The sequence below is a fragment of the Trachypithecus francoisi genome, unplaced genomic scaffold, assembly GCF_009764315.1.
Source record: "Trachypithecus francoisi isolate TF-2019V2 unplaced genomic scaffold, Tfra_2.0 Lachesis_group20, whole genome shotgun sequence".
Classification (NCBI taxonomy): Eukaryota; Metazoa; Chordata; class Mammalia; order Primates; family Cercopithecidae; genus Trachypithecus; species Trachypithecus francoisi.
Genome location: NW_022681466.1, coordinates 59,118,231 through 59,190,319, shown reverse-complemented (window position 1 = coordinate 59,190,319; position 72,089 = coordinate 59,118,231). Strand labels below are relative to the sequence as shown.

Sequence of the window (72,089 nt, the reverse complement as noted above, 5' to 3'; positions counted from 1 at the left end):
CCTTTTTGCTATTGTAAATAATGCTGCTATAAACATTTGCATAACTTTCTGTGTAGATGTGTATTTTTGGGTTTATACTTGGGAGTAGAATTTCTGTGTTTTATGGAACTATATGGTTAATCATTTGAGGAACTCCCAGACTGTTTTCCAAATTAACTGGACTTTTCTATATTTCCACTAGAAGTGTATGAGGGTTCTGATTACTCCATGTTCTTGCCAACACTTGTTATTTGACATGTAAATGTTACTTAATCTAGTGGGTGTAAAGTGATATCTCATTGTGGTTTTGACTTTGCATTCCCATGGTGGCTAATGATGTTGAGCATCTTTCCACATGTTTGCTGGACATTTGTATGTCTTCTTTGGAGAAATAATATAATATAATACAACATGATATATAAATATCTCTTCACATACTTTGCACACTTTTTTATGCATCCAAGAAATTTAAACATAAAGGCACTCTCAAAAATGGTGAAAATATTTTGGAAGGCCAATGTGGGAGGATCACCTGAGACCGGGAGTTCAAGACCAGCCTAGGCAATATAGTGAGAACTTGTGTCTACAAAAAATAAAATAAAACAAACAAAAAATGGTGGAGGTTGTAGTGAAGGGAATTAAGAGGAGATTCATAAATCTAATGAAGGTACATCCTGAATGGTAGGCCAGCTAGTTTACAAAAATAAGATAGCTGGGAGGAGCCTTCTATGGTCAGGATAAATATAGATTATTTGAAAATTAAAATAAATATAAACAGAATAAATATCCTGATACATATTTATACAGTCAATTTCAGCTGGGTGTGGTGGCTCACACCTGTAATCCCAGCACTTTGGGAGGCCAAGGCAGGCAGATCACCTGAGGTCAGGAGTTTGAGACCAGCCTGGCCACCATGGTAAAACCCCATCTCTGCTAAAAATACAAAAATCAGCTGGGTGTGGTGTTGCACATCTGTAATCCCTGCTACTTAGGAGGCTGAGGCATGAGAATCACTTGAACCCAGGAGGCCGAGCTTGCAGTGAGCCGAGATCACACCACTGCACTCTGATGGCATCAGAGCAAGCCTCTGTCTCAAAATAAATAAATAAATATTTAAAAAATCAATTTCTTTGCCATCTTTTTAATATCTTGTCACTGGTATTTTCTAAAGGAAGTATTTTTTAATGTGACTCTTTGAATAAATTTCTTTCAATTACCTTCAAAATTGGTAAACTTTGGCAATTATAGCTTCAATTTCAATTAACATAACATCAGAGCTTATTTGAACTCAATTTTAAATGATATGTTCACCAAAGATACTTTTAAGTACATTTCTGCTTCTAAATTATTTTTTCATGTTACTGTGCTCCATCACAACTTATATCCCTATAATCAATATAAGCTAAATTATTTTATATTAAAAATTTAATTTTTAAATATAATTTACAATACAACTCACAATAATGTCAGACACTTTATTTTTTAACAAAAGAAAATTCCAAAAGGTTTACATTGATTCCTGGTTTTCCGGGCAGATCATCGTGATATTTATAAGTAATAAAATCTGTGCCTCTTATTTTTCTGTCTATTGGTCTTTAACATCCACATAGACCTTCTGAACAAAGTTGAATAAGAGAAATGATAGAGGATTGCCCTGTTTCTAACTTCAGCTGGAATGCTTCTAATATTTCTCCATTAAAACTGTTGTACATACTTTGGTTTAAAGAAGATACTCCTTTTCGGCCGGGCGCGGTGGCTCAAGCCTGTAATCCCAGCACTTTGGGAGGCCGAGACGGGCGGATCACGAGGTCAGGAGATCGAGACCATCCTGGCTAACATGGTGAAACCCCGTCTCTACTAAAAAATACAAAAAACTAGCCGGGCGAGGTGGCGGCGCCTGTAGTCCCAGCTACTCGGGAGGCTGAGGCAGGAGAATGGCGTAAACCCGGGAGGCGGAGCTTGCAGTGAGCTGAGATCCGGCCACTGCACTCCAGTCCGGGCGACAGAGCGAGACTCCGTCTCAAAAAAAAAAAAAAAAAAAAAAAAAAAAAAAAAAAAAAAAGAAGATACTCCTTTTCAAGTAGAAGAAATGCCCATTGACTCTAAGTGAAGATTTATTTTAAATCAGGAATCAATATTGGATTTTATCAAATGTTTAACCTTTGTTTCAATAAGTTACATTAATGCCTTTAAAAAATATTAAACCATCTTTCTATTCCTGAATGTATCCAAGTAAATCCCCAAAAGTAATACAGAGACTAGGTTTCCTTCAAATGTGGAGCAAAAAGCCAGACAATCTTTGATAAAGTGCTGTTGAGGTGAAAGCAGAAAAGATACCTATGTAACAACAAAAGTACAGAAAACAGACCAAATATCTGTCAATATGACAAGTGTTAAATAAATTATGGCAGCACTCATACAATGGAATAAATTATAATCGTTAAGAATCATGAGAAAACTCTCCATTTACCTAAGTGGAGGAATTGCCAAGATTCATTGTAAAATCCAATAGGTAGTTTTAGAACAGTATGCACAGAGCTAGCATCTGTGAATTCAAAAGGGTTTGGAAAAGACAATCTATAAAATGGGAGAAAATATTCATAAACTATGCATTTGACAATATATAAAGAACTCAACTCAATAACAGCAGTCAAATAATCCAATTTAAAAATGGGCAAACGATCTGAATAGATATTTCTCAAAAGATGATACACAAATGAATAACAAGCAGGTGAAAAAAGTTCAACATCACTAATTATCAGAGAAATGAAAATCAAAACCACAGTAAAATATCACCTCACTCTAGTTAGGGTGGCTATTAACAAAACAAAACAAAACAAATAAAAACAAAAAAACAGAACAAAACAAAACAAACAAAACAAGACAAATGATGGTAAAGATGTGGAGAAAGGGGAACTCTGTAGGCGGGAATGTAAACTAGAATTGCCACATTGACAACAGTATGAAAGTCCCTCAAAAAATTAAAACTAGAACTGCCATATGATCCAAAAATCCCACTACTGAGTGTATGTCCAAGGAGGTGAAATTGACATGTTAGAGAGACATCTGTATCTTTAACGTTTATTGCATAATTATTCACAATAGCCAAGATATTGATAGAGTCAGGAGACTGCCAAATGCCACCCAGGTCTTTGAGCACAGAATATGTTCTATTATGCCAGGACCCCAGCTGTCACTTTATATTCTCAGTATCACTGTTTATATTCTCTGTAAAGTTTTGATTATGAAAAGGGATTTATGAGGTTAGTCTTAAGCTGTAGCCAATCTGGTGTGCTTTGCATGTCTTTTTGTATGGTTCTGTCAGACATAAGGGTACCATAGGATGGGGTGCAGGCCTAGGATTCCATATTCCTACTTTTAAGCCAGCCTGGCAGACTGATCAGTAGCAAATTTTGCTGCAGGCCTCCATCTTGTTTTCCATCCTTGGGATTACCACATGGCAGTGCTTTGTTTTAGCCTCCACCATTTTACAAAGGCAGCCTGGGTTCAATCTTGGCTTAGGGAAAGAGCTCTTTCTAGTTATATGTCTGTGTGACCTTTGTCATTTCTTGATTCTCTTCCCCTCCATGAACTGCCTTGAACTTTGCTTTCTCTGAGCACCTGGGAAGTTACCTTTGTAAAGTTTGAAAGTCAGAAATATTGGCTACTTGGTGCAGCTAAAGTTGGGCAATAAGGAATTTAAATTGATTTTCTTAAAGAGTGCTCAGCTTAATTAAAAGTGGATATCCAATCTTTAGGTATATTTAAAAGGTCTTTATGTTTTTCTCTTCTTGGATCTTGTTTTGCTGGAAAAATATTTTTTCTCATTTAACTGAACTCTTTCTCCATTTTGTTTTTCCACTCTTAATGCATGCATAAGGGACCCTAAGATAATTTCTGATGGCCTGGGACTCCTTGGGAAAAACAGAAAAGGTGCCATGGATTCCATTTTGGAAGAGACCTCTGTTTTCCTCATGGACCCCCCTGGAATTAGAGGTGGATAGATCCCTCTCAAAATGTTTTTGTCTTCCAGCTATACCTGTTTATTAGGCCCTAGAAACTGCATGTTTTCTTAGCCTTATGCTTAAAGGGCTGCACCCAGAGGTGTTAATTGGACCTAATTGCTAATTGGTCCTAATAGGCCAATTAGGAGATTGGCAATTGAAAAATCATATAGCTGCTGAATCTTCTTCTACCTGTCTGTGTAGTTACATATGTGTTGTGTGTGTTATGTTTATAAAAAAGAGCTCTAATTAATTGACTTAAAGAAGGATGAATACTTGGATCAAATATATTTCAAAGGAAGATAAAAACTATAGTACTGTTTGGTTTACATGACTTTAATATTTGAGAAGTAAAAGCAGTCTTAAAGATTATTGGTAAAATGCAGATGTCATCAAAATGCAAATTTGTGCCTAGGATTAAAGAATTGCTTTGAATTAGATGAGATAAAGTGAAAAGTTTAAACAAGTTGTGGATGGATTGTAAAAACTAATCTTGCAAAAGAAATTCCATGTGTGAACATATTGACAAAATTTAAAAAGTATTATATAGCTTTTCTGTAAATTGATCATTGAAATAAAATCACTACAAGGTTCTTCTAAGGCACAAATCTGCTGTTTAGCAAAATCTGTAAAGAGTTATAAAAGGTTTTTGCTTTTTTGAAATTTCTGAGTCATCATTTTGGCAAAATGAATAACTTATGGTAATCTGGAATTCTATTTTATAACATCAAGTGTTTTAAACCTCTAACATATTTAACAGACTTCCTCAAATCAAACTTCAGTTTCAAAAATTGTCTTTTCTGATTCCTACCTTTTGGATGCTACAGAGGGCCCCTGGCTTCTCCAGAATTTGGTAACTAGTTGTGAGCATTCTTAACTTATGGCAATATAGTTGTTTACATTAGTGCAATAAGAATCTATTTTCTTTTTGCAACAGGATGTAATTAGAGAAACTGGTTGTTTTCCCAAGGCTTTGACTGGAAAGGTGTGCTTCTCTTTAAGGAGTCAAACTTGACTTGCAGAGCCAATAAAAGCCATTTGGGAAAACTGGCCTCATACTTTGTCTGCACAGTCTCTGTACAGGGTTCCTAACCTGTGGTGAGTAAAGAATCTCACTTTCTAACAGACCCAGGAACCCCATGCTCTTGGGACCTCAAGAAGAGAGGATTTACCCAATTCACAGGTATTTGAGTATACAAACCCATGGCTGGGCTCAGTTTTAGAAAGTCCTATCTGAGATTCCTTGTGGAACAGAGTTCCATCAAAGTCAATCTAAAATGCCTATGTAAAAATAATCATTATTCCTGCACTTTATGCAAATAATCAGCCAAATATAAGACTGAAGACTATTTTGCAAACAACTCAGTTCTATCATGATTTGTTTTTAACAAAAATGAGGGCTGAAGAGAAAGAAATTATGTTTCAAAACTTAAACATTTACCATTAAATCCTAAACTCATTAGTTTTTAATTTTTTTCCTACATTTTAGACTAGCCCTGAGTATTCATGTGAACCAACGAGTGATCTCTGACTGCAGCTCAGAAGGAACAGAAGAGATGGGTAATTTAAAAATCTTGATGAATATTCTAGTTCTGAGCAATTATCCTAGAAATCCTGCTGGATGAGGGAAATAAATAGGATGTCAATCGCCCAGAGATTTTTTTTTGGGAAACTAAGACCAAGGGAACTAACTGAAGTCAAGTCCCATGCACCCACATCTTAGCAAGCATAACTATAGCCACCAGTTATCTGGGAACGTCACGGGACATCCTGTTCTCTCCCTTTTTGGAGGAGGACTGAATTCCACAGTTTCATCTTAGCATTTGGCCTATGATAAGGAGTCCATGTAACCTCCCCAAGACACATTTTTGTCCCAATTTCAAACTTTGGGTGGAAGCTGTAGGAAAGAAAACTGGAGGTGAGGGATCCAGAGGCAGATGATAACAGTAGTTAAAAGGCACAGTACAGGTGAGCATGACTAATTCCTGCTGATTAAGCCAAGCCTCCCATTTCATTGATAAAGATCATGTTAGTATCCATGGAATAAATTAGATCTAGGGAACTTGAAGGTTACTGACAGGAGGGGAGATAGGGCATACATGGGTAAGAGTGGACTGTCCCACCCTCTAAGCCCCCCTGTTAATATGGGTGAAAGTCACTTTGACACCCATGGGTGGCACCTTGTCATGCTTGCTGGGACTCAGGGATAAAAGGACAGAATAAAGAAAGGGATCCCTCACTTTCTCTCCCTGATGTATCTCAGGTATTCACTAGGAAGAAAAAGGAACCAGGGATGCCTGATCCCCTCTTTCTAGATAAATAGCCGTTCATCTTCAGTCTGTACCCCTTTCAAATGCCTCTGGAACCCCTGGGACTCCTTTGAAAACATGTCTTCTTTTTTTCTTTTTCCTTCTCTGTCCTGTCTTCACTGATAGGTAATTGTGTCTCCACACTACAGGACACTCCCCTCAGATGCATTCTGCAAACTGGGGAAAGTTAATTTCCCAAACCTTAAATTGGTTGGTTTAGGACTGGGTTCCTAAGGGAACCCAGATTTTTTTTTTTTTAACCAGTCAGGCTTTTGGCCTCCCCTCTCCCTGTGCCAACTGGTAAGAGGTCTTCGGATTTTTCAGCTGTCCTTACTCCACCCTTGTATCATTTTGATACATGTTTTCTAATAACCTGGTTGGTCTCTTCTCACCTTCAGTCCATCAAACTCTAAACTGTCATGCAACCAGAGCCTCAGATGATGGCCCCTTTTGCCAGGGACCCTTAAAAAGCCTATTAGGGAGATCTGACTGCTGTTTTCCCAAAACAGCACCTTCTGCTAGCAAGAAGCAGTTAAGACAGGTCTTCATCCTTTTCCTTATTCTAATGGCAGTTAGATGCTCTTCTTTAGAGCAGGGAATGATAGATACAAGAGACAGCCAAATGCTGACCAGTCATTGTGCACAGGGGGCTTGCCCAAACATGCCCAAAGTGAAAATTCCATCCCTTAACATATGTGCAGGAAGGGAAATAAGTTAATGTGGAGTGACTCAGACTGAGGACCCACCTATGCACTGGGAGAATGGGTTGGAGCCACTAGGAATTCATACCTTATGTAAGGGGGAGGAGCCTGGCTTCCTCAGCTTGTGTGTGGTGACCTGGTATTCTATCAGTGATGTGGAAGCCTGTTGGCAGGACGCCCTTATTTTCACTGAGAGCTTTCTTTTAATAAATTCCCCTCTCCTCTTCTCTTTTAATATGTCCACGTGCCTAATTTTTCATTTTTCCTGGTCATGAGACAAGAACCCAGATTTTAGCTGACCTAAGGAGCAAAAAATCCTGCATCAGTATAGAATAAATCTTAATGTCCATCAGTGGATGCATAGATTAAAAATGTGGTATATAGACACAAAAGAATACTATTCAGCTGTAAAAAGAATGAAATCCTGTCATTTGTTACAACATGAATCAACCTAGAGGATATTATGTTAAGTGAAATGAGTCAAGCACAGAAGGACAAATACCATGTGATCTCACTTATATGTGAAACCTAAAGAAGTTGATCTCATAGAAGTAGAGTGGAATAATGGTTACTGGGGGCTGGGGAGAGTAGGGGGCAGAGGAATGAAGAGAGGCTGGTCAATGGGTACAAAGGTACAACTAGATAGGTGGAATATGTTCTGGCATTCTATTGCACAGTAGTGTGACTATGGCTAACAAGAACATGTTGTATATTTCAAAAGAGCTGGAAGAGCAGATTTTGTGTATTCCTAATACAAAGAAATGATAAAGATTTGAGGTGATGAATATGTTAATTACTTAGATTTGATCATTATACATTGTATATGTATCAAAATGTTATTCCATTCCTCATAAATATGTACAATTATGTGTTAATTAAAAACAAAACCTTTTAATTTTATTTTTTAAAAAAAATTGGTGGGGAATATATCTGGAATTCACCTTATTCTTACCACCCTCATTGTGGCCACTCAGGTCCAAACCCCACTCATCTCTTATGGGGGTCACAGAGATAGTCTCCAAAGGGTCACTGCTTCTGCCTTTTCACTCCACTATTTGTTGTCAACAAAGTGGTCAGGACGTCCTTAAAAGATAAATCAGATTCTGTCCCTCTTGTGCCCTCTGAAGTCTTCTTACTTTCTTCCAAGTAAAAGCCAGAATCCCTGGTTCACTTATGGAACCTTGTCTCCTGTTGCTGTCATTCCATTCCCCCTGATCTAGCCATACTGGTTTTCACAGTCTCACTCAAGCACACTGGGCATGTTCTCATGGGGTTTTGTTGTTTTTGAAAGAATCCTATTCTTCCCTTCCTGGATGTCTGGCTTTTCCCTGGGTAGCCACATAATTAGCTCCCCCAGTGCCTCCAAGTCTTATCTTTAAGGCATTTTCTCAGTGAGGTCTGCCTTTACCTCTACTTCTAACATTTCAGCCACTCCCACATCAATATTTCACATCTATCTTTTCTGCTTTTTTCCCTCTTTGTAACACTTGTAATCATTTATGTTTCTTACCTCTCTCTCTCTTTTCCTGTCTTCCTAATTAGAATGAACATTCTATGATGGCAAAATTATTCTGAGGAAACCTCTTTTTTTACTACTGAATTGTCGTAGCAGGTGCTCAACAAATGTTGTTTTGAAGGAATAACTGAATGAAATAATAAATATAATTAACATTTCAGGAAAACTACAAAGGAAACTGATAACATAGTTGCCTTTGGGGAAAAGAACTGGGTGGTCATTGTTAAAAGGAGGACAGGCCAGGTGCGGTGGCTCACACCTGTAATCCCAGAACTTTGGGAGGCCGAAGAGGGTGGATCACATGAGGTTGGGAGTTTGAGACCAGCCTGACCAACATGGAGAAACCCTGTCTCTACTAAAAGTACAAAATTAGCTGGGCATGGTGGTGCATACCTGTACTCCCAGCTATTTGGGAGGCTGAGGCAGGAGAATCGCTTGAACTCAGGAGGTGGAGGTTGCAGTGAGCCGAGATCACGCCATTGCACTCCAGTCTGGGCAACAAGAGCAAAACTCCATCTCAAAAAAATAAAATAAAATAAAATAAACAAATAAAATAAATAAAATAAAATAAAAGAAGAAGATTACTCATTGTATATCCTTTTGCTATGTATTACAAAATTAGAATATTTTACCTATTGAAATATATATATGAATTAATTCAAAATTTTAAAAATATTTCTTTAATTGGCAACCACTATTACTCAAGAAGTCAGCCTAATTAGCTTATTAATTTTCTATGTGTTACCAATTAAATTATGAATAGTGTTCCTTGATTCTGGTCTTAATATACATTTGTATAAGGAGTGAGCTTAAGGATATATGAATATATTTCAGAGTCGTGTATATTTTCTGTGAACTGTATGCATATACTTTGCTCATTTCTTTGTTAGGTTGTTGTTTTTTAGGTGTATTGATTTGCAGGAAAGCTTGAACATTAGTGATAATAGATGTAAACATGTTTTTCCATTTGTTGTTTGTCTTTTGCCTTTGCCCATAGTAGTTTTGTCATGCATAAACTCATGGTTATACGTAGTTCAGTTTATCTTTTTTTTCCTGAAAATAGTTTATTCTTTCCCATGGAACAGTTTAAGTAAAATTGCAGTTATCTGTCCTTTAAAGATTTGGAGGCTTTTTCCCATGAAACTTATGCAGAGGGTAACTCGTCACACCCATCTCTATTTCTTCTACAGTAATTGGTATATTTAGACTTTTTATATCTTCTGGTGTCAATTTTTTAATAAATTATATTTTCCTAAAAAATATTTTAAGTTCTCAAATTTGTTTTCATGAAGTAGAACAAAGTAGTTACTTGCCATTCTTTAATTTTTCATGGTATTTGTGGTTGTTTCCCTTCGTTTCTTGTTTTGGTGCTTAAGCTTACTTTATTTTAAGTTAGATAAAAGTTAATTTATTTTAATTTTATTTTCGAAGGAACCAGATCTTGAAATTATTTTTTAATTCTTCTATTTTATGTTTTCTTTTCTTTCTTTTCTTCTTCTTCTTCTTTTTTTTTTTTCCAGACAAGATCTTGCTCTGTGATCCAGACTGGAGCACAGTGGTTCTATCATGGTTCACTGTAGCCTTGACCTCCTGGGCTTAGGCTATCTTCCCACTTCAGCCTCCTGAGTAGCTGGGACCACAGGTGTGCACCATCACACTTGCTTAAGTTTTGATTTATTTGTAGTAAGAGGGTTTCCATATGTTGCCCAGGCTGTTCTTGAGTTCCTAGCCTTAAGCGATCCTCCTGCTGTGGCCTCCCAAAGTGCTGGGATTATAGGCATGGGCCACCATGCCCAGCCTGTTTTGTTTTCTAATTCCTTACTTTCTTTTTAAATTAATTTATTTCTGTTTTTCTTAGCTTTCTGTAATTTTTTAATTTTTTGATTTGAATGTCTAATTTATCACTTTTATTTAAAAATGTTATTGGAGACTATACATTTTCCTCTGAGCACTACTGTAGCTATATTTCATAGAATTTAATGCACAACATTTTCTTTATTGTTGATTCTCAGAAATTCTACAGATTAAGTTGGATTGCATCTTTGATCAAATAATTGATTAGAGAGGGTGTTAAAATTTCTAAATGGCTTTTTGTTTTCTGGCTTGATATTAATTTATAGTTTTCTTCTTTTTGAAATGTCTTTCTGTTTACTAATGGCTTAACAAATGGTTAAATTTGAAAAATATTGCTTTAACATAAAAAGGTCTGATTTTTTTCTTTGTAATATACAGACCATGGTATGAATTGTTAACTCCTTTTTATATTATTTTTTCTTCCCTCTCCTTATTTACCGTTTGTCTGTTTTTATCCTTATAGTCTGAAATAGATGAATTGAAACATCCCCCCCATAATGACTGTCTCTTTTTTTTTTTTCCAAAAAAATTAGCCGGGCATGGTGGCAGGCGCCTGTAGTCCCAGCTACTTGGGAGGCTGAGGCGGGAGAATGGTGTGAACCCCGGAGACGGAGCTTGCAGTGTGCCGAGATCTCACCAGTGCACTCCAGCCTGAGCGACAGAGCGAGACTCCATCTCAAAAACCAAACCAAACCAAACCAAAAAACTTACATATCTTCTTTCTCAATCAATATGTGCCTTTCCTTTCTGATTTTTTTTTTTTTTTTTTTTTTTTTGAGACAGAGTCTCATTCTGTCACCCAGGCTGGAGTGCAATGGTGAGATGTCGGCTCACAACAACCTCCGCCTCCCAGGTTCAACTGATTGTCATGCCTCATGCTCCCAAATAGCTGGGACCATTGGCATGTGCCACCACGCCCAGCTAACTTTTGTATTCTTAGTAGAGACGGGGTTTCGCCACGTTGGCCAGGCTGATATCGACCTCCTGACCTCAACAGATCCGCCCACCTCGGCAGCCCAAAGTGCTGGGATTACAGGCGTGAGCCACTGCGCTCCCCTACCGCTTTTTAAAAAACTTCTTGAACCAACTAGGATCTATTCAACTAGACTGTTGAATAGATGTGTTGAGAACAGACAACCTTAAAATGTTACTAGTCCTAGAGAGAAAGCAGACCGGGAGTGGTGGGTGGCTCAAGCCTGTAATCCCAGCACCCTGGGAAGCCAAGGTGGGCAGATCACATGAAGTCAGGAGTTTGAGACCAGCCTGGCCAACACAGAGAAGCCCATCTCCACTGAAAACACAAAATTAGCCAGGCATGGTGGTGCGCACCTGTAATTCCAGCTACTTGGGAGACTGAGGCAGGAGAATCATCTGAACCCAGGAGGCAGAGGCTGCAGTGAGCCAAGACCACGCCACTGCACTCCAGCCTGGGCAAAACAAGCGAAACTCTGTCTCAAAAAAAAAAAAAAAAAAAAAAAAAAAAAAAAAAAAAGAAAAGAAAAGAAAAGAAAATTAGCTAGGAAGTATTCCATCCTCTTTAATTTTCTGAAAATGTTTATATAGAATTAAAATTATTTCATTATTAAATGTTTGGTAGAATTCAATAGTAAGGTAACCTGAAATGTTCTTTTTACGAAGGTTTGTAACTACACATTCAATTTATTTTGGAGATACATGACCATTATTAATAGCTTTATCTACTTATTTACTTATTCTTTTTTTTTAATTTTTTTATTTTTTGAGATGGAGATTCGCTCTGTTACGCAGGCTGGAGTGCAGTGGCACGATCCCCGCCTACCGCAACCTCCACCTCCCAGGACTGTCTCTTATAATATCTCCAGTACTTTTTGCTTTATGAATATTGACACTCTGTTAAGAAGAGTTACTCATAAGTGCTTTGTTTCATTTTTAATCGCAAAGTACTTTTTGTCCTCCTCTAATGGTTCTTTGTACAATTCAACTTCTTTTCTTAAAGACCACACCCCATCCTTCCCTTTCATTGACTTTTGTCAGTCCATGGTAGTCAGTCTTTCAAAATCATGTTTTAGTTAGGTTCCATATACAGAACATTTGTTTTGTGATTCAATCCAAATGCCATTTTTTTCTTTTGATGGATGAATTTAGTTCATTTTTATTTAATGATATGACCCAGATTTGGTCAAAATTATGTTATATACTTTATGTTATGTTTTCTGGTTTTGTAAGTTTAAAATGTTACCATTATAAGTCTACATGTTTTGTTTTGTGGGTGTATTTTATCAGGCATCGGGAAGGTTTGAATACTCATTCTAGTGGTTACTTTAAAAAGTGTAATCTTTGCAATCTTGTTACGTTTCATAATTTCTCTAAATTTTATATTATGAGGAAAGAAGAACTTTCTTCCCATTCATCTCACTTAATTTTAATTGATCATATTATTTTTCATGGTATATATTATTTTTCTTTTAAATATACTTACACATCAATAGCTAGATTTGTGGATCTTAATTTTTATCTTTGGCCCCTAGTTGTTAAAGATTATGAACTCGTGCACTTGTATTATACAGAAATAATCCTGAATTTACACCCAGGGATAAACACCCGAGGCAAGTGTGAAGTATAGTTGTTACATCATCCAGTGTCACTGTCCTAGGGACACAGAAGGGAACATCTGGCTACCAAGAATGGACTCTGGCATTCTGTCTGTTTTTAAACACCTACCACTTGGCCTGACTTGTGCTATGCAGATCGTACAGTTATGCTAAAATCTGGGGCATGGTGAGTAAGCAGGGGTGTGATATATTTTCTGGAAGGCCAGTTTTCTCAAGTCATGAGAATCCAGCAGTGCCTAGCCTTATCTTAGTTATGTATTGCATTAATATAACATATCGTTAGAAGCAGAAAGAAGGTAAAGGAAACACCAAATACATTTTCTGCTGTACCACTTCACTTGAGTTTGCTGTTGATGGAAGCCCAGCACTCCCCTAGCATAGCTTTAAAAGGCAACACAAAGCTTATTATGGTTGTGGCTCATCGAGACTCCCACCCACGTACAGCAAGCAATAGGCTGTGACTCAATGTCCATTTAAAAATATCTGAGTCTCGGGCCGGGCATGGTGGCTCACGCCTGTAATCCCAGCACTTTGGGAGATCAAGATGGACGGATCATGAGGTCAGGAGTTTGAGGCCAACCTGGCCAACATAGTGAAACCCCATCTCTACTAAAAATACAAAAAATTAGCTGGGCATGGTGGCAGGTGCCTGTAATCCCAGGTATTTGGGAGGCTGAGGCAGGAGAATCGCTTGAACCTGGGAGGTGGAGGTTGCAGTGAGCCGAGGTCGCACCACTGCACTCCAGCCTGGGTGACAGAGTGAGACTCTGCGTCAAAAAGAAAAAAAAAGAAAGAGAAATATTAAAGTGCACATATATTTAGCAAAGAACTCATGTCCACAATATGTGATTCAATTTTACAAATCAACAACAAAATTTCCAAAGTAAAAATGGGCAAAAGACTTGATCAGGTACTATCCAAAAGAAGGTAATCCAAATTGTCAATAAGCATATAAAGGGTTGGTGCTGAACATCATTATTTGTTGAGGAAATGCAAATGACAACCCAAATGAGATACTACTATACCCCCACCTGAATGGCTAAAATTAAAAAGTCTAACAATACTAAGTATTAGCAACAATGTGGGTTAACTGAAATGCTCATACTTGACTATTGATACTGTAAAGTGGTTCAGCCACTTTAGAAAACTGTTTGGCTGTCTTATTTTTATTTTTTTCAAAGTTAAACTTATTCCTACCCTACCTGATCCATCAAGTCTCCTTATAGCTATATATCCAAGAAAAATCAGTGCATATATCTCAAAAAACATTTTCAGAAAAAAATGTTAAAAGCAACTTTATTTCAAAAGACAACATTTCAACAAACGTAGTTTAATGATCTAATTGGCATTTATTTGTGATTCATGAATTAAGCAGCATCTCATGTAAAAATAGAGAAGTGCTATGCTGTGCATGGCAGAAGAGTCAGTTTTGATCGGGTAGCTTGAACAGGAGCAAGAAAACAGCATAGTACAAAAAGTGAATTTGTTAGCATCAGGTTACTTAAGGTTACTTTCCTTGTAAGGGTTAGAGCAGAGGAAACTTCCTCACCGTGTTGACAAATGCTGGGTTGTTCAGGGATCTGGCTATCATCTCTCCTGACTTCTTAGAAGGTCAGATAAACTTAATTTTGATTTGATGACATGGAACTTTCGCACAAGTGACTTAATTTTGGTTTTGTATGTTGGGGCCTAGGGCAGGAGCTGAGTCCAAACCAGTGACCTTCCATACATTTTGTTTAACAATTATAATGGCCCAAACTATCAACAACTCAAATGTCCATATCAACAGGAGAATGGATATACTGTGATGCATTTGTGCAATGAATACTGCTCACTGATAAAAAAAAAAAAAAGAATGAACTGCTGATACATGCAACATGGATGAGTCTCAGTCTTTAGGTAGAATGAGAAAAGTTCAGCCACAAAGGCATGGGTACTATGTGATATCAGAAGAGACATCACTAATCCATGATAATCAGAATCAGAATAGTGGCTCGTTCTTGGGGAGCAGTGGTAAAAAGACACAAGGAATTTTTTGTAGAAATAAAATATTTTATATCTTGTGACATCCAGTGTGCAATGTGCAATGATAACATGCAATTTACTGTTTATAAATTATGTCAATTGAAAAAAGACAAAAGGAGAAAAGAAAAGAATAAAGTATATGTCCCAAGCTTATAGAGCACCTACGAGACCTTGAGTTTATACCGAGTTGTCTTTGGTTTCAGACCTCTTCCCTTCCTGTTAGAACACAGAGCTTTCCAGGGGTCACCTGGTTTGTTCCCTGGCACTGCTGCTGAGTGTCACCTCATCATAAATTCATCCAATGTTGCTGCACATCACTGCTTCCTAGTCCTCAGGAGGCTAATGCTCCTGACGGGTGCCATCTGACCATGTCACTGCCTGAAGAGCTGACCTGTTTCACAGGCAGGGGGACAGAGTGGCACATCAGAAAGCCACTGCTATGCACTTTACCTAAAATTAAGTGCTAAGGAATAATAATGGGGCTTTTATGCTACATGCATGTTTTCCTTTCCATTAAATCTCAGATATGCTGTTTGCATATCTTAGTTCAGGCTGCTTTGAAATCCATAGGGGGAAAAAAACCCTTCATTAAGTTCAGCAGCATAGTCCGGCAATGCAGCAGCACTCCTATTTATTTTTCCTTCTGTAAATATTTGTGCTCTCTCAGGCTAAGGAGTGGCCTGTGCTAGAGACTAAAATATCCCCATTTATATCCTCCAGGTGCAGCAGGAAACGCCTGACCTCTCACCCTGCCCCTGCAATGACCTCAACCTCACTTATGGGGACCACCCTCTGGGCTGCCCTAATGCAGACCCATGATCACCTCTCCAGGTTGACTGCTGAATAGCAGGAGAAGATGAACCTGAAATTGAATGGTTATTGCAACCCAGTTTTTTCGGTCGAAAGGTGAAGGTTACTTAGCTTTTGTTGCTGCCTTCAAGCTTGTTAATGAAAAGATGGAAAAACAATATTGACAACGGTGAAGTCCAATTTGTTCAGAAATGGAACGTGATTTATTATAGAAATGAGACAGAAGACAAATGAAAAAGTAAGATATGAAATAAGACCAATAATAGGAAGAAAATTGCAAAAGTCTTAAAGAAATATTATTTCTTTTTCTACTGGGTCCATCCATCTGGGTTTTCAAATTTCTGCAGTTCCCAAGAGGATCATGACTTGAATGTTAATCCAAAATAAGAGTTCCTATTGTAGCTGCTGAGTGTGTTTACCTAACTACCTCTCACTGCTAACTCAACTTACAGCTAAGGAAATTTTGTTCATTTAATAAACATTTATTGAACTACCTAACTGTCCCTGTATTTGGTTTATGAATTTAATTTTTAAACTTTCAATTTTTCACCTCTAGAAATTTACTTCCTTTTACATTTTCGCAAGTTTTTATCTTACTAATTCATGCCAAAGCTGTGATGCTTAATGTATTTCTAAGTTACCACTTACGTAAATTGCCCTATCTAGCTTATAAGACCATGATGAGGAACATATGAAGTAATCTTGATAAAAATATATGAGAATATTTTTTCATTTTGAATACATTCTTTGACTTTTGATGGAAAAGAAAAACACCAAAGATATTAATTTATCTTTATAACTCTAACAATAAGCTTATACAAATTAAAACAAAAATACAAAAATAGAACAAAATAGGGAAAGTGAACTCATATGAGATCAAAACTTTTTTTACTAAAAAATGTGATTGTGAATTTAGAAATGCAATAAAGTGTATAAACATTGGACGAAGGTCATAAACAGCAAATAACACTTTGAAATATCTTGTCATATTCTAAACGTCAAAGGAATTTTCAAAAAAGTCCAAAGACAAATAGTATAAGCCATAATTTCTTATCACTTTGCAATAAAATTAGAAATTAAACAAAAAGGGATAAGATGGGGAAAAAAACCCAAATTAAATACAAAGAGATTTTAAAATACTTTCTGAAGTAACTTGTAGAATAAGAACTTCAATGATAGCCTACTTATAAAATAATGATTTATTTACCCATCTCCCTTTGTCTGGGTGAGAGCTTGGAGAAGGGTAGTGGGTGACATATTCACCTGCCTTCTTGTTTCTATAGCTCTTCCAGTAGCTGGAAAGGTATAATCTGCAGTTGGCTCTTGAACAGCATGGGGACGTGCGGCATCAATCTACTGTACAGTCAAAAATCCAGGCATAATTTTGGACTCTTCAAACTACTAATAGCTTCCTGTTGACAAAAAGCCTTACTGATAATATAAACAGTCTATTAATACATATTTTGTATGTTATCTGTATTATATACTGTATCCCTATAACACAGTAAGCTAGAGAAAGGAAAATTTTCTTAAGAAAACCTGAAGGAAGAGAATATGTATTTACTATTCATTAAATGGAAGTAGATCATCACAAAGGTCTTTGTCTTCATCCTCTTCATGTTGAGTAAGCTGAGGAGGAGGAGAAAGAGGAAGGGTTGGTTTTGCTGTCTCTGGGGTGGCAGAGGAGAAAGAAAATTCCCATATAAGTGGACTTATGCAGTGCTAACCCTTATTGTTCAAGGTTCGGCTGTATTTCATTTTCTTTTTTTTTTTTTTTTGAGACGGAGTCTTGCTCTGCCGCCCAGGCTGGAGTGCGGTGGCCGGATCTCAGCTCACTGCAAGCTCCGCCTCCCGGGTTTACGCCATTCTCCTGCCTCAGCCTCCCGAGTAGCTGGGACTACAGGCGCCCGCCACCTCGCCCGGCTAGTTTTTTGTATTTTTAGTAGAGACGGGGTTTCACCGTATTAGCCAGGATGGTCTCGATCTCCTGACCTTGTGATCCGCCCGTCTTGGCCTCCCAAAGTGCTGGGATTACAGGCTTGAGCCACCGCGCCCGGCCTGTATTTCATTTTCTTCGGCAAGATAGGAACACTTGTACTAAATACTCAAAGTTTAGCCCCCGAAGTCTATATCATTCAATATAATTATATAGGAAAAGGAGGAATTAGAGACTCTTATTTTCAAGACAAAGGTATGTCTTGCTGCAAAATCCTACTCTTAAACACCAGAAGCTGAACATTCATTGTTTCAGTCTTCTTATCTGAAGTCCTTTTGCAACAATTCCTAATTACTTCCAGGGCAAGTGGGATGCCTGAAGGGAACAGGGGTGAATGTTATTTTTTAGGCAAAATGATAAAGCCCCATTAAGAAATTTACCAATATTACTACTATTGTGCTTTTTTACTAGAAAAAATGGTAATATAAGAACTGAATTAAATGAGGAAGCACAAGCCAGGGAATAATAAAATAAAAGTAGAAATTAATAAAACAAAATAAAAAAGTAAAATTGATAAATTAGTCAAATGCTAGTTCTTTGAAAGGGATAATAAAATATATAATGTTAAGGTGTAATAGTCTTAATAAAAAAATTAGAAAAAATAGGCCATCTGGAAAGCAAAAGGGATATAAAATCAGATATCAAGAAGTATTAAAGCCACAAATAATACAATATAACACTTCATGATAATAAATGCTAATGTTGATGAAATGTTCACATTTCTAGGAAGTATAAATTGCCCAATTAAAAAATCAAATTAATGATAATAAAACCTAGCTATCTATGGGAAAAATTATGAAAAAAAAGAGGCTAAACACAGTTTTATGGTCAGTTTTTCTTGATTTTTATGAAACAGTTACTTGTGTCCTGAAATAGGCTAAATCTTATTTAAAAAAGTAAAAATCTTTCATATCTCTTATGCTAGAGTCTAATAAATGTATAGTAAAAATGCAACATAGGGAATGATCTGTTTGAAAGAGCAAAAACCTTATAGAAAAATAGAGATGGGTGGATCACGAGGTCAGGAGATCGAGACTATCCTGGCTAACACGGTGAAACCCCGTCTCTACTAAAAAATACAAAAAACCAGCCGGGCGTGGTGGCGGGCGCCTGTAGTCCCAGCTACTCGGGAGGCTGAGGCAGGAGAATGGTGTGAACCCGGGAGGCGGAGCTTGCAGTGAGCTGAAGTGAGCTGAGATCCGGCCACTGCACTCCAGCCCGGGCGGCAGAGCGAGACTCTATCTCAAAACAAAACAAAACAAACAAACAAACAAAATAACAACAATCTAGGCTGGGTTCAGTGGCTCTTGCTTGTAATCCCAGCACTTTGGGAGGCCGAGGCAGGTGGATTACAAGGTCAGGAGTTCGAGACCAGCCTGACCAACATGGTGAAAACCTGTCTCTACTAAAAATACAAAAATTAGCCAGGTGTGTTGGCGTGTGTCTGTAATCCCAGCTACTCAGGAGGCTGAGGCAGGAGAATTGCTTGAATCCAGGAGGCAGAGGTTGCAGTGAGCTGAGATCGTGCTCCAGCCTGGGTGACAGAGCGAGACTCTGTCTCAAAAAAATAAAAAAGAAAAATAACAATCTAAATGCAGCAGTACATTAGGAAGACAATTATATGTAACCAAATAGGATTTGTCATGAGACTATAAAGGTAAATATATAATAGAAATATATAACAGAAAAGCTGTTAACATAATTATTCACAATGCAAATTCACAGAATTCTATGATCCTATGTATGAATATCAAAATATTATAGATAAAATTCAATATTATATTGAAATATTATAGATAAAATTCAATATCCACAACTGAGAAAACTTTTTGTAATCTAAGGAAACTTTTGAACATCACAGAAACCATCTACCTTAAATTTTGTCATATATGATGGTGAAGTGTGGTATGTGGTGAAGTGTGATACATGATATGATGGTGAAAGGGTGATATGTCTTTTCAGGTTGGAAGCCAGATAAAGATGCTTTGATATGAGCAATTTTTCTTAATATTTTTCTGAAATTTTTTTATCAATTCAATTAGGTAAGAAGACAATATGAGCAGAAGGTATAACTATTGAAAATAAGGACAAAAGTTTTTATCCATTGATAATAGGATAGCACACCTGAAAAATTCAAAATGAAATGAAAAGTACCTGAAGATAGTAAGCAAATTCAGAAGATTCTGGGAGTAAAGAAATAAAGCTATAGAATGAAGAGACGTCAAGCAAGAGGGGAGAAATCACAGCATATTTGTATGCTGATGGGATGATACTGAACAGACTGAAAACTGAGTGACATAGAAAAGAAGAGAATTGATTGGAAAATGTCATAAGCATGAAGAGGGTGTGAAGGAAGAGAGAGGACCCAGAACCTCGTGAGTCATGCCAATAAACACATCAAGGATGAGGCAGACAGAATCATCAACAGAAGATCCAGTGAGGTTGAAGGAAAACCCACAGCATGTGGTCACAGAGGCCAGGAGAGGAAATGTTTTCAAGAGAGGGGGTCTATTGCTGAAAGGTCAGAAATGTGGAGGCCAGAGAAAGTTGTGGATTTTTCAGCAGGAAAGTATTTGATGTCTTCACAGGATCATGTGATGTGGTGGAGCATCACAAGAAGAATCCCATCTAGGTAGGTTAGGTAGTGAGTGGGAGGTGAGTATGTGTGATCAGTGATTGATCGCAGACAGCCCTTGCAGAGATTTTGATGTGGAGGGAAGGCGAGATTATGAGGATGTGAGGTTTGGGACAATTTTTTTTTTTTTTTTCCAAAGAGGATGGAAACTAGATCATGCCTCTTTGCCAACGAAAATAATCCAGGAGGGGGTCAATTAATTGTGCTGTGGAGAGGCGATCATTGCTGAAGGGAAATATTTGAGAATGGGAAAGAGAATGGCTTCTTCATAAATGGCTGGAAAAACCTGTTCTTAGATACCAAGATACATGTTATTGCCAAATGAACCTCTGCAAAATAAATAGTAGTTTTCAATTAAAATTTTAACACTTAAAATATTTAATTTGATAAAATTAAATGCCTGAAAATAGGTAAGATGATTTGGAAAAAAAAAAGTCATAAGGAGAGTGTTGCTTATATATTCATACAGTTTATAAAGTTTCAGTTATTTTGTAATGTAAGGAATAAGTAAACTGGTCAGTGGAATAGAATAGAATTCTAAAATAGAAATTTCTAGAAGTGAGTCTCAAATAACAAATAATAAGCTAGCATGTGTCAAGTCAGTGGAGAAAACATTATTCATTAAATGTCATCTCACTCCTTGTTGACTCCCAACTGGTGACTCATTAAAAAAAGCAACAAGGTGAGATCACACTGTTAAATCATATGTTAAAATAAATTGCAGATAGATTTATGCTTTAATGAACACTATAAACATGCTAAAATAAAACACAGTGACCTTCTAAGCATGCTTTCAAAAGCAATTTGAGTTGTAAATGGACTGACAGGTGGATTATGTAAAAATTAAAATCCTCGTTGTAAGATCCAAAAATGGTAAAGTCTACATGGCTATGAAAAGTACGCGGTAGAAAAGCATTTTATGACGAGGGTAAAATAAATTACAAAAATAATGTATTTCTAAGCCACAAACAAAAAAATTATGAAAGAACCTTCTTGTACGATCCTTATTTTGCAATAAAAATATTTGCATATGTACACGGCAAAGACTGGAAGAAAATATTTTTAAAAATTAAGTATCCTAGAAACGCAAATCAGAAACACTTTTCATATTTACTCATACAGTTCACTGAGGGTTAAAAATATTATGAAATCAGGCCGGGCGCGGTAGCTCAAGCCTGTAATCCCAGCACTTTGGGAGGCCGAGACGGGTGGATCACGAGGTCAGGAGATCGAGACCATTCTGGTCTACACGGTGAAACCCCGTCTCTACTAAAAAAATACAAAAAACTAGCCGGGCGAGATGGCGGGCGCCTGTAGTCCCAGCTACTCGGGAGGCTGAGGCAGGAGAATGGCCTAAACCCAGGAGGCGGAGCTTGCAGTGAGCGGAGATCGCGCCACTGCACTCCAGCCTGGGCGACAGAGCAAGACTCCGTCTCAAAAAAAAAAAAAAAAAAAAAAATTATGAAATCAGCAGAGAGAAAGGATATCTCTCAGTGGGGAAGGGTCCTTAGTTGCCTCCTGTGTTTCATTAGAACACAGCCAGGGTAGTGGTGATGGTCAGTGATTATTTGGTGTTATCAGATCTGTAGAGACTCGAACGAAGGGACTCTAGGACTTTTATTGTTTACCCTGCTGGAATGGCTATACCAGGATCCAGAAACAATTTGTTACCATGGCAATTTTACTGCTCAAAAAGTTATCGCATGTAGGACCAACGTCTGAGTTCTGAGCTGTTAACTACTTGGTGGTTTGTATTTATGTAACTACCATTTTCTTTCTTTTTTTTTTTCTTTTTTTCTTTTTTTTATATTATAATTTAAGTTCTAGGGTACATGTTCACAACGTGCAGGTTTGTTACATACGTATACATGTGCCATGTTCGTGTGCTGCACCCATTAACTCGTCATTTACATTAGGTATACCTCCTAATGCTATCCCTCTCCCCTCCCCCCACCCCACAACAGGCCCCAGTGTGTGATGTTCCCCTTCACGTGTCCAAGTGATCTCATTGTTCAATTCCCACCTATGAATGAGAACATGTGGTGTTTGGTTTTCTGTTCTTGCGATAGTTTGCTGAGAATGATGGTTTCCAGCTGCATCCATGTCCCTACAAAGGACATGAACTCATCCTTTTTCATGACTGCATAGTATTCCATGGTGTATATGTGCCACATTTTCTTAATCCTGTCTGTCATTGATGGACATTTGGGTTGGTTCCAAGTCTTTGCTATTGTGAATAGTACCACAGTAAACATACAGGTAACCACCATTTTCTGTACCTGCAGCATGAGTTATGACTCTTCCTTTCATGTGTACCTGTTTCAGGACCTAGAAATTTTTATTACTTAGGGACTTTCCATGTGCAGATGTGTCCATGAGCTACCACTGTCTGATCTCCAGTCCAGCCTACCATCTAACTCAATTATCATATTCCTAACTGATCATTTAACATTTATAGATAGCTGTCCCACCATCACTCCAAATACAATATGTTTTTCATGTTCTTCCCCAATAAGATTGCTTACACATCCTAATTTCTCTCTTTTCATCAAAGATTTCTATTGCTCATTTTGTAATAAGGCTTGGTATCTTGGTATTATAACTTATTTTTAAAATTCTCTTGTCCCCTATTTCCAAGCAGTTGCCATCCACTACTGTTTATTTGTTTGAAATCTCTTTTCGGCTGGGTGTGGTGGCTCACGCCTGTAATCCCAGCACTTTGGGAGGCCGAAGCAGGCAGATGACCTGAGGTCAGGAGTTTGAGACCAGCTTGGCCAACATGGTGAAATCCCATCTCTAATAAAAATACAAAAATTAGCCAGGCACCGCTAATGGCGGTGAGCACCTGTAATCCTAGTTACTTGGGAGGCTGAGGCAGGAGGATCGCTTGAACCTGGGAGGCGGAGGTTGTAGTGAGCTGAGATCGTGCCATTGCACTCCAGCCTGGGCAGCAAGAGTGAAACTCCTCAAAAAAAAATCTCTTCCCTCTGGTTCTCACTGTTTCCACTTCAGTATAGTATCTCACAACCCCCCCACCCCATGTAATATTAAATGTTTGTACTTCCATTCTCTTTATTCCTCTAACTGGGGAGGTTCTATACTTAGGTAGAGTGGGTAGGAATTTTCACGGCACTGAAAAAGCCTTATACACCCAAACTCTCAAGCTCAGTTGGCTAGAAATGTCATCACTTGAGTGTCCACTCCGTTGACATCTGGCTGAGAAGTTGCTTGTGTGATCACCATTAACTGAAAACGATACAAGGTGATCATGTACTCTGGAGAGCTCAGCATGAAGAAAAGAATTCACAACTTCACCTTACATAGTTTGGAAATGCCATGGAAATTCACCAATTTGATGTTTTGTCTCAACTTTAAGAGCCTTAACATAATTAACTTTGTCAGTCATTTGCATTTTATTTTTCTTTTTATCATTATGATTATACTTTAAGTTCTATGGTATATATACACAATGTGCAGGTTTGTTACATATGTGTATACGTGTGCCATGTTGGTGTGCTGCACCCATTAACTCGTCATTTACATTAGGTATAACTCCTAATGCTATCCCTCTCCCCTCCCCCCACCCCATGAAAGGCCTCAGTGTGTGATGTTCCCCACCCTGTGTTCAAGTGTTCTCATTGTTCAATTTCCACCTATGAGTGACAACATGTGGTGTTTGATTTTCTGTCCTTGCAATAGTTTGCTCAGAATGATGGTTTCCAGCTTCATCCATGTCCCTGCAAAGGACATGAACTCATCCCTTTTTATGGCTGCATAGTATTCCATGGTGTATATGTGCCACATTTTCTTAATCCAGTCTATCATCGATGGACATTTGGGTTGGTTCCAAGTCTTTGCTATTGTGAATAGTGCTGCAATAAACATATGTGTGCATGTGTCTTTATAGCAGCATGATTCATAATCCTTTGGGTATATACCCAGTAATGGGATGGCTGGGTCAAATGGTATTTCCAGTTCTAGATCCTTGAGGAATCGCCACACTGTCTTCCACAATGGTTGAACTAGTTTACAGTCCTACCAACAGTGTAAAAGCATTCCTATTTATCCACATCCTCTCCAGCACCTATTGTTTCCTGACTTTTTAATGATTGCCATTCTAACCAATGTGAGATGGTATCTCATTGTGGTTTTGATTTGCATTTCCCTGATAGCCAGTGATGATGAACATTTTTTCATGTGTCTGTTGGCTGCATGTCTTCTTTTGAGAAGTGTCTGTTCATATCTTTCACCCACTTTTTGATGGGGTTGTTTGATTTTTTTCTTGAAATTTTTTTAAGTTCTTTGAAGATTCTGGATATTAGCCCTTTGTTAGATGTGTAGATTGTAAAAATTTTCTCCCTTTCTGTAGGTTGCCTGTTCACTCTGATGGTAGTTTCTTTCACTGTGCAGAAGCTCTTTTAGTTTAATTAGATCCCATTTGTCTATTTTGGCTTTTGTTGCCATTGCTTTTGATGTTTTAGTCATGAAGTCCTTGCCCATGCCTATGGCCTGATTGGTGTTACCTAGGTTTTCTTCTAGGGTTTTTATGGTTTTATATCTAACACCTAAGTCTTTAATCCATCTTGAATTAATCTTTGTAGAAGGTGTAAGGAAGGGATCCAGTTTCAGCTTTCTACATATGGCCAGGCAGTTTTCCCAGCACCATTTGTTAAATAGGGAATCCTTTTCCCATTTCATGTTTTTGTCGGGTTTGTCAAAGATCAGATCATTGTAGATGTGTAGTGTTATTTCTGAGGGCTCTATTCTGTTCCATTGGTCTATATCTCTGTTTTGGTACCAGTACCATGCTGTTTTGGTTACTGTAGCCTTGTAATATAGTTTGAAGTCAGGTAGCATGATGCCTCTAGCTTTGTTCTTTTGGCTTAGGATTGTCTTGGCTATGCGGGCTCTTTTTTGGTTCCATATGAATTTTAAAGTAGTTTTTTCCAATTCTGTGAAGAAAGTCATTGGTAGCTTGATGGGGATGGCACTGAATCTATAAATTACCTTGGGCCGTATGGCCATTTTCACAATATTTATTCTTCCTATTCATGAGCATGGAATGTTCTTCCATTTGTTTGTGTCCTCTTTTATTTCATTGAGCAGTGGTTTGTAGTTCTCCTTGAAGAGGTCCTTCACATCCCTTGTAAGTTAGATTCCTAGGTATTTTATTCCCTTTAAGCAATTGTGAATGGGAGTTCACTCATGGTTTGGCTCTCTGTTTATCTGTTATTGGTATATAGGAATGCTTGTGATTTTTGCACACTGATTTTGTATCCTGAGACTTTGCTGAAGTTGCTTATCAGCTTAAGGAGATTTTGGGCTGAGATGATGGGGTTTTCTAAATATACAATTATGCCACCTGCAAACAGGGACAATTTGACTTCCTCTTTCCCTAATTGAATACACTTTATTTCTTTCTCTTGCCTGACTGCCCTGGTCAGAACTTCCAACACTATGTTGAATAGGAGTGGTGAGAGAGGGCATCCCTGTCTTGTGCCAGTTTTCAAAGGGAATGCTTCCAGTTTTTGCCCATTCAGTATGATATTGGCTGTTGGTTTGTCATAAATGGCTCTTAGGATTTTCAGATATGTCCCATCAATGCTTAGTTTATTGAGAGTTTTTAGCATGAAGGGCTGTTGAATTTTGTTGAAGACCTTTTCTACATCTATTGAGATAATCATGTGGGTTTTGTCTTTGGTTCTGCTTATATGATGGATTACATTTATTGATTTGCATATGTTGAACTAGCCTTGCATCCCAGGGATGAAGCCAACTTGATTGTGGTGGATAAGCTTTTTGATGTGCTGCTGGATTTGGTTTGCCAGTATTTTATTGAGGATTTTTGCATCGAAGTTCATCAGGGATACTGTTCTAAAATTCTCTTTTTTTGTTGTGTCTCTGCCAGACTTTGGTATCAGGAAAATGCTGGCATCAGAAAATGAATTAAGGAGGATTCCCTCTTTTTCCATAGTTTCAGAAGGAATGGTACTAGCTTCTCTTTGTACTTCTGGTAGAATTCGGCTGTGATTCCATCTGGTCCTGGACATTTTTTGATTGGTAGGCTATTAATTATTGCCTCAATTTCAGAACCTGTTATTGGTCTATTCAGGGATTCAATTTCTTCATGGTTTAGTCTTGGGAGGGTGTATGCCTCCAGGAACTTATGCATTTCTTCTAGATTTTCTAGTTTATATGTGTAGAGGTGTTTATAGTATTCTCTGATGGTAGTTTGTATTTCTGTGGGATCAGTGGTGATATCCTTTTTATCATTTTTTATTGCATCTATTTGATTCTTTTCTCTTTTGTTCTTTATTAGTCTTGCTAGCAGTCTATCAATTTTGTCGATCTTTTCAAAAAACCAGTTCCTGGATTCATTGATTTTTTGAAGGTTTTTCTGTGTCTCTGTCTCCTTCAGTTCTGCTCTGATCTTAGTTATTTCTTGCCTTCTGCTAGCTTTTGAATGTATTTGCTGTTGCTTCTCTAGTTCTTTTAATTGTGATGTTAGGGTGTCAATTTTGGCTCTTTCCTGCTTTCTTTTGTGGGCATTTAGTGCTATAAATTTTCCTCTACACACTGCTTTAAACGTGTCTCAGAGATTCTGGTATGTTGTGTCTTTGTTCTCATTGATTTCAAAGAATATCTTTATTTCTGCCTCCATTTTGTTAAGCACCCAGTAGTCATTCAGGAGCAGGTTGTTCAGTTTCCATGTAGTTGAGTGGTTTTGAGTGAGTTTCTTTTTTTTTTTTTTTTTTTTTTTTTTTTTTTTTTTGAGGCAGAGTCTCGCTCTGTCGCCCGGACTGGAGTGCAGTGGCCAGATCTCAGCTCACTGCAAGCTCCGCCTCCCGGGTTTACGCCATTCTCCTGCCTCAGCTCCCGAGTAGCTGGGACTACAGGCGCCCGCCACCTCGCCCGGCTAGTTTTGTATTTTTAGTAGAGATGGGGTTTCACTGTGTTAGCCAGGATGTCTCGATCTCCTGACCTCGTGATCCGCCGTCTCGGCCTCCCAAGTGCTGGGATTACAGGCTTGAGCCACTGCGCCCGGCCTTGAGTGAGTTTCTTAATCCTGAGTTCTAGTTTGATTGCACTGTGGTCTGAGAGACAGTTTTGTTATAATTTCTGTTCTTTTACATTTGCTGAGGAGTGCTTTACTTCCAACTATGTGGTCAATTTTGGAATAAGTGTAATGTGGTGCTGAGAAGAATGTATATTTTGTTGATTTTGGGGTGGAGAGTTCTGTAGATGTCTATTAGGTCTGCTTGGTGCAAAGTTGAGTTCAATTCCTGGGTATGCTTGTTAACTTTCTGTCTTGCTGTCTGATATTGACAGTGGGGTGTTAAAGTCTTCTATTATTATTTTGTGGGAGTCAAAGTCTCTTTGTAGGTCTCTAATGACTTGCTTTAAGAATCTGGGAGCTCCTGTATTGGGTGCATATATATTTAGGATAGTTAGCGCTTCTTGTTTAATTGATCCCTTTACCATTATGTAATGGCCTTCTTTGTCTCTTTTGATCTTTGTTGGTTTAAAGGCTGTTTTATTAGAGACTAGGATTGCAACCCCTGCCTTTTTTTGTTTTCCATTTGCTTGGTAGATCTTCCTCCATCCCTTTATTTTGAGCCTATGTGTGTCTCTGCATGTGAGATGGATCTCCTGAATACAGCACACTGATGGGTCTTGACCCTTTATCCAATTTGCCAGTCTGTGTCTTTTAATTGGAACATTTAGCCCATTTACATTTAAGGTTAATTTTTTATGTGTGAATTTGATCCTGTCATTATGATGCTACCTGGTTATTTTGCTTGTTAGTTGATGCAGTTTCTTTGTAGCATTGATGGTGTTTACAATTTGGGATGGTTTTGCAGGGGCTGGTACTGGTTGTTTCCATGTTTAGTGCTTTCTTCAGGAGCTCTTATAAGGTAGGCTTGGTAGTGACAAAATCTCTCAGCATTTGTTTGTCTGTAAAGGATTTTATTTCTCCTTCACTTATGAAGCTTAGTTTGGCTGGATATGAAATTCTGGGTTGAAAATTCTTTTCTTTCAGAATGTTGAATATTGGCCGCTACTCTCTTCTGGCTTGTAGAGTTTCTGCCAAGAGATCTGCTGTTAGTCTGATGGGCTTCCCTTTGTGTGTAACCAGATTTTTCTCTCTGGCTGCCTGTAACACTTTTTCCTTCATTTCAACTTTGGAGAATCTGATAATTATGTGTCTTGGAGTTGCTCTTCTCAAGGAGTATCTTTGTGGCGTTCTCTGTATTTCCTGAATTTGAATGTTGGCCTGCCTTGCTGGGTTGGGTAAGTTCTCCTGGATAATATCCTGAAGAGTGTTTTCCAACTTGGTTCCGTTCTCCCCGTCACTAGCTTCAGTAGCTGATTTGATCAGGTGGAAGAAAGGGTATCAGTGACTGAAGATAAAATGAGTGAAATGAAGCGAGAAGAGAAGTTTAGAGAAAAAAGAGTAAAAAGAAATGAAAAAAGCCTCCAAGAAATATGGGACTATGTGAAAAGACCAAATCTACGTCTGATTGGTGTACCTGAAAGTACCTGCCTGATCCTTCCTCTGGAAGCTTCGTCTCAGAGGGGCACGCAGCCATATGAGGTGTCAGTTGCCCCCTACTGGGAGGTGTCTCCCAGGTGTCTACTTGGGGGTCAGGGACCCACTTGAGGAGGCAGTCTGTCGGTCCTCAGATCTCAAACTCTGTGCTGGGAGAACCACTACTCTCTTCAAAGCTGTCAGACAGGGACGTTTAAGTCTGCAGAAGCTTCTGCTGCCTTTTGTTCAGCTACGCCCTGCCCCTAGAGGTGGAGTCTACAGAGGCAGGCAGGTCTCCTTGAGCTGTGGTGGGCTCCACCACAGTTTGAGCTTCCCAGCTGCTTTGTTTACCTACTCAAGCCTTAGCAATGGTGGATACTGCTCCCCCAGCCTCACTGCCGCCTCGCAGTTTGATTTCAGACTGCTCTGCTAGCAGTGAACGAGGCTCCGTGGGCGTGGGACCCTCTGAGCCAGGCACGGGATATAATCTCCTGGCATGCTGTTTGCTAAGGCCTTTGGAAAAAAGCAGTATTAGGGTCGGAATACCTGGTACCTGATTTTCCAGGTACCATCTGTCAAGGCTTCCCTTTGCTAGGAAAGGTAATTCCCCAACCCCTTGTGCTTCTGGGGTGAGGCGATGTCCTGCCCTGCTCAGTGGGCTGCACCCACCGTCTGACAAGCCCCTGTGAGAAGAACCCGGTACCTCAGTTGGAAATGCAGAAATCATCCATCTTCTGCATTGCTCATGCTGGGAGCTGCAGACTGGAGCTGTTCCTATTTGGCCATCTTGGAACCTCTCCTCTGATTTTCAGTCATTTACATTTTAAAGTAAATGGATTTCTTAGGGTTTTTTCGAAGAGCTAGTTGTGATAAGGTTGAAGATAAAAGTAATTATAATTCAGTGTTGGAGAAAAGAAGTCATCAAAAAGGAGGCTGAAGAAAGAGGAAACATGAAAAGCAGTCTTTTTATTCTACACAATTTTAAATGCTAATAATAAATCTTGGATTCTATTTGTATTCATTCAACAAGTATCTGATAAGGTTTGTGCTATGTGTCTGGCTCTGTTATAGAAACTGGAAATAGAGAAGTAAGCAAAACAGACAAGATTTTACTTTCTTGAAGTTTATAGTCTAGTAACAGAAAGATAATAAACAAGTAAATGAACAAATAATTAAATACACAAACTAAATGATGATAGTGGCACTTAATATGAAGAAAATAAGACAAGTTACTATGATAGCCATGGAAAGTGGTCACCAAGGGGATTGGATGGTCCGAAAGGGCCTCTCGACAGAGCTTATTTTTAGCTGAGACCTAAATGACGAGAAGACACCAGTCATGGAAAGATCTGAGATAATAGCACTACAAAGAGGGAGAACAGCCTGCCATTACACGAAGATGGGAAGGAGCTTGTTGGATCCAAGGAGGAGGAGAAAGGTTGGAGTGACTGGAGAGAAAGGGAGAGAGGCATGTGAGATTAAGCCAGTGGCAATCAGATCATGCAGAGCTTTGACGAAGATGTGATGAGTTTGTGTATTATTTTAAATGAGTTGAGAACTCCATTGAAGGGCTTGATAGCAACATAACATGCTATGACATGGGCTTTGAACATAGCACGTGGGCTACTGTGTGAAGAATGGATTGTTGGGAGAAAGATGACAACTACTGATTAAACTCCCCTTTAGATTCCTCTGATAGCCTACTCAGTAGTAGGACCACGTGATATCAGTTCCGGCTTCTGGAGGACCAGGGACTAAAGATATTTACTTGATTTCCAGGAGGGCTGGACACAAGGGTCAGTGAATTAGTCAGGTTTCTCTAGAGGGACAGAACGAATAGGTTAGATGCATATATAAAGGGGAGTTTAATAACGAGTATTGACTCACATGATCACAAGGTTAGGTCACACAATAAGCCATTGGCAAGCTAAGGAACAACAAAACATGTCTGAGTCCCAAAGCTGAAGAACTGAGAGTCTGATGTTCGAGGCCAGGAAACATCCAGCAAGGGAGAAAGATATAAGCCAGAAGACTAAACCAGTCTAATCTTTCCACATTCTTCTGCCTGCTTTTTTTCTGGCCATGCTGGCATCTGATTAGATTGTGCCCACTCAGATTGAGAATAGGTCTGCCTTTTCTAGTTCACTGACTCAAATGGTAATCTCCTTTGGCAACACCCACACGGACACACCCAGGAACAATACTTTGCATCCTTTAATCCAATCAAGGTGACCCTCAGTATTAACCATAACTGTCAGCCATGCAGGCAATGTGGGCTTGGGCCTCAGTAAAAACTCTGGACACCGAGGACCTGCCTGGACTTCCCTGGCTGACAATACTCCCTGCATGTGGCCAAACATAGCAGCAGGAGTTAACATTGTCTATGACTCCATGGGGAAAGGATGACTAGAACTCTGTGTGTGAATATTTCCTGGGCACTGCCCTATCTGTCTCTTTTCTTGGCTGATTTTCATCTGCATTCTTTCCCGGTAATAAACCATAACCATGAGTATAAACAGCTTTCCATGAGTTTTGTCAGTCTTTTAGTAAATTATCAAACCAGAGGGAAGTTTTGGGAACCCTCCTGATATGGTTTAGGTGTATCCCTATTCAAATTTCATCTTCCATTGTAACTCCCACAATTCCCATGTGTTGTGGAAGGAACCTGGTGGGAGGTGATTGAATTATGGGGGCAGGGTTTTCCTGTGCTGTTTTCATGATAGTGAATAAGTCTCATGAGATCTGATGTTTGTATAAGGGGGACTTTCCCTGCACAAGCTCTCTCCTCTTGTCTGCTGCCATGTGAGACATGCCTTTCACCTTCCGCCATGATTATGAGGTGTCCCCAGTCATGTGGACTTGTAAGTCCATTAAACCTTTTTTTTCTTCCTAGTCTTGGGTATGTCTTTATCAGCAGCATAAAACTGACTAATACACCTCCAAATTTGTATTTGGTGTTAGAAGTGAGGACAGTCCTGTGTGGGGACTTTTCTCTCTTGGTAGTTGGCGTAACTCTTTGCACCTTATTGTGGTAGTTAATTAGGTTTTTATTTTCTTTGTTATTTAGCTATTTTATGTGCTTTGAGTCCTTCTCCGCAGGAGTTGATCTCCTAGAGGGCACTTATTTCTTTTGTATCCTTCTTAACACCTAACACAATCTAGGGTATTTACATTCATATGTGTTGTGAATTTAATTGTTGTGTTGAGTCATTATCTTGCTTTTTCATTGAAAAAAATTGCGTATTGCTCAAGAAATACTTGGGAAAATTTAATCTTTATTTAATTTCCTTTTTGTATTTATTAAAATGAGGGCATTGTCTATATGTGTTTGACCAAAAGGAAGATATAGGAGGGAACAATTTTTAAGAATGTGATTTTCTATCCTGTTTGACCTCCACTGAGTAAATAATGTAGCTGCAATGTCCTGATGCATAGGCTATGGATTTGGGGGCCTCCGGCAACACTAGGAAGAGCCCTAGAAGTTCAGAAACAAGTACTGCTGTATTTGGAAGAGAAGATGCTTCAGAGAGAACCCCTGAGCCCCTTAGTTCTCTGTTTGTCGTAGCTGTACTTGTCCTGTTAGCCTATTCTCTCCAATATGGTGGCTGTTACCCACATATGGCTACTGGATGCTTGAAATATGACTAGTCCAACTTGAGATGTACTGGAAGTATAAAATGCAAACTGGATTTTGAAGACTTAGTAACAAGAAGAAAGTAAAATGTTTCATTAATGATTTGTATAAACTGATCTCATGTCGAGATGATAATACTTTGGATATATTGGGTTAAATAACACATATTAATAAAATTAATTTCACCAGCTTCCTTTTACCTTTTTTTATTTTAAAATATGACTGCTAGAAAATTTAAAATTACTTATGTGGCTTACAGATTTGTAGTACATCATACTTCTGCTGGACAGTGCTGATCTAAACTCTGGAACAATTGCTTCCTATCCAGTCCTGCGACTGGGGCATTTATCTTTCTTTCCAGGTGGCAATAACTCAAAGCCTACAGGATGCAAAAAGTTCTCTCCCCTTGTTTCGGTGCTAGGAAAGAATGCACAGATTTCCTGCCTGCTTTTTTGTTTCTAATAGTTATTTTCTTTGTGGAATTTTTAAGAGATAGGGAAGATGAAGGAAAAGAGTGAGATCTTTGTTTTCAGTTGTCATCCTTCCAGATGGTCTTGAAAAGGCATCTCTAGAAACAAAAGTTTGGGAGGCATAGCAAGAGCTTTAAGAAAAAAAAAAAAGTCCAGAAATCATCTTAAACATGTCAACTCTTCTAATACTTATTTAAAATAGAAGCTTCAAAAATGTTACTTATTTTCCCCCTTTTAAGTTTTCTGAAAAAATTTCCAGAGCCGAGTACAGATTGCATATGCCAAGATTTTGTGAAAAGGACTTTTATTGCAAAGTTACTAGTTTTGAGAATTTGGTTTTAATAAAGAATCCACATAAACTTCCATGAAATGTCAGCAATGTGCTATTTTAGTAATAACCTTACCTGTGTCCTAGGGCCCAACGAATGAGAATCTCCACAACAGAGAAAAGAATAATTGGGGATTAGCAGGTGAAATTATCTAGTCATGATATTAATGATTTCTTCAAAGAAGCAGCTGGCTCCTGACTTTATCAAAAACTCATTAAATGGTTGTCAATTTTATAAAAGGAAATATCTATTTTATTTCTCTAAGAGTATAGAGATAAAGTGATTTTTTAAAATACGCAACTGCAGAGGCTATCTCTGGGCAAGTTTAACAACCACTAGTAAATAACCAGAAGATGATATGCTGGCCATGGCCAGATGTGAACATTCTGCACACCCTCCTCGTGGTGTGCAAATGGTTGGTCATTTTCTGGTGGTTATCAGCTGTGAGTGGTCCTCATTGTCACAAGTGCAGCGAGTCTAATTATATCCCCTTTTAAAGCCAGTTTAGTCATTCAAAATACATTTTTAAAGGCTTCCAATGAAAAGCATAAAAAGAAAAAAAATCTTTTAACCATAATTTACTAATTCTCCAGCCTTGATTTTTGGCTTTCCTTGCTGCCTAAGTGGTCATATATTTTATAAGCCTTGCTAATTTGCTGTTAAATTTGCTATTCATATGATCCTAGATGATTTGTTGGACTTCACTGAACAAAAAAGATTTTTATTAGCAGTCAGTGCTTTCAAAGAGGTGGTTTTTTTCACACCATCAAGGCCACTTTCTCAACTTATTGACAGCTTTATGAGTGTAGCTGGATAAAGAACAGTTTCCTGTATCCAAAAACGTTTTGCATTCCATGGGGCAAAAACTTGGACTTTTAATTAGGATATAAGAGCCTTCCTTTCTCTCCCAACATTCCCCGGGGGCACAGAGCGGTAACACTTGCATTTAGATAGTTAATCACTTTTCCAGACTTCAGCCCACTGAAATTAGGAAGGTTTTTAGGTCAAATGCTTACCTGGCTCTGGGCCAGCCCAGGATGGTATTTATTTCTGCACATCTGCATTTTGTATACATACACACACTGTTTCTCCTTTCTAACTAATTGAGGGTATTTTGCCTACTGCAGAAACTGTCAGATGAATCCTGTTTAGAATCTTATTTGATCCTGCATTTGATATTTTTCACAAGAGAATGAAATATACCCTAGACTTTTCCCATCTGAGATCGCTTTCTGCATGGAGCACCAGGCAAATTCTCCTCATTCCCTCATTCTTGTTCTGACCTCACTATCCAGCATGTTCAGAGGACTTTCAAGGTTTTATGTATCTGTTACATTTTTCTTTGTTGTTATAAACCTACCCACTACATGTTTCTCTTTTTTCAACATGGTATTAGGTCTTTGATTGTGAAAATGATGAGACACCAAACAGTAAGTGAACATTTTGGAGCTCAAAGTGATAGCCTGGTTGATATAATTTGCTAGTATTTGTGTGTCTTTCTCCCCTTTGGGGGAAGCATGAGCTTCCAGAATATGCCAGTTGGCTGGCTTGGGTTTCTTGCCCCATCTTTGCAGAAATTTGCCATCAATATTCAGAATAAATGGGCTTGTGTCAGGCATATAAAAAAGCATAATCTTAGAGTCTTGACTGGTGGCATTGAGCTAATAATAAAGACACTTAGGACCACATGAGACCTATTTACTTAAGAAACTGGTAGGTTTTTGATATAAAGATGCCCTCAGGAAATTTTTCTGAGTTGCCCACTTTTTGTTTATTTTGTTACTATCTTGAGAAGACCTATTTCTTGACTGAAAAGTCAACAAAAATTAACAGCCCCCAGTATGCCCAGAACATGGGTTTTTATCCATGGCTCAAAATCTGGTGTTTTAGCAATGCCACTGGTAAACTTCTACCAAATTTGACTATGTTTTAGATTGTAAAATAGAGACCTGCCATATTGATCTCAAGATTAAGATATGCATGCATCTGAGTACTTGGCAATAATTTTATTATTATTATTTTTATTTTAGATTCAGGAGGTACGTGTAGGTTTATTACATGGCTATATTGCGTGATGCTGAGATTTGGAGTATGATTTAACTAATCACACGAATAGTGAACATAGTACCCAATAGGTAGTTTTTCAACCCTTGTCCTCCTTTCCTCCTCCCCACGTTTGAAAGTCTTGAAGATGAAAGCAAAAGTGCTTTCATCTTTATGTCCATGTGTACTCAATGTTTAGCTCCCACTTATAAGTGAGAACATGCAGTTTTTGGGTTTCCATTTCTGTGATAATCCACTTAGAATAATGGCCTCTAGCTGCATACATGTTGCTGCAAAGAACTTATTTTATTCCTTTTTATAGCTGCATAGTATTCCATGGTTTATATGTACCATATTTTCTTTAATTCACCATGGATAGTTACCTAAGTTGATTTCGTATCTTTGCTACTGTGAATAGTGCTACAATAGACACATGAGTGCAGGTGTCTTTTTGTAGAGTGATTTACTTTCTTTTGGGTATATACCCAGTAATGGGATTGCCAAGTCAAACGGTAGTTTTAAGTTGTTTGAGAAATCTTCAAACTGCTTTCCACAGTGGTTGAACTAATTTACATTCTCACCAACAGTGTGTAAGTGTTCCTTTTTCTCCATAGCACCATCAACATTTGTTATTTTTAGACTTTTTAATAGTAGCCATTCTGACTAATGTGAAATGGTATCTAAAATTCATATGGGACCAAAAAAGAGACCAATAGGCAAAATGACCCTAAGCAAAAAGAACAAAGCTGGAAGTATTACATTATTGGACTTCAAACTATACTACAATGGTATAGTAAGCCAAACAGCATGGTATTGATACAAAAATAGACATATAGATCAATGGAACAGAATAGAAAACCTAAAAAATCAAGCCACATGCCTACAATCAATTGATCTTCAACAAAGTCAACAATGGAGAAAGGACACCCTATTCAATAAATGCAAACTAGATATCAAAGGAACATACCTCAAAATAATAATAGCCGTGTTATGAAAAACCCATAGCTGACATCACATTGAATGGGCACAGTCTGGAGGCATTCCCCCTAAGAATTTAGAAGACGACAAGGACGTCTACCACTCTCATTATTCAACATAGTACTAGAAGTCCTAGCACGAGTAATCAGGCAAGAGAAAGAAATAAAAGGCACCCAAATAAGAAAAGAGGAAGTTAAATTTTCTCTCTTCACTGATGATATGATTCTATACCTAGAAAACCCTAAATACTCCACCAGTACTCGTAGACCAAATGACTTCAGTAAAGTTGCAGGATACAAAATCAACTCACAAAAATCAAAAGTTTTTAACTATCTTCTCATGCTTTTCATTTCCATCTTATCCTTGGTGCACACACCTACATATACACACATTAACACACAAACATTTGCAAACATCTAGGCAATTTACAAGTGCAAGAAAACCCAAACTAATTCTGAATGTATTGCTCTATGAACCATTTGCTTAGAATGCACTGATCACTGCACTGAAGTAATGAGAAAAGACACAGGATGCAGTAAGCATCCTGAACACATTCTGATTTAGAGCTTGACTGTATCAATTATTTGCACAAAGCTTTTAGAATGCCAGTATTTGCAGCTAAGACAACTAATGCTGAGTGTTAGTCTATTTGCTTTTTTAACAGATTATGGTGAAAGTTAGATCTCTTCTAATCTGAGTGAAATAAATATTTTCTTTACGGGCTACTTTGTATTGATAATCAGAGTCGGGACTCCAGCATCTCTGGGGGAACCCACTCTGCTCTCCTTGAAATCAATAAGACAGTAAAATTGAATCTTAATATCTTCCATTTCTGCACTTATGATTCTGGCAATTACATTTTTTTTTTCTTCCTGGTCTAGGCAATCACTCTGCTTCCTCTAGTTTTAGCAACTTATCTCCTGGTGTTTCCTTTTCTGCTACAAGTTCCTTCTCTCACACATGGGTGATCTTCGTCCTGTAGAAAGGAGGTCAACCCAGGAGCTAGGGAGTCTTTTGTTAGCTCTGCCCCCATTAGCTGTGATGACTTAGGCAGATCAGTTCCTCTGGGTCTCAAGTTCTTTACTCACCTAGTGAAAGGAATTGGAGCAAGTGCTTCCTACAGTACTTCCCAGCTGTTAAATTTTGCTATCCCCCAAAGGCAGCTGCATACATTGGAATTCTTGGTGCAGAAATAGGCCTCAAGGAACAATACATCTAGACTTGTTTCAGAGCTTCACTTTCCACCATTTTGCTACAGGGTGGTCGGGCGCGGTGGCTCAAGCCTGTAATCCCAGCACTTTGGGAGGCCGAGGCGGGCGGATCACGAGGTCAGGAGATCGAGACCATCCCGGCTAACCTGGTGAAACCCAGTCTCTACTAAAAAATACAAAAAACTAGCCGGGCGACGTGGCGGGCGCCTGTAGTCCCAGCTACTCGGGAGGCTGAGGCAGGAGAATGGCGTAAACCCGGGAGACGGAGCTTGCAGTGAGCTGAGATCCGGCCACTGCACTCCAGCCTGGGCGACAGAGCGAGACTCCGTCTCAAAAAAAAAAAAAAAAAAAAAAAGAACAGAAAAAAACTCTCAAACTGTGTTGTCCTCTGCTCTCACCACAACAACAATCAACACAGAAGACTTATGTGTCCAAATGTGGGGGTTTCTCCCCAACAAAAAACATGCAGTTGATTCTGTAGCAGACACCAGCTGGGTGTCTTCCAAGTCAATCCTGACATTATCTATCTGGATTCCACAGGTTGAAGGCTCCATCCTCAAGACCAACCCCTCCCTCCCACCAGTCACAAGTCTGGATCTCTAGAACTTTTGACATCTTCATTTGGCTTTAAGTTGGGGTTCCCATAATCCCCTCTGAGGGTTCAGTTAATTTGCTGGAGCAGCTCACAGAACTCGGGGAAACACTTATGTTTACCGGTTTATTACAAAGGATATTTTGAAGGATACAAATAAACAGCCAGATGAAGAAATGCACAGGGCAAGATCTGGAAGGGTCCTGAGTGTAGGAACTTGTGTCCCAGTACAGCTGGGGAGTGCCACCCTTCTGGCATGTGGATGAGTTCTTGTTAACTTCCTATCCACTTCCACGTGTTCAGACATCTGGAAGCTCTCTCAACCTTGTCTTCTTGGGTTATGATGGGCTTTATGATGTCAGCATTCCTTCCCATACGACATAGAACAGTACCCTGGAATGACAGTCATATGACCCACAGTCACAAAGGCAGGGAAAGATTGGAGTCCTGCCTTGGGTCAGGAGAAGGAAAGGCAGGAGAAGGATAGAGAAATTGCCTTCTGAGACCTAACACACCCAGTATTATAACAAAAGACCGTAACAAGAGCTATGGTAGTTATGAGCCAAGGCCCTGAATGAAACCCTATGCATGTCTCATAACACAACAGTGCCCTAGAAGATTCTTGTAGCCAATTTAATGAATTTGATGTATGGAATATTTTGGAAAAAATTTTTAAAGATTCCATCTATGTAATTTCACTTTAGCTCTTGGATTTTGTGGCCTTTCTAGTCAAACAATGCACACTTTTTTTTTCTTCCTTTTCCACTCTCTCTTTTGCTTTTCTTTTTCTCTCTTTCTTTCCATCATTCCTCCTTTCCTCACTTCTTCCCTTCCTTCCCTCCCTCTCTTATTTTTCCTTCCTTCCTTTCTCTTTTTCTTTCCCTCTTTCTCCTCCCTCCCCTTCCCTTTCTTCTTTCTTCTTTCTCCTTTCTCTCTCTCTTTCTTCCCTCCCTTCCTTCTTTTTCTTTCTTTCTTTCTTTCCTTCCTTCCTTCCTTCCTTCCTTCCTTCCTTCTTTCTTTCTTTCTTTTTCTTTCTTTCTTTCTCTCTCTCTTTCTTCCCTCCCTTCCTTCTTTTTCTTTCTTTCTTTCTTTCCTTCCTTCCTTCCTTCCTTCCTTCCTTCCTTCTTTTCTTTCTTTCTTTCTTTCTTCCTTCCTTCCTTCCTTCCTTCCTTCCTTCTTTCTTTCTTCTTTCTTTCTTTCTCTCTCTCTCTTTTTCTTTCCCTCCCTCTGTCCCTCCCTCCCTCCTTCCTTTCCTTCTTTCCTTCCTTCCATCCATCTCTTCTTCTTCTCCTTCTCCTTTCCTTTCCTTTCCTTTCTCCTTTCCCCTTTCCTTTCCTTTCTCCTTTCCCCTTTCCTTTCCTTTCCTTTCATTTTTTTCTTCTCCCTCTCTTCCTTCCTCCCTTCCACTAGTGACAAAACAAGCTATTCACACCTCACTTGTTTCATAGAAAGATGCTCTTTGACTCACTGTCCACTGCTTATGCTGATATAGGCAGCCATACTCTCTAATAAACCTACATACCCTCAGATTATACATATAGGAGAACAGTTGCTACCTGTATATTTACATAGACATAGTGCATAAGGATGTATGTGTCTCTCTGTGTGTGTGTGTGTATGCACATGTGCATGTGAGGAAAGAATACAGCAGACTTTTGCTCCTTCACCTCATCCCCATTTCCTACTATACAATTTAATGTTGGGTGTGCCAAAAGAGACAGTCATCATTTTTTTCTAGATAGCTGTATTCATTTTTTATTGCTCTGTTACAAATAACCCCAAAATGTATTGGCTTAAAACAACAACTTTTAAAAAAAATCTCACAGTTTTAGTATGTCAGGAATCTAATCCGAGCATGGCTTAGCTAAATGCCTCTGGCTCAAGGTCTTTCATGAGACTGTTGGATAGAATGGAGCTATGGTCTCATCAGAGGACTTGAAGAGGAAGGGTGGGGTCCATGTCCAAGTTCCCTCACTTGGTCATTATCAGGCCTTTGTACCTTACAACATGGGTCTCTTCACAAGACTGCCTTCTGACATGGCAGCTGACTACCCTCACAGAGATAGTTTTGAGGTACTGGAAGAGTAAGAGGACACAAACGAGAGAGAGAGAGAGACAGAGAGAGAGAGAGAGCCCACCCATTACTTTGCCATATTCTATTTGTTAGAGAGTTAGAGGTGAATCAATAAATCCAGTTCATACTCAAGGGGAAGGCATTACACAAAGATGTGAATTCCAAGAAGTAAGGATCACTGGGAGTCATTTTAGAGGCTACATATCTCAGGCTTCTAGTATCTAACACTTTATGTTCTTCCCACATGCAAAATACATTAACCGCCTCCCAACATCTTGAAAGGTGTGAACTCAGAGTCTAATATATCATCATCTAAACGAGGTTCTGGTGTAGAAGAGGCTCCTGGAGTGTAGTATCTTAAGTACTGCTCTTTGAGTATAGTTACTTTTGGTCTGTCTACCTGAGAAACTAAAGAGACAAGTTATCGCACTTACCTGTGCCCAAAAAAGAATGGTGGTACAGGCATGGGATCACTGCAATAGGCATTCCAATTTAAAGGGAGAAAATGGGAGGCACAAAGGAATTACTGGTCCATAGCAATTCTGAAACTCAGCCAGGCAAATGTTGGAAGTACTTTAACTCAGTTTCATGGGGTGGGAGACTTTTCTGTGGCTCTTGGCTCTGCCTTCTGGAGTCTCTGTTCTGAGTCATTTCTTTTCCATGAAAGGTAGCATATGTGTATAGCTGAGAAACTCTTTCAATCTGCTTCCTGCCAGCAGAATTCTAGGAACCTAAAGGCCTCTTCTCATTTCCCACCATTTCTGTCCCCTTTTGTCTCTCACTGTCTTTATATCTTTTAAGAAGTCTGTGGTTCTGCTCTGCATCTTCTTCAGGTGCATTCCACCAAACAAAAAGACCCATCCACAAATCTCTTTGTGGTGAGTTCAGCCCTGTTGTTTGATTGAGACAGTTTGTGAGGCACACATACTCTTAGTTTGTTTTAGAGGGCTTTTGTCTGAATAAACGGTACTCTGAGACATACTTTTAATCTTTCTCTGGACTTAACAAGATATTTCACAGTTGTACCCTCAGCCCCTTCTTTGTAGCATATTTACTGATGGTACTCTGGATTTGGTCTTTTCCCAGAAGAAGCCATTTCTTAATTTTAAAGCCATCACTTGCCATTGGGAAGGGTGAGACTTTTCAAAGTCATCAAGCCTTAGTTCCTTTTTATTTAAGAGCCCTCTTCTCTATTTATCTCTGTCACATTTTACCATAAGCATCAAGGTGAAACAAATGGCAACCTCAATGATTTGCTTAGACATATTTGCTATATTACCAGTTGGTTAACCATGTTGTCCTCTTTCTACATAACTGCAGACAACAGTGTTGCTATACTCTCTGCTCCTGTATAGTAAACATTTTTCTGACTCCAGTTTCCAATGAGATTTTCTTCATTGTTCTTTTTTTTTGAGATACAGTCTTGCTCTGTCGCCCAGACTACTGTTCAGTGGTGCGATCTCGGCTCACTCCTACCTCTGCCTCCTGGGTTCAAGCAATTCTCCTGCCTCAGCCTCCCAAGTAGCTGGGATTACAGGCGCCCACCACTGCATCTGGCTAAGTTTTGTATTTTTAGTAGAGATGGGGTTTCACCATCTTGGCCAGGCTGCTTCGTTTTTCTTTAAGCCTTCAACTGTAATATCTCCAAAGATTAGTAGTTTCTTCCAAGTACTTTCATTACCACTCTCCATAAAGTCTGCTGCCTGCTTCCAAAGCCATTCCTACATTTTAGGGTTGTTGGTTTTTTAAAATGGAAGAACAATTATAATACTAAGGATTCAATGTACCTAAAGAGAAATATTGCTGAGTCTATCCTTGATTAAAGGGCTCAGCAGGACTCTGTAACTTTTCTGGAAGTCAATAGGGCTAAGGCAAAATTTCCAAGTATCTAGGAATGTTTAATCTTGTACTTTTTGAGGGAAGGGAAATAAACTTGCTTGCATTTTGTGTTTCCTTATGCAGACAGACTCAAGAATTCTGGAATTGCAGCTCATTGTTCTTTTTAGATTTTGATATTTGGCAGGTTTTTCTGAGAATGCTTTGACTGTGGGTAGTGATTAATGTAGATCATATCTATTTAAGGTTTTGGCCATGTAAGACTTTTAGACTGAGGGTGGCGTAACCACCTTAGGACTTTCCCAAGGCTCCAGAATAAAGGATAGAATAAAACCAGGAACTTTTCTATATTCGACAGACAATGATATGCTTCTTATATTTACCCATTTGCCTTAAGTTTTTTCCTTTTTTTTCTTTTACATACATCACACATATTCGTGTATATGTATCTCTGTGTGTTTATGTGTTAGGGGTGGCTCTGGTGGTCAGAAATTCACATTATTAATAGTTAAGAAATAAATAATTTTGCTTGAGAAGCTACATAGGTTTTCTTGTTGTCAATAGTAACCTTCCTAACTTTCCTTCAAAAAAAGTTTATGCCTAAGCTCTTCCTACATCAGTATACACCAATATATACACAACTATTTCTATCCAATAGTGTAAATGTTAGTTTTCTAGGCATTTCTTTAAGAATACAATGCTACTGGGGGATGTGGTAAAAATCACAACTATTTGCCCAGTAAGGCAATTTATTTTCAATTGGTTTATTGCTACTGCTCAGAATCTTCTCCCAAAGTAAACCCCGTTTTGTTTCAGCTCATTGTACAACGTCTTTCTTCCAGTCACAATTTCAACCTTCATTCTGTCTATAAATGTTTATTAAACACCTACTATGTGCTAGGTATGAACACTAACCAAGAGAGCTATGATCTCTGCTCTTAGAGAGTTTAGCGTGTACCAAAAATGTAAAAATGAAAATGAAAATAAATAAGTATAAGGTTGGAAAATGTGATAAATATTTTGATAGATAAGAAATATCTGTGGTGGGCAGGAATAATGAGGAATGTCCTGGCTACAGACTGGTTAATCAGGAAAGATTTCAATGAGAAGAAAAGGATGAGGCAAAGAAATGCTGAGCCAAGTGTGTGGTTGGTGTGCAAACAGATACAGGGGTGGGAAGGCTTGTTCCATTTTGCTAACTCTAAGCAATTTATTGTTTCTGGAATATTGAGTCTAACTAGGGGAGTGGCGAGAGTTCACACTAGAAGTGATGGACAGAGTATGATTATGCAGTCATTATACATTATGTGAAGGAATTTGAATTTTATGCTGAAGTTAAGACGAGGTGACTTAGCCAAACATGTATTTGGAAATAATCTCTCTGATAACAGCAGTGCTGGACCCAGGTTTTGTGGGGCCTGATAACATAAAATTTGGGAGCTCTTTTTAAGAAAAAAATAGGATGAATTTAAAAATACAGAATTAGGTTCACAGTGAATATTTGTTTCGAATGAAAAAACACAACAAATCACACATTTTAAACTGCTGAGACAAATCAGAAAATCCAGAAAATAAACATATTTTATGACTTTATTGCCAGCACAAGTCTGTAAAAGATTTTCCCCTATGTTTGTAGACACCAAACCCTTTCATTCATCTCTTCATAGGGCAGTGATTTTGTTCTATCACTTCCCATGGACAGAATAGAAAGATAATGTAGCTTTTCCTCCATCATGATTAATAGCAACTTTATTATTATTAACAGTTTAGTTTTTATTTTATTATTTATTTATTTATTTGTGTGTTTTAGAGACAGGGTCTTGCTTGTCACCCAGGTTGGAGTGCAGTGGTATAATCACAGCTCACCGCAACCTCAAATTCCTGGGCTCAAGCAATCTACCTGCTTCAACTTCCCAAATACCTGAGAATATAGGTACATGTCACCATGCCTGGCTACTTTTTCTTATTTTTTGTGTAGACAAGATCTTGCTATGTTTCCCAGGCTAGCCTTGAACTCTGGCCTTAAGCCATTCTCCCACCTTGGCTTCCCAAAGTGCTGGGATTAGAGTTGTGAGTCAAGATGCCAATTATTAATAGTTTAGAATAATTTTTTCATTTTCACAATTTTTTTGGTTGTGTTGTACAGATTTTCCTGTTTGTCTGCCAAATTTGAGAAAACCACTAAAGGATTATTTTACATATTATGAATCATAAGACTTTCACTTGGCATATCAAGGTATCTTACCTTGGCAAATTTGACAAAACACATGACCAGAGAAACATACTAAGAAGACTTTCCAAGTCTCAGAAGGGGCTGCTGCAAGCAAGGGACCAGGAAACTCAAGTCTTAGCAGCCTTAGAATACTTCTGCTGCTCGTCAGCCAAAGTGAAAATGGACCGAGGAGATGTTGCTTGGACTCGGGAATCTCAGTGAGGCCATGGGCTAAGGCGTGTTACTAGGAATGAAAAAGAAACAAATGTTTGATTTTCACACATCTCCTTTAAGGAGGAATATAATTGATAGGATTTGGGTAACTGACTTTTCGTAGGGGTTAGGCAAGATGGAAAGGGAGCAAACAAGGAAGACTGGCAACTTTCTGGCTTGAGTCACTGGAGGAGTGGATGTCATTGAGGCTTGAAACATGACTAGGAGATAAGATCTGTGAGTATAATTAAACCTGAGGGTCTGTGTGGTAATTGAGTCAGCAGTGTGGGTCTGGAGAGCAACCTGAGTAGTGATGGTGAAACTGATGGGGTTGAGAAACTGATGGTGCCATCAATCAGCGGAACTTTGGAGCTGGAGTCAGGGATTTGCCCCTTTGCTGCAGCCAAGGAAGCCCTATAATTACCGAAAGCCAGACTGATGGCCCTAGAAGTATCATAGAGGCTTGGCATGCAGCAAGCCCTACCTCTCTGAATGTGCTGGCTAGAGTATATCATTCACTGTTTCCACTGCCACCACCACACCCTCTTGTTAAACCTAATTTAATATGTCTCATGACAAAAAACCCCGAGCCCAAATTTCATAGGCTTTTAGTGGGAAAACTGTCTCAGTTTACAATCCGGTAACAAATCAGGGCATTTTTTTTCCACTTCTGTAAGTTCTAGTTGATTCTTTTTATCATCCTCTATGGTTATTGTAACCAGTCTTTTTTTTTTTCCTGACTCATACTCTCTTATTCTGACTTATTCTAAAATCATTTTAAACATTCTTACTTATGTTTTGTGTCTAATAAAAACAACCTGTGAAGTCTTTTCTGTTCTACTGTTCTTTATTATATCAGCTTATTCTCACTCATGGTGTCTTTTTTGTTGTATGCTTTGTCGTTGTTTTCTAGTTTAGTCTTCATTTTGACCTTGTATTCACTGGAAATTTCTCAGTAGGACAGTAGGAATTCTTTGAGGTCTGCAGTGGGAACAAATTCTCTGAAAAGATTATATTTGATCCTGCCTAGAGGCACTGTGAATTCCTAGAATTACTTTAGACTAACATCTCAATTTATTAGTTACTTTGCTTGTTTTTAGAACACATTCTTATATTTCCAATCCGTGTAAAAGCCAGCCCACAGCGGCAAATTATGAAGGGAGGCTTTTGCTCTTTACCCAAAGACAAGGTAGTGGTAGGAAACCGTCTTTGCTGTCTTTCTTCATAATGTAGATTTCAGTATTTTTTCTTCCGATTCTCTATTTTGCAGAGGATTTTCCAGATCCACAGGAAGTTTTGTATCCAATTCTTCACTTCATCAGGTATATAAAGGAAGTTTTGTTGGGAAGGTGACATGTTCCTAGACTGAGACTTCTTCCTCTGGACAGTTGCTAAAAGTGAAGACTGGGTAACAGAGTAATACAGATGCCCTTAGGGTAGTCAGCAGCTTCAGAGCTCACTTTGCTGGATTCATGAATTGGCTCTGTAATTGGCCTCTAAGAATTTTCCTCATTTTCTTGCCAGCTCAGCCACACGTGTGGGTTATTCAGATTATTGCTGGACCTGGAAGTCAACCGTGATTTTCTTATACGTTTCCCAGCCCTGCAAAGCATTTCTAATTGCTTTCTTTTCTCTTGTTGACAAGAGCATGGTGCATTTTTTACTATACACTCCAATTATCTAGCTTGTCTTTCATATCTATATGGAATCTACTTCTTTCACAACCATTTCTTGGAGACCTTTCTATTGTGTTTCAACTTTTATTTTAGGTTCAGGGGATACCTGCGCAGGTTTGTTACATGGGTAAATTACACGTCATGTGGGTTTGTTGTACAGATTATTTTGTCGTTGATAAAAGAAAAACTTTAGCTGAACTAAAGTTAATGGAGTTTAATTGAGCAATGAACGATTCACAAATTGGGCAGCCCTCAGAATCACAGCAGATTCACAGAGACTCCAGCACAGCCATGTGGTGGAAGATTATAGACCGAAAAAGGGAAATGACTTACAGAAATCGGCAGTGAGGTACAGAAACAGCTAGATTGGTGACAGGTTGGTATTTGCCTTATTTGAACACAGTTTGAACACTTAGCAGTCTATAAGTGGTTGAAATATGGCCATTGGGATTGGCCAAGGCTCAGTTATTATTATAGGCACATACTCCTAAGTTAGGTTTTTAGTTGTCTGACTATTAAGGTAGGTTACGGTTCATCCACAAGGACTCAAATATAGAAGTATGAAGTCCTTCTCAGGCCGTATTTAGTTTGCTTTAACCTATTCAGGTAATAAGCACAGTACCTAATAGGTCGTTTTTCCATTCTTACCGTCCTCCCACCGTAAACCCTCAAGCAGGCCCCTTGCTCCCTTCTTTGTATCCATGTGTAGTCAACGTTTAACTCCCACTTGTGAGAACATGCGATATTTGGTTTTCTGTTTCCTGTATTAATTGGTTAAAATAATGGCCTCCAGCTGCAGCCATTTTGCTGCAAAAGACATGATTTTATTCTTTTTTATGATTGTGTAGTATTCCATGGCATGTATGTGTATACCACTTTTTCTTTATCCAGTCCACCATAGATGGGCGCTTTGGTTGATTCCATGTCTTTGTTATTGTCAATAGGACTGCAGTGAACACATGCATGCACGTGTCTTTATGATAGAACAATTTGTTTTCCTTTGAGTATACACCCAGTAAGGAGATTGCTGGGCTGAATGGTAGTTCCGTTTTAAGTTATTCGTGAAATCTCCAAACTGCTTGCCACAGGGGTTGAATTAATTTACATTCCCACTAGCAGTGTATAAGCATTCTCTTTTCTCTGCAATTTGTTATTTCTTGACTTTTTAATAATAGCCATTCTGACTGGTGTGAGATGGTATCTCCTCATGGTTTTGATTTGCATTTCTCTAATAATTAGTGATGTCGAGCATTTTCTCATATGCTTTTTGGCTGCATATATGTCTTCTTTTGAGAAGTCATTTCTTGGAGACCTTGAACCTTCTACCTCATTATGAACCAGTGACTTTTCAACTACCGTCCCAAGATCTCTTTTCTCTTACTAGGGTGAACCTACTGTTTCCTGAATCCCATGGCTTCCAATATTTTGAAAGTTTCAGCATTTTCTTTCTCATTTCATTAGACAACTTCTCAGTTATTGGACATTTTTATATCAATTCACATCAAAATTGTCTTCATTTTGCTCTCAAACCTGATGGATTATTTTGTATGAAGTATAGGTAAAAATAAACGACCTGAACTTCCAGTTTTACTTCCAGCATCTGAAGAGCTCGGAAGTCATCACTCCTGTCCTCACAACAAGAAGAAAGCTGAACACATTAATAATCAATAATTTTTCTTGGACCGTATTGAGAATTGAAGTCCCACGGCAAACCACCTTATAAAATCTGGAGAGGCTAGCAAATTCAGAGTCACAGCCAAGGCATTTCTACTTAGAGCAACAGTCACTAAAGCCTTAAACGTAAATCTTTATCACTAAAGATATTCACATGAAAGTGAGTATCTCTTAGGGCTGCACACTCATGGGTTTTACATTCAGGAACCCCACCAGGTTCTTACAGTGAAGAACTAGGAAAGATCTCCTGGTTATTCTGGCAGGGGGAGGAAAAAAGTAATCTTTTGGAAATGCCTGGTGTATTCTCTATAACAAAGGACTACTCTCTAAGGGGCATGACTTTTCCAGGGCCTATGATAGCCAAGGAGAAGGTCACTTACCCATCTCTGGCCCTCTCTTTCTTTCCTGTCTCACATAAGCAGAAAGAAGGAATGCTAGGAAACATTTGTGAAAGTCACAGGCCAAGAGCACAGTTCCACTGAAATATTTAATCATAATATTTTAGAGTGTTTTCACTACCCTACACCTTACTACCATATCAATAGGGCTCCAGTATAAAAACTGTATATTAGAGTTGCAAGAGGAGCAAGGTGAAGACTCTACTTAAGAAGGAGTTCCTAGGGAAGCCCAAAGACAATAGGGAAGACAAAAACAGCAAAAACAAGGACACTAGAAGAATTTAAAGCTTCTGCCACATACATCTACAGCTAACATTAAACAGCCCAGCACCTGGCAAGATTAACATAAAAACTCACATTAAAGGGCTTTTACCTCAGTTCATACAACCAATACATAATTCTCATCTTTAATTAAAAAATTATAAGGCAGAAAAATAACACAGAGTGAAGACAGAAGGCAAACATCAGGACCAGATTCTAATATGACACATATTTTGGAATTATCAGACTGGGAACTTAAAATAAATAGGGTAGTGCCTCAGATAAAAAAATGACAAGCTGCAAGAATGATTAATAAAATGAAGAGGTTAAAACCCTAAGAATCAAAATAAAATGTTAGAAACCAAAACACAGTAACAGACATGGAGAATATCTTTGATGGTTTCATGAGTAGGCTGCATGTAGCTGAGGAAAGAATCAGTGAGCTTGAAGATATGTCAATATCAGCTTTCTAAACTAAAATGCAAAGAGAGAAGAATTTTTTAAATACAGAAAAAATATCTGAGAAGTGTGGGACAATTTCAAAGGTATAAAATATACACAACGGCAACACTAAAAGAAAGAGATAACAGAGTAGACAAATATTTGAAATAATAGTGGCTGAAAATTTTCCAAAAGTAATGACAAATACAAAACCACAGATCCCAGAAGTTCAGAGAATGCCAAGATAAATACCAAAAACTATGCCTTCTAGGCACATGATATTCAAACCAAAAAAAACTAAAGACAGAGGAAATCTTTAAAAAAGCAGAGCTGTGATACGGGAATTTACCAACAGAGGATAAGTTATACAAGGTAGAAGAGAATGGAGTGAAATACGTAAAATGTTGCGAAAAGAACAAAACCCACCAAACTAGAATTCCACACACAGAGATTATTGTTTTTTAAATTTCTAATTTTTAAAATTAGAAAATAAGTGTTCCTTTTTCTCCACAACCTTGCCAGCATCTGTTATTTTTTGACTTTTTAATAATAGCCATTTTGACTGATGTGAGATGGTATCTCATTGTGGTTTTGATTTGCATTTCTCTAATAATTAGTGATTTTGAGTTTTTAAAAATATGTTTGTTTGCTGCATGCATGTATGTCTTCTTTTGAAAAGTGTCTGTTTATGTCCTTTGCCCACATTTTAATAGGGTTGTTTGTTTTCGTCTTGTAAATTTCTTTAAATTCTTTTTAGATGCTGTATATTAGACCTTTGTCAGATGCATAGTTTGCAAAAATTTTTTTCCATTTTGTATGTTGTTTACTTTGTTGATAGTTTCTTTTGCTGTGGAGAAGCTCTTTCATTTAATCAGATCCCATTTGGCAAGTTTGGTGTTTGTTGCAATTGCTTTTGACTTCTTTATCATAAAATCTTCGCTGGTGTATTCCTTGGTTTTTTTTTTTTTTTTGTGGTAACTGTGAATGTGGTTACATTCCTGATTTGACTCTTGGCTTGAGAACTTGTTGGTGTATAGGAATGCTAGTAATTTTTTGCACACTGATTTTGTATCCAAAGACTTTGCTGAAGTTGTTTGTCAGTTTAAGAACCTTTGGGGCTGAGATTATGGGGTTTTCTAGATGTAAGATCATGTCATCTTCAAGCAGGGATAGTGTGATGTCCTCTTGTCCTATTTGGATGCCTCTTTTTTTAATCTTTTGGTTGTCTTGCCAGAGACGTCTAATATGTTGAATAGGAGTGGTGAGAGAGGGCATCCTTGTCTTGTGCTGGTTTTTAAGGTGAATGCTTCCCGCTTTTGCCTATTCAGTATGATGTTAACTGTGGATTTGTCATATATGGCTCTTATTATTTTGAGCTACGTTCCTTCAATACCTAGTTTATTGAGAGTTTTTAACATGAAGGAATGCTGAATTTTATTGAAAGTCTTTTCTGCGTCTATTGAGATAATCATGTGGTTTTTGTCTTTAGTTCTGTTTATGTGATGAATCACATGTATTGATTTGCATATGTTGAGCCAAACTTGCATCCCAGGGATAAAGCCTCCTTGACCATGTTGGATAAGCTTTTTGATGTGCTGCTGGATTCAGTTTGCCAGTATTTTGTTGAGGATTTTTGCATCAATGTTCATCCAAGATATTGGCCTGAAGTTTTCTTTTCTTTTCTTTTTTTTTTGTATCTCTGCCAGGAATAAAATGGATGCTTATACACTGTTGTTGGGAAGGTAGATTAGTTCAACCATTGTGGAAGACAGTGTGGCAATTTCTCAAAGACCTAAAGACAGAAACACCATTTGGCCCAGCAATGCAATTACTAGTTATATACCCAAAGGAATGTAAATCATTCTATTAATAAAGACTCAAGCATGCACCACTATTCACAATAGCAAAGACATGGAATCAACCTAAATGCCTATCAATGATAGACTAGATAAAGAAAATGTGGTACATACACACCATGGAATACTATGCAGCCATAAAAAAGAACAGGATCATGTCCTCTGCAGGGACATTATCCTTAGCAAACTAATGCAGGAAGAGAAAACCAAATACTGCACGTTCTCACTTATACGTAAGAGCTAAATGGTGAGAACACATGGACACATAGAAGGGAACAACACACGCTGAGGCTTATTGGAGCATAGAGGGTGGGAGGAGGGAGAGGATCAGTAAAAATAACAGTAATGGGTACAAAGCTTAATACCTGGGTGCTGAAATAATTTGTATAATGAACTCCCATGATACAAGTTTACCTATATAACAAACCTGCACATGTGCCCCTGAATGTAAAATACAAGTTAAAGAAAATTAGGATGAAATAAATACTTTCTTAGGCAAATAAAAACTGAGAATTTGTCATTAGTGGAACTGCCCTGCAGAAAATGCTACAGAAAGTCATTCAGGAAGGAGAAAAACATTATAAGTTAGTAACTTGGATCTACATAAAGAAGGAAACAGCATCAGAGGATGCATAAATGAAGGTAAAACAGCATCTTTTACCTTCTAAGTTCCAAATTGACCTAAAATAATTTTATCTAAAGCAATGACAGTGACAGTGTGTTTGGCAATTATAGCATATGAATAGATAAAATAAATGGCAGCATCTTGCCTGGGACAGGAAAGAAGAATTAAGAAAAGTCTGTTAAGGTAAATGCACTACATATAAAGTGGTAGAATATTATTTAAAGGTGAAATGATGCCAGTTGTAAATGTATTGCAAACTGTACAGCAAGAACTAACATTTTTGTTAAAAGAAATTTAATTGATAGACTAAAGGAAGAGCTAAAATGGAATTATGCAAAATGTTTAATTAAAACCAGGGGAGACAGTAAGAGGAGGAAAAGAAGAAAAGAAATAACCAATACAATAAATAAAAAACTGTCACAAGCATGATGGATATTCATCCGAGTATTTCAATAATCACTTTAAATGTGAATGGCGTGGATAAGCCAACTGAAAGACAGAGCTCTGCAGAGTAAATTTAAAAAAAAAAAAGAAGCTTAACTATATGTTTACTCCAAGAAACTCACACTAAATACAAAGATAGACCAAAAGTAAAAAGAAGGAGTGACATATACTGCAGTAACACTAATCAAAAGAAAGCTGGAATTGCTATATTACTTTCAGGAAAAAATTATCAGGGATAAAGGGGACAATGACATCATAATAAAAGGGTACAATTTCTCAAAAGATATAACAATCCTTAACCAAACAACAGAAATACGTGAAGTGAAAATTGATAGAACTGGAAGGAAACAAATACGTTACACCACTATTATTGTTGGAGATATCAATACCGCTTTTTCCATACTGATAGTTGAAGGAGGCAGAAAATCAATGAGGATATGGTTGAACTGAACAGCTGTATCAATAAACTTGACCTAATTGGCATTTATAGAGAGCGCTATGCAACAACAGAAGAATACAAATTCTCAAGCTTACATGGAATATTCACAAAATCCTGTGCCACAAAACACAGTTTAACAAATTTAAAGGAGTAGAAATCATACAAAGTAGTTTTTCAGACCACTATGGACTTAAAATAGAAATCAGTAACAGAAAGATAGTGGAAGTATTTTAAATATTTGAACATTAACTTTTATCTCAGTTCCTTTTCTGCTGCTATAACAGAATTACAACAGACTGGGTAATTTATAAATAAAAGAAGCTTGTTAGGCCTGTGGTTCTGGAACCTGGGAAGTCCAAGAGCATGGCACCAGCATCCAGTGCAGGTCAACTCACTGGAGAAAGGTGGAAGGCAGAAGGGCAAGAGAACACATGTAAGAGATCTCACTTTTGTAACAAAACTAGAGCAGAAGTCAATGAATTTAAAAGCACATAATAATAATAATGAAAATCGACAAAACTAAAAACTAATTATTTGGAAAGACCAATAAAAATGGGAAAACTCTTGCCAGGATAGCCAAGGAGAAAAAAGATGAAAAACACAAATTACCAATAGCAGACATGAAAGAAGGATCATTGCCACTGATCACATAAACATCAAAAAGAATAATAAAGAAACAGTATGAAAAAGTGCTTTCCCACAAATTAGATAATTTAGATAAAATGGATCAACTCTTTGAAAGACACAAATTATCAAAACTCAAAGAGAGGCAGATAATGTCAACAGGACTATATCTATTTTAGAATGAGTCAATAATCAATAACTATAAAAAGAGAGCACCAGACTCAGATGGTTTTAGTGGTGAATTCTAGCAAACACTAAGGAAGAAATAATACCAATTTTCTACAATCTCTTCCAGTAATCAGAAAATTTAACACTTCCTAACTTATCCTATGAGGCCAACATATTACCATAACACTAAAACCAGATAAACTCATTATAAGAAAGAAAAACCACAGACCAATATTTCTCATGAACATGTGGTAAATAGAATTATGCACCCTCTCACCCCTCACTCCCAATGGTATCCACATTCTAATCCCTGGAATCTGTTATCTTGCATGACAAAAGATACTTTGCAGATATTGTTAAGGCCCTTGAAATGGAATGATTATCCTGGATTAATTGGGTGGGACTAATGTAATTATAAGGATCTTTAAAAGAAGAAACGAGAGTGTCAAAGTCAGAGAGGAGATGTGATGACAGAAGCGGATGGTGGAGTAACCTTCTCTGAAGACGGAGGGTGGGGCCAGTAGCCAAGGAATACAGTAGGTCTGGAAAAGGCATGTAAGTAGGTTATCTCCTGAAAATTCCAGAAGGAATGAAGTGCTGCCAACGTCTCAGTGTTAGCCTGTAACACTCACTTCACACTTCTGACTTCCAGAACTGTAAGGTAATAAATTTTTGCTGTCCTGCGCCATTAAGTGTGTGATAACTTTTTATAGCAGAAAAAGAAACTTATACAACATAGATGTAAAAATCTTTAACAAAATGTTAGCAAACCGGATCAAAAAAATGTGTATAGGAATTACACACCATGAGCAACTGGGCTTTATTCCAGGTATACAGGGCTGGCTCAACATTTAAAATAAATTAAAGTCATTCACAACATCACCAGGATAAAGAAGAAAATCATCTGGTCATGTCAATTGATAGAGAAAAAGCATTTAACAAAATCCAATACCCATTCATAATAAAATTCTCACCAAGCAAGGAATAGAGGGGACTTCCTCTACTCTGTAAGGAATACTTACAAAAGTCCAACAGTTAACTTCATACTTCCTGGTGAGAGGCAGATGCTTCCCTACCAAGATCAGGAACAATGTAAAGATATTCCTTCACAGCACTCCTATTCAACATACTACTGGTAATCTTAGTGCAATAAGACAAGAAAAGGAAATAAAACAAAAGATTAGAAAGGAAGAAACAGAACGGCCATTGTTCACAGATAATATTATTTTCTATGCATAAACTCTCTCCAAATTGACAAAAACAATCCCCCAAACCCTTCTGAAATTAACAAACAAATGTAGCGAAGTCATAGGACTCAAAGTTAATATATGAAAGTCAATTATTATTGGAATTTGAAATAAAAATACCATTTACAATGGTATTTATATATATATATACACACACACATATATATATATCTCCTTGGATTTGATGAATTTATAGATACAATAAGATAAGTACAATTCAAGAAAGAAAAAATGGTAAATTGCACTTTATTATAATTAACAATTTCTGCTCTGCAAAAAACAATGTCAAGAGAATAAAACGTAAGCCACAGATGGGAGAAAATGTTTGCACAACACATATCAGATAAAGTACTTGTATCCAATATGCAAAGAACCCATAAAACTGAACAATAGGAAAACAAAAAATCTAATGACTAAACATGCAAAAGATCTGAACAGATACCTCACCAAAGAAGATGGTGACATGTAAGTTTATGAAAAGATAATCAATATTATTTGTCATTAGGAGACCCCAAACTAAAACAATAATGAGATACTACTACCCACTAATTAAAGTAGCTATACTTTTAAAAAATGACAATACCAAATTCTGGAAAACATGCATACCAACATTGCTGGGTTAAATGCATAGTGATACAGCCAGTTTGAAAGACAAATTGGCAGTTTTTTTTTATAATTATAGTTTTGCCACATAACTCAGCAATGTACATAGATATTTGTAGCAGCTTTATTCATCATCATCACAAAATGGAGGCAACCAAGATGTCCTTCAATAGGTAAATGACTAAATAAACATTTGTACATTCATTCAACAGAATATTATTTGGAATTTTCAACATTAAAAAGAAATGATCTAGCCACGAAAACATATTGAGGAATCTTAAACACATATTGCTAAGTGAAAAAAGGCAGTCTGAAAGGGATACACTTTGCATAATTCCAACTCTATGACATACTGGAAAATACAAAACTAGCAAAAAGACCAGTAGTTGCCACATGTTTGGGGAAATGTGGGGAGGATTGAACAGGTAAAACCTAGACAATTTTTTAGGGTGATGAAACTCTTTAGTTTGATACTATAATGGTGGATACAGACATAATGCATTTGACAAAACCATAGAATGTTATAGTAGAGTAAACTTTGATGTGTGCAAATTAGACAAAATCAGTCCAACCTCAGTGATGTTTATGACAGGAAAAGTTCAGACCTAAGTAACTTTGAAAATGGGTGGATTCTGCAATTCTAAAGGTAAAAGGAACTGCACAAAAGGACTATACCTTAGTTGATAAAGTTGCTTCCCATGGGTGTAGAGAATTCAGATACTGTATATGTATACTGAAATTGAACAATCAACTAACTGGATAGCAGATAGTGGGAAACAGGTTTCTTACTATGGGAATGGTAGTTTACAGATAAGCAAGGAGGAGCTAGAATCATCTATATGGTAGTGAATTATAGCTGGAGACATTAGTACGAATTCATGTTTAGCTTAATATAGACCCAGATGGTTACCTATAGAAATATTTATAGATGTGTGCATAAATATGTGACAGTATACACACATATATTTCCTTGCTCTGCCAGCTTAGAGAGCCTGGAAGCAGTAATACCCCAGTAGTAAGGAATACACCTTCCTCAGATCTTTTTTTCGAATACCACCTCCAATAAAAGAGGCAAGGCTCTTTGGATAAATGGCTGATTTTAGGATCAGGTCAGGAAACATACAACAAGAGCCTGGAGTAGCTTGTCATGATAGAAAGTAAGGAGGTGCTCAAAAGCCAAAAAAAAAAAAAAAAAAAAACAAACAAAACCACAACGAACACACATTGATGGGGTTATGTGAGAGGTACACAGAAGCCAACAGAAAGAGCTCCTATGACCAAGGCCAGAATAATTTGGGTGAAGTAAAAAAGTAATATTGGATTATAACTCAAATTATAAAATGAATATCAGTGAGTCCAAACTGATATAAACAAATGATTGATTAATGGGGGAAAGAGGCAAATCTCTCAGCAGACATAGTCTAAATAACTTACATAGATGTTCTACTTTCATGGAGGTGGATTGTGAGTCCCCGTTCCTTAAATGTGGGCTGTGCATAGTACGGTATGAAAAGGGGGTAAAAGAGTAATGTTACCACAGGAAAATCTGACAAACCTTACCCTAGCCAGGTGCTAAAGGTCAACATCCATAGTGATGTCTTGTTGATAGTATTTACCCTTGGTAGGAAGTGATGAGAATGACGTTTTACTTCTGCGATCTTCTTCCCCTAACCCCATAACCTCAGTCTACACATGAGAAAAAAATTAGGAACCTTGTAAGAGAAGGACATCCTACAAAATCTGACCAGTACTCCTTAAAACTGTCAAGGTCATTAAACACAAGGAAGTTTGAGAAACTGTCAGTCAAAGAGAGTCTAAGAAGACATGACAAGTGGCACACTGGATGGGATCCTGGAACAGAAAAAGGACACTGGGTGGAAGCTAAGGACATCTGAATAAGTATGGTTCATTCATTGTAATAAGTGTGCCATTGTAACAAATGTAACAAAAAGATTGTAAAATATTAATAACAGAGGAGGCTGAGTGCCAGGTTTATGGCAACTCTGTATAATATCTTACAAATCATTCTGTACACCATCTCATAAATTATTCTGTATTTCTACACATGTTCTAAAACATGAGGTCTAAGTTTAAAATATTACCCCCAGAACCATGAAGGCAGTGTCTTTTAGTAGCCAGTGGTGTTCATGAGAAATCAAACTGTTGCTCCTTTTGGGAGATAAGAATTTTTCCCCCTTTCTCTTCTGGAAGTTTTCAGACGTTATTTATTTTGTTAAATCCATGCTGTTCTTAAGTTTCCCGACACTGTTTCAGATGTGGTCTTCTGTCATTTATCTTAATCTTCACACTACACTCTTTTTATGCTGAATAATTTTGTACTTTTTTCTGGAGTTTCTCTTATTGCACATTTGATCATTTTCTTTTCCTTTTCTTTTCTTTCTTTTTCCTGCCTTCCACCCTTTCTCTCTTTTTCCTTTCTCTTTTTCCTTTCCTCTTTCTTTCTTTCTTTTTCTTTCTTTCTTTCTTTTCCTTCCTTCCTTCCTTCCTTCCTCTTTCTTTCTTTCCCTTCCTTCCTTCCTTCCTTCCTTCCTTCCTTCCTTCCTTCCTTCTTTCTTTCTTTCTTTCTTCTTCTTTCTTTCTTTCTTTCTTTCTTTCTTTCTCTCTCCTTTTCCTTCTTTTTTTTTCTTTTCTTTCTCTCTCCTTTTCCTTCTTTTTTTTTCTTTTCTTTCTCTTCCTTTTTTTTTTTTTTCTTCTTGCCCAGACTGGGATGCAGTGGTATAATGTTGGCTCACTGCAACCTCCACCTCCCAGGTTCGAGCAATCCTGGTGCCTCAGCCTCTTTAGTAACTGGGATTACAGGCGTGCACCAGGCTAATTTTTGTACTTTTAGTAGAGATGGGGTTTTCCATGTTGGCCAAGATGGTCTTGAACTCCTGTCCTCATGTGATCTGCCCACCTCAGCCTCCTAAAGTGCTGGGATTATAAGCGTGAGCCATCATATCTGGCCTCCATTTTCTGATCTCTTTTCTAGTTACTTCTTTTACTAAGATGCTTGACTGCCTGGAACTAACTCTTACTTGCCTTCTTCATTCTATTTACTTCTATAATTCTGATCAATGTTTTAGGAGACGTATCCTAACTCTATTTTGCAATCATTCTACTGATATTTTATTTTTAATTTCTCATAACTCTTTTTTTTTTTTTTTTTTGAGACAGAGTCTCGCTCTGTCGCCCAGGCTGGAGTGCTGTGGCCGGATCTCAGCTCACTGCAAGCTCCGCCTCCCGGGTTTACGCCATTCTCCTGCCTCAGCCTCCCGGGTAGCTGGGACTACAGGCGCCCGCCACCTCGCCCAGCTAGTTTTTTGTATTTTTTAGTAGAGACGGGGTTTCACCGTGTTAGCCAGGATGGTCTCGATCTCCTGACCTCGTGATCCGCCCGTCTCGGCCTCCCAAAGTGCTGGGATTACAGGCTTGAGCCACGGCGCCCGGCCATAACTCTTATATATTTTTATTTTTCACCTTTTAGGAACCTATTTTTCCTTTCGTTAAGTTTTTTTTTCTTCTTTTAACTTTTATTGTATGTTCAGGGGTTTGTTATATGGGCAAATTCATGTCATGGGAGTTTGTTGTATAGACTATTTCATCATCCAGGTATTAAGGCTAGTAACAAAACAGTTATTTTTTTCTGCTCCTCTCCCTCCTCCCACCCTCCACCCTCAAGTAGGTCCAGGTGCCTGTTGTTCCCCTCTTTGTGTCCATGTGTTCCCATCATTTAGCTCCCATTTATAAGTGAGAACATGTGGTATTTGGTTTTCTGTTTCTGTATTAATTTGCCAACAATGTTGGCCTCCAGTTCCTTTCATGTTCCTGCAAAGGACGTGATCTTGTTTCTTTTTTATGGTTGCATAGTATTCCATGGTGTATATGTACCACATTTTCTTTATCCAGGCTACCATTGATGGGCATTTAGGGTGATTCCATGTCTTTGCTATTGTGAATCAGCATTGTATTTTTAATAGATTCATTTCCTCTCAAATTTTATTGAGGCTAAGACATACAACAATCTTATTTGTTATTATTTTACCTGATTTTTTGGGTTATTTCCGCTCATTTATGTGGCCTTTCTTTTTTCCATGCTGCTGGTTTTTATCATATACCTTATACTTCTTGGTTTCCTTTTTATATGTGAGAATTAAGAGGCATGCTGATAGTTGTACGGAGTTGATGTAAAGTTTCTGTGCACATTTATAGGTAGGTCTGTCTTGCTGCTGGGCTTCTGGGAAGAGGGAGGCTGGTTTCCCTTCAAGGTGGCCTAAAGTAACAGAACTTACTGCCTATGAAGTTAAGGTTATTCAAGTGCAGAACCATAAGGGCTTTACTCAGTACCATGAGCAACTCATAATACAAACTCTTCCTGGGAAATTTGTTTAACTTACTTAGAGGAGGGATTTTTATAGTTTTTACTTTTGGAGGAAACAATAGACTTCCCAGGCTCAGGGTGAAGGCAAGGAAGATGGCACTGCCACTCATGGTTACCTTCAAATAATTATCTTCTTCCCCGTTCCTTTCTTCCAGGCTTCACTCACCTTTTGTGCCTGTCATCTCCAATCTAGGATCACTTATAAAAGGGAGCTGGGGACCAGGCGTGGTGGCTCATGCCTGTAATCCCAGAATTTTGGGAGGCCAAGGTAGGCAAATCACCTGAGATCGCGAGTTCAAGACCAGCCTGACCAACATAGAGAAGCCCTGTCTCTACTAAAAGCACAAAATTAGCCGGGCATGGTGGCGCATGCCTGTAATCTTAGCTACTTGGGAGGCTGAGGCAGGAGAATCGCTTGACCCAGGAGGCGGAGGTTGCGGTGAGCTGAAATCACGCCATTGCCCTCCAGCCTGGGCAACAAAAGCAAAATTCCGTCTCAAAAAAAAAAAAAAGAAAAAGAAAAAAGAAAAAAAAAGGGAGCTAAATGATGGGAACACATGAACACAAACAGGGGAACAACAGACACTGGGCCTACTTGAGGGTAGAGGGCGGGAGAAGGGAGGTGATCAGAAAAAATAACTATTTTGGTACTAGGCTTAGTACCTGGGTTATGAAATAATCTGTACAACAAACCTCCGTGACATGTACTTACCTATATAATAAGTCCCTGAACGTAAAAGTTAAAAAAAAGAAAAAAAGAAAAGAAAAGTAACAAAAGAAAAAAATAGGGTGCTAAAAAGTGAAAAATAAAAATCGTGGGTCCTCATGGATCCACCTGGAGGCGTCTCCTGCCAGGATGCCCAGTTCTCTCCTCTATTTCACTCCGTGTACACTCCCATCTGCCTCTGACATCCAAAATATTCTGGAATTGCTTGTCCGCTGGCATCAGCCATTCCCCTTCCTATGTGGCCATGGGTTTATTTCCTTGCATAATGACACTGACATTTTCCTGAAGGTTGGAAGAGAAGGGGAAGAGGAGGCGTGTGATGGACCCGCCATCTTGAATGGAAAGCCTCAAATTACCTCTCCAATAAAAAGACTTCAAAAATCAATAATAAACTGGTGAATTACCAAATATAACACACATTGATTTCAGTTGCTTTTGTCTTCCAATTTATAAACAGATGGGAAGATTTTCGAGGATTGCATTTTATATTTATATGTCTTCTCATATTTTACAGGACTGAAGGGAGACCATTCCGCCTGTATCCATGAGGAGACCAGAGCTCTGAGCAGTGAGCACTGAACTGACTATGGAGAAGCCCTTTGGTTTTGGAGTAAGATCCGTCCCACTTGAATTGTAGCTTTTACGCTGACTGCGAGATTTTGAGCAAGTACTGATTTCTCTAAGAGTCATTCTCTAATCTATAAAATGACATATTAATGGAACATGCATAATAGAATTATTATGAGGATAGAATGAGATTACGCATGTAAAGTGTTCAGTACCATGCTGCACCTAATACATACTGCTGTTATCATTAATTATTATTACCAAGCAGGTTTAAACTACTAGTGTACCCAATTTGTTTTTATGGTAAATGATCATCTAATTTGTTATCTGTTCACTTTGTGACGTTATAAGTGATACAAGTTGTATAAGGGAAACGAGAAAAGAAATTTAATTTTGTTAGGAAGAAGGATTAAGAGAAAAAATTACTGCTACAATGAGGCACATAGAACGAAAAAGGAAGAAGCTGTGAGCAGAGTCCATGTGAGCAGTCTTCACAATCCCTATGTTTGTTTGTTTGGCCTAAGCATTTTGTTGCCTTTGTAAATGCCAATTATTAAGAACAACTTTCAAATGTTGGACAATAGCAGAACTTGGAATTAAGATTGGAAGGAACTAGATGGATGCAGACACACAGCGTTTTAGCGCAATTGGATGGAAGAAAGAGAAATATTAGGAAGCATTTCACTTTTCAACATGCGACTCGGTAATAGTGTAATTATACAAACAGCCTTCTGAGCACAGAAGGCAAAACAAACCAAACTTCTGAGTGGGAAACAAAAAGAAGCCTTAGGACAACCATACATGAGATAATGCCGTGGAAAGAGAGAAGAAGCCTTTGGAGCCAAGATGGAGAGCGGGGTCTTGGGACTTGACACATTTAACCTCAATGTCCAAACGCAAAGATCAGTTCTGTAGTTATGATTCAGGGGCTGTGGGAGTGGTTGTGGGGAAAAGATACCAGATTCTCTCTTCTCAGTGTTGTACTCATTTTACAAGGTCTCTCTGCTGACTGTCTGTTTTTCCCATTTGTTTGACCAGCACAGGCAGGGTAGGAGTAAGCCCCTCCTGGCGTACATTGTCCGGTTTACCGGGTCAGTGTTTATATTCACAACACATCACTCTATATGAGGTGCTCTTTTGGTTAACCCCACACAGCTGCTAATTAGCAGGTCACTTGCAGGTTAGAGGTGCGCTTGTGTTGTGCTTCTTGGCTGGCTGTTGTGTTATTATAACAACTGTAAATGCCATATGCAGCTGCCATACGGGCTGTGCTCGGAAGGCTGTTTGTATAATTACAGGCATTAGCCAGAGATGGAGCCTGCCAGCTGACATTCAGGAGGCAATAATAACTTAATTTCCCTCACAGCAAATTGGCTCTCTAACAGGGAATTTAGTTACTCTCCGGACTTAGGGATGGCTTGAGAATTCCAGCGAGCACGTTTTAGTCCGGTTATTATGATCAGGGGCAGGGTAAGCACACTCAGAACCAAGTCAGTTTCCTGCCCTAAGATCCACTAAGAGGTGCAATCACTTCATATTATATCATAACTCTTTATTTCCAAAGGAAAATAATATATGTATGTAAATAAATAAATAAATAAATAAATAATATATAATATACTTCGAAGAATACGTAAGCATTCCAAAGATGAGATATCTAAATATACAGATGTGTGTTTGTGTGTGTGTGTGTGTGTGTGTGTGTATACAGTTGTCCCTTGGTATCCGGGGGGAATTGATTCCAGGACCTCCCCTGGATACCAAAAATCAGTGGATGCTCCTCAAGTCTCTTACATACAATGTTGTAGTATTTGCATGTAACCTTTGCATATGCTCCCTAACACTTTAAATCACCTCTAGATTACTTATAATAGTTAATACAATGTAAATGCTATGAAATAGCTGCCGTACTGTATTATTTAGGGAATCATGATAAGAAAAGGAAGACTGTACTATTTTTTGGCTACAGAAATAATTTTTTTTTGGAATATTTTCAATCCGTCATTGATCGAATTCCTGGATGTAGAATGCGTGGATATGAAGGGCCAACTGTGTGTGTGTGTGTGTGTGTGTGTGTGTGTGTGTGGTATTCAGGGAAATAAATTTCATTTGGCTTCAGTGAGGGATTTATCACCATAAGGACAACTTTAAAGGCACCATGAAAGATTGTTGCCCACCGAATGCCTTAGTAGTGGGCGCAGTTCAGAAAATTCTGTCAGTGTTTGGAACTGAATCAATTTGAAATTCATCTGGGAGCATACTGCGACTGGAGCTGCACTGTGTCTTCGCTCATGTTTTCTCTCAGACAAAATATTTTTCCTTCCATTCTCCATCCAACAAACACTAGTGAAAATTCCATTTCCTCTGTGATAGCTTTCTTTCTCCTCCTCTTTCTACCTCCAGAGAGATAAAAAGATCATATGATCTCTTTCTTTTTGGTATTTTTTAGTACAATCATTAAAACATTTTACGTCCCTTATATTATAATTATTTGTGCCCAGATCTGTCCCCGAGTGTTGACCGGGAGACTTTTCTAACAGCGTCTGTTTCTTATCCATCTTTATAACACCTATAATGCTTTTCCCCTAGCAGGTGCTAAAAGCAATCGTTAAAATGATTTAAATATGTATACATATATATTATATATAATATATAATGATAATCATTCTGCATTTTAAAATTTGCATAGAATTTCAATTACATGGCAAGGACACAAATTGTTTTAAAAGGTATGATTTGGATTTATTTAAAAATAAAACCTACTTTTTGTGTAATATGTATAAATATATTTTATTAAATATGTTTATGTTATATAATATTAATATTTCATGTAATGTTTGTATGTATATATTTATACCTATACACATTCCTAATCATATTTATTCATACCCATATCTATGATTTGGCTATTCTGTGCAATTTAAATAAGATTATAAAACTTTTCATGATCTAGAAAGATGTGATATCCTCTGAAATGACAAAAGAAAGTTACAAAACATTACACGCACTATGAATACAGCTTTGTATTCAAATAATCTAGTAATTAATGTTTGTGCACAAAAAGTCTAGAAAGATAAGCATAAATGATAATATTGAGTGTTTCTATGTGGTGGGATTTAAATTGCCTTTTATTTTGCTAACTGTATTTTGTAAAGTGTTTACAATGTGTATATAATGCTTTTGTATTCAGAAAGAAATTACTATTGATATACAATTTGATTAATATAGTCCCAAAATTCCATATGAAGAAAATTTTAGCATGTCTAAGTTCTCTTTAAAAGTATGTCCAGGCCGTAAGTGTTAGTTTTCTATGGTTAATGAACAGGTTTAATTTATTTTCTATATATTAATATCTCAGGGTTGAGGAAAGTGGTGTGTTTCAGAGCTCACAGGTGCAACAGGGGGTGGGGGCAGGAAGTCAATATATTTTGAAGAGAAAATGCTGGCACTGGAGTTAGAGTAATATTAAATGAAGCACAGGCTTTGTGTGTTTAGCGATTCATTTATGTCTTGTTTATTTTGTAAGAGGGTCACACTTAGATTAAATAGTGTCAAAGGAACAATCAGCTAAAGCTTGATGAGCTTATACCACATTTCAGACAGTGCTGTTCATACTGATACCGGGTCTCTTTGAGTCTTTATAGCTACCCTTTAAAGTAGGCTTTTACAAAATAATTGTGTCCATTTTACAGAAGAGAACATTTAGGCCGAAATTAGACAGTTTTCTCGTGTCATAATTGTGGAGCTGGAACTCAAAACCAGTCTGTTTGACTCCATAGTCCAGGCTATGTTTGCCTTCCAAATGGCAAATATTGGTGAGTAAAGGGCTTCAGTGTATTTTGAGGTTGTGGTTCTTTATGTTTTGCTTTCAGGTTGATTTTATATATTATGTCATGAGCAAAGGCTGTACTGAGTGCAGTGGGTGTGGCTGGTGCCCTTACCCACATCCTCTTCTCAGGGCCAGTGGTACTCAGGGGAATCACCTGGTCAGGAGATTGCATCCTCCCTCCTCATCCTGGTGGCAGAGAAGGAAGGCAACCAGAGGCAAATGATTGACATGGGAGCGTGAGGTGGGCACTTCCTAAGTTCTTATATTGTTTTAATGGTGTTTTGAGCTGATTCTCTAGTATGTTTCAGGAGTACAATCATATCATATACTACAAGTGGCAAGTTTACCTCCTCTTTCCCAATGCTTTCACCTCTAATTTCTTACAGTTGATTAATAATATTGGCCAGAGCCTCCAGAATGAGGAGAAAAACAAATGTCCATGATCACTATTAATGAACATTCTTCAATTGTCCCTGATTTCCGTAGAAATCCTTCAAGTATTTTTTAATGAGGTAGGAGGCTGGCTTCTGGATTGAGATAGATGTATTTTTGCATCTATGCATCTCTTTGTTTTATTAATTTATTAAAACAACAGAATTGTTAAATTGCAAAGATAGAGGAATCAACTCATTGTAAAAGTTGGTTAAGAAAAAGGAAGAGAATCAGCCATTTATTCTGTTTCCCTATTTGATCTGTGCCATGGGTTGCTAATTAGTAGGTGAGAGAAAACATCTCTTTTCAAAGTATTTCAACTGATTCATGAAAAAAAGAAACGAGAGAATTAGATTATTGGTATTTTGCAATCTCCAATGAATTAATGGATCTAAGCATTGGGCATCAATGACTGAACATTGTAAGGAAACAAACAACTAGGTATTACATGTCTTCTGATGAGAGACCACAGTGCCACCTTTATCTTGCGGAGGTATAAAACCCAAGTCTGATCAAGCTTTTAGATCTAGATGCTAACGTGCAGGAAATACAGAGGACAGAGGGCTATGTTAAGTTGCACCATGAGTGTGCAATCTGTAAAATTCAGGCTGTGGGAATATTCATGCGTCAAAGGGTTATGTTTCTCAACAGATAAATTGTAAGAAAAATAAAAGAATAAAAGGGGAACTTGTCGATTAAAAGAAACTTAACAGGGATATCACGTTTTTTGAAGTTCACAAGTATGGTAAAATGTATACACTTGATAATAAATGTATACACTTGATAATAAATGTATACACTTGATAATAAAATGTACACACTTGATAATAAAGCAATACAGAAGTGCAAGGAGGAATTACTCTAAAGGTTAGGATGGTGATACTTTTATAGGGAGGGATAGGCTTATAATTGAGATAGAACACATGAATTTGTGAATTTGTAGAGGACTTGGTCTGGTGAATATTCAAAGCAGCCAGCTTTACAAAGCTAAGATTACCAGGAAGACAGTTATTTAGGAAGCAAAGCAGATGCATCATTAGCACAGCAAGTTGCTGGCAAACCAGTCTTCTGATAAAGCAAGACCTGATTTGTAGCATTTTGCTCATTTTTATGGTGTAAACACTCCAACCAAGGCCATTTTCAAGCTACCAAGGAGATGTCACTAAACATGGAGATAGAAGGTGTGTTTATGTATTCATCCATCTGACATTTCACTGGCTTGTGAAAGCCAGTTCCAGGAGACTGCTGAGGAAATGGTCACCGAAGATAAAGCCCGTGGTCTTTCACATTTGCACTTGTGGGGTTTATTGAAATGTGTTTTTATGAACATAAACTTTGCTCTGTTTTGATCAAAGCTCAACCTAAGATAAACGACCTTTGTAAGAGTCAAGTCAGGGGATCAGCGGACCCTTGATCCTTTGCTTCCTTTCTCCTTTGCATTAAGTGATGTCAACCCTTCTACTGGAAGAGGAGCAACAGTATTTCTGAACCCTGATCTTACGTTGTAATGAAAAAATTCTTAGAAGAAAATGTAGAGGGTGAAGCTGAGCGGGTAAATAATTTAGAATGCCTGAGTTATGGAAGGGCATGGAGAGAGAAGGCTAGGAAGTGAGATGCTGGTGACTTGAGGGATTAAATATATCTGCCTCTGGGTGGAAAATAGAAGGAATGCAGCAAAACTCCAAATGTCTCTCTGTGCTACCCTGTGGATTAAGTCAATGTATACCTTTCAGGGAAATCAAATTTTATGGCTTAATGACTTTTGAAAACTGATTTAGAAGACATGAAATATTAATGTAGCCTCCCCGCGGGTCTCCAGGCTTTCAGGGCAGTGAGAAAGCTCATGAAGCAAAGTTTCTCTAGAATTGCTGTATTGCTGTTTCCAAGGTCACCAGAAGCTGGGAATCTGGCTCTGCCTCTGAATTATTTAAAATCCAGCTTCCTGGGCCCCACTCCAGAACTACCGGATCAAAGGATTTTCGGAGCAGGGCCTGAAAATACCTGTTTTCCAAAAAACCTCTCCCATGGGTTCTTAGATGAGCAGTCCAAAAACTGACATTTTGGAAAGCAAAGAAAGTGGTAAAACCCTTAGAAACATTAAATTTAACAGAGTTTAACTGAGTGAAAAATCATTCACAAATCGGGCGGTCTCTGAAGTGGAATAGATTCAGAGACACTTCAGTCCTGCTGTGTGGTCGGAGATTTATGGACAGAAACAGCCGGATTGGTTGCCGCTCAGCTTTTGCCTTATTTGTACAGGGTTTGAACAGTTGGCTGCCTGTGATTGGCCAAAACTCAGTGATTGGCACAAGAGTAAGTTACAGTCGGTTTACACGTCCAATTAGGTTAGTGTTCAGTATGTACAGATAAACTTTCAGGCTGGGCGTAAAATATAGAAAGAGGCAGCTTTGGACTAAGTAGAAGTACTAACAGCTCATAGAAACATATTTTGGGGCAGAAAACATGGCAGGAAGGAGGAAGGACTGGAGTGAAAAAAAGAAGACAAAAGGAGCAACTATCTGCCATAAAGCTCAAAATGTGGTCCAGGGACTCAGCCTGTGGTTCAGCGCCTCTGGCACCCTTTCCCACGCGGATGACATCTCGTTGTCTCTGGTCTGCACCATTCTAACTTCACGTTGAGTTTCTCTAACCACATATATGCAAATCTAAGAAAAATATTTCTAGCATGACCCTGCTACCACTCCTGGTCCCTGGCACTTTCACAGGGGATAAGCGATTTAAAGCAGCCATTAATCTTGAATTATGGACCGTCAGACATAGCATGCACAGGGGGCAGCGGGGGTCGCGGACTTGACTCAGGGACTCTCTCTGAGATGGTAAAATCACACCTCATAAATGCCTTTCTGTGAACAAAATGTGCCTTTCCTAACACTAAGGAAAATCAGGTAAGGAGTGAGAACAACACAGTGAAGAAACTTTTTCTCTCAGTTTCCATTAGACCGAAGTTTCACCTTGTTCATTTCACTGAAGGAAATGCAGTGTGTTAAGTCTCCAGCCCCGTTCCTTGCAGACAGTAAACCCTTGGTACAGGAGAATTGCCTTCCCATTCTCTGTGAATCCAGTGGACACTCAGAAAACATGAACAGTCTGCAGCTGCTTCAAGAACAAGATCCGGGAATATATGCCGGGCGCGGTGGCTCAAGCCTGTAATCCCAGCACTTTGGGAGGCCGAGACGGGCGGATCACGAGGTCAGGAGATGGAGACCATCCTGGCTAACACGGTGAAACCCCGTTTCTACTAAAAACTACAAAAAACACTAGCCGGGCGAGGTGGCGGCGCCTGTAGTCCCAGCTACTCGGGAGGCTGAGGCAGGAGAATGGCGTGAACCTGGGAGGCGGACCTTGCAGTGAGCTGAGATCCGGCCACAGCACTCCAGCCTGGGTGACAGAGCGAGACTCCGTCTCAAAAAAAAAAAAAAAAAAAAAAAAAGATCCGGGAATATAAATATGCAATATACTTCACTACTTGAATTTTGCTTCCGAGTCAAGGGGGGACTGTGGAGTTGAGTCCCTAAGTTCAATAACTGTGGATGATTTCACTGAAGTACTCGAATAAGTGCAGGGCTTTTCACACTGGCCTCTGTTTTAACATCATTGGAAAACGCTGTGAAGAGTTGTGGTTAAGAGCATAGGTTTTGGAATTAGAAGGTGCTGGATTTGAATCTTGACCCTTTATGATCTTAGTTACCTTTTTTAGCCTTTCTGAGACTTTCTTGCTTGTCAGATTGGTATGTGTAAATATGTGCACTCTTGTATATACATTGGTAATTATATATAACAATATATTCATACATATGTATACATTTGCTTCATGGAGCTGTCATAAGCAATTACATCATGGACATAAAGAGCAGAACTCTTTGTACTTTTCCTCAGTAACAGTAATTGCTGTTTACATGTTATTACCTTCTAAATGTGCTCTCAGTACTCCACCATATATAAACTAGAAGGAAGAAAAATCTATCCTTATCATCTTGTTTTGAAATCCAGGTGATTAGAGGCTGTTAGTCGCAAATTGACGGTATCATTCTTTGCAGTATCGTATACTATTATACTCTTCTTTCTTCAAAATTATGTTCTTGCATTATTTACATATTTAGCCAATTACTGTGTCTTTGTGAGCGTGTGTGTGTGTGTGTATGTGTGTGTGTGTGTTACATGAATAACTGAGGGGCTTGAATTTCTGTGTCCCGTATCTGCAAGGGAAAAACATCGCAGACAGCCTGTCATTTTAACAAATCTCCCTGGTGATTTTTTGAATACACTAAAGTCCCAGAGTCTTTCTGAATTCTCTTTGAATTCTTATGTATTCATTCATCTGACAACTATAAACTGAGTGCCAACTTTGTCCCAGAAGTCAAAAGGGTTTAAATATTGCCGAGAGAGTCTAAGTTCACTTAGGCTATTCTCTAACCCTCAGAAACCTTGACTTTATCGCTCAGGAGATAAAACCACTTCCTTCACCCTGGGGCCACAGTAGCATTCTCTTTGGCAGGCACATAGGAAACCATGACAGCATGAAGGAACTGATGTCTGCCTGAAACAATGACTGTTTCAGTGTGGATAGACATTAAGGTGTGCTGGACCAGGCCTCAGGGAGGAACAGAGTCCTGAGAAATGAGCCTGGAAAAGGTGGGTAGAGGGCAGATTGTAAATAACTGTTCTGGTTTAGGCAGTGCCATCGTGTGTCTGGCACTTTGCTTTACAAATGTTATTTTATTTAATCAGCATAACATGTAGGTATTATTATAACCTGACATTAGCACATCAAGCATCTACTTTTAACTCCAGCCAGGGCAAAGAAACTTGGAAAAGAGACGCATTCCAATCAGGCAGCCACGCTGGGCAGCAGAAAACTGTGCAAAGCAAAATGGAGATCCAAAGTCTGAAGTGTCAATTATATTTCTAACAATTGCATATGGACTTCATTAGCCGGCTAAATGGTACCTATTTGAGCATCCCGCCAGCTGGAGGGATTTCCAGTAGGAAACGTGAGAAGGGAATAAGTCTAGGAATCTCAGGTTCCCCAGGGCCTTTTGGAATTCATACAGATGAAGCAAGATAGGGTCAGCTCTAACCTCCCTTCCCTTCTTCCTGCACCCTCTTCATGGTTAGCTCATGAATGAATAAGAGCAGAGCACCTGTATCTGTCTCTAGGAGGCCGGGGCTGCTTTTCTCACTTCCCTTTGGGCCTCAGAGGCTGAGTTCCCCTCAGGGATGGTAGGCAGAAGCAGAAAGAATTCATTCAGCACCAGCTCTCTGTGGGAAACTTGTATCTCTTTGACATGAGGATTCTTTATTATATGCTTCCTATTACATCTTTAGCAGAGCTTTGTGTTGGCTTTTCCCATAGGTTAAATATAATGATGGGTAACCTAATCCTGAAGGTAACAGAATAATCTTAGAGGACACAAGGCTCTATTTAATTCTTGCCAAATGACAGAATATACCCAGGCTTTGAACAGGCCCCTGCAGAACTCCAGTAAGTTTTTGTGTCTTGCCGAGCTTGGAGCCAGCGTCTTCCCTTTCAATTCTTTTTCCCACTCCCGGGCAGGATCTGATTTCACACCAATTGGTCTGTAAGAGGATAATGGTATCACAATTCAAGACAGGCAACCATGGAGAATTGTTTTATATGCTTCTGATACTCAAGAAGTTTCGGTGGCCTGGGCTTGTTCTCAGTTTTCAAGAAGAGTCAATTCCAGGGCAGAGGACAGTGTGGCAAAGTAGAAAAAACACAGGTTTTGGAATCAGGTTGACATGGGTTGGAAACACAGCTTAGTCTCTTGTTAACTATGATCTTAATCAGTGTCTGGGCCACAGTTTTTTAATTAGTAAAATAATGATAGAGACATACCCAGCTAGTAGAAATTATGCAGGAAAAAGATTAAGGAAATGTGTAGAACGCCATTTAGTGGCGGCGATGGAACATGTTTTCACACGTGGGTTTATTTTTAAGATCATTTGAAAATAGAGTGTTGCCCAGTCAATTCTTCCCAACTTGGGATTGCAGCTTTTTTTTCTGCACAGCCAACAGTCATTGTGTTTGACATTGGCAGAGTAGGAGGTAATAATTTTGATGTTTGGAGACAGATTTTCTACCTGAACACACACTCTCTCTCTCTCTATTTATACACACACACACATATATACACACACATACACACATATATATACACACATACATATGTATACACACACATATATTTACACACACATATATGCGTGTATATATACACACATACATATATACACACATATACACATACATATATATTGAACTGAGGGCCTTTTATATAGTGAAATAGACATTGTTTTAGGTCCTGAGGGTTTATGTAAATAAGAAATGCGGCCGGGCGCGGTGGCTCAAGCTTGTAATCCCAGCACTTTGGGAGGCCGAGGCGGGTGGATCACGAGGTCAGGAGATCGAAACCATCCTGGCTAATACGGTGAAACCCCGTCTTTACTAAAAATACAAAAAAAAAATTAGCCGGGCGTAGTGGCGGGCGCCTGTAGTCCCAGCTACTCGGGAGGCAGAGGCAGGAGAATGGCGTGAACCCGGGAGGCGGAGCTTGCAGTGAGCCGAGATCCGGCCACTGCACTCCAGCCCAGGCGACACAACGAGACTCCGTCTCAAAAAAAAAAAAAAAAAAAAAAAAGGAATGCACAGTCCCTGTCCTCAAGGAACTTACAAACGGATAGGGGAGCTGAGTGCTACAGAGACGGTGATAGATAGCAGGTGCTTTGGCTGCAGTGGTTGACGGAGAAGACTGAAGTCAATTCTGTCATCAACGGGAAAGAGTCAGGAGAGGCGTCAAAGAGAAGGTAACTCTTGAGCTAAGACTTAAGGATGATTTACTGTTCTAAAGGAAGACGATCAATGACAGCAAGTTCTAGACAGAGAGAGCTGCTTGGGTAAATCAATGGAACTGTCTGGGCAGATCAGGAAATGGTTAAAAGTTCACAGCTGCAGGAGCATGGAGCAGGAGGAAGTCCACAGATGACGTTGAGAGTTGTCCTAGGACCAGGTTCTGAAGGGTTTCCTGAACAAGTTAAAAGTTAGACTATGATCCCCATAGTTATGCTGTTATGGAAGAAACAGAATTTTCTCTGTAAGGAAGTGGGATAATTGTA

At 38.4% G+C, this 72,089-nt stretch overlaps 1 long non-coding RNA gene across 1 annotated transcript; it reads right to left on the bottom strand.

Annotated features, from left to right (window-relative positions):
- Positions 1–38,272: 38,272 nt before the first annotated feature.
- On the bottom strand, positions 38,273–52,397 carry LOC117066524. Its single transcript, XR_004430378.1, has 2 exons — positions 52,307–52,397; positions 38,273–38,600 (listed from the first exon to the last, which is right to left on the bottom strand). It is a non-coding gene; the product is annotated as an uncharacterized LOC117066524 (long non-coding RNA).
- Positions 52,398–72,089: the final 19,692 nt, after the last annotated feature.